The 71,342-nt window shown below is 45.8% G+C and overlaps 2 protein-coding genes across 2 annotated transcripts in view; both read right to left on the bottom strand.

The window, feature by feature from the left end:
* NDUFB6 (NADH:ubiquinone oxidoreductase subunit B6) overlaps positions 1-4,758 on the bottom strand; it is a 5,025-nt gene extending 267 nt beyond the window's left edge. The window contains exons 1-3 of the mRNA XM_082205285.1: positions 4,474-4,758; positions 2,130-2,222; positions 1,082-1,126 (exon numbers count right to left, since the gene is read on the bottom strand). Coding sequence (XP_082061411.1) covers positions 1,082-1,126; positions 2,130-2,222; positions 4,474-4,707 — 372 coding nt within the window. The 5' untranslated portion in view covers positions 4,708-4,758. The remainder of the gene's footprint in view (positions 1-1,081; positions 1,127-2,129; positions 2,223-4,473) is intronic.
* A 6,262-nt stretch (positions 4,759-11,020) lies between these two features.
* On the bottom strand, positions 11,021-38,770 carry LOC309521901 (SUN domain-containing protein 3-like). Its single transcript, XM_082205029.1, has 13 exons — positions 38,451-38,770; positions 35,270-35,367; positions 27,910-28,023; positions 26,722-26,806; positions 24,546-24,616; positions 24,267-24,322; positions 23,520-23,560; positions 20,435-20,594; positions 19,061-19,145; positions 17,660-17,775; positions 15,851-16,018; positions 14,152-14,241; positions 11,021-11,563 (listed from the first exon to the last, which is right to left on the bottom strand). The coding sequence occupies exons 1-13, from the start codon at positions 38,561-38,563 to the stop codon at positions 11,435-11,437; spliced, it is 1,326 nt and encodes a 441-aa protein (XP_082061155.1). The 5' UTR covers positions 38,564-38,770; the 3' UTR covers positions 11,021-11,434.
* Positions 38,771-71,342: the final 32,572 nt, after the last annotated feature.

Raw genomic sequence — 71,342 nt, 5'->3', positions numbered from 1 at the left:
CATTTTGGAAATATTTTCTTGCAAATCAGAAATTCCAACTATATAACTGATTTACTAAACTCACTCTTTCAAAACCACGTATAGTTTGCTATACAGGCAACTCTTGACTTACATGGGGTTGTGTCCCGGGGATAGCTCCTAAACCCAAAATTGTGTATTGACAAAACCCATTGGGTTCAAGGGTGGGTGGGATTGCCAAAGTCTTTTTTCTCAGGCACCTGCTTATTTATTTTTTTAAATTGCCAGGTGCATAAAGCTGGATGTGCACAAGTTAAATGCGCGATAAGTTGCTATTTACCTGTACCATAAAAAACAAAGTCTTCCTAGAGCAGAGAAATAAGTATACTCCAAACCTGCTCTCTGTGAGTGAAAATGCTCACTCTGGAACTGTATTAATCATACCAGGAACAGAGAAGGACTCTTGTGTATTTACACCAGCCCCACAGAAACAACAAACACACTGTTTTCAGGGGCCCTATACATGTGGGCCGAAAGGTTGCAGGTGGTTGGATGAGAATACCCTCATTCATGGTCCTTCAAGCTCTACAATTCCATGACCTATAGGTAAAAGTTTTAATATGTGCTACTGGTTTTGTGCTTTACCTTACCCTGCATACAAAGGGTAGGTAACCATTGTCAGCTCAGTGGTCCCATTCTGTCATGGGCAGCCCTCCAGAAGCTGCAGGGCAGGGTGGGAGGTTGGGTAGCCAGAGGCAAAATCAGACCTGGCCAGTAAAAAATGAGCAGAGCAACTTGCCTTTGTCCAGTAGGATACCTTTGTCACACAAAAGCCAGAAGTTTCTCTATACACACACATACCTCTCCTGATCCTTCGCCAAAGCAAGCAAAGGGATCATCACGGTTCATGAACATATTTCAGCCTGGTATAAGCACCTGAAACCGCAGAGCAGTAACACTGATGGATATGGCCTGAGAGGCCATAACACAGGACTGGATGGAGAGACCCAGAGGGCCTCATTGATCCCTCAGGTCTGAGGTTCTCCACTCCTGCTCTGCGTAGTCGCTTTATTAATTCTTTATACAGCAGACTGCCAAAGGAATAAAAGAAAATTTTACTCACTGGGTATATCTTGGGCTTCGTCTCGACTATTCCGTATGGCCGACGCTGTGAATGAAAATAGCAATCTTGAGGATTCCAAGGGAAGTCGCCATTCTGGAAGCTCTCTGGGCATTTGTTATACCCTGACCCATCTCAATAGCTTTTCAGCCCCTTGTAGCTTGCAACTATTTTGCTATGCCAAAGCTCATTGTGCCCTCTTAAGCGAGCCAAAGTCCTCCACAGCTGAGAAAAACACACACATCCCAATAGAACGCCACACTCCCATGAACAGGAAGACGCAATCTGATCTTTGGCATTAGCACAAAATTACATGTACTTGTTTAGCTATTTACACTGCCCTTTTCTAGGCAAAACACCTTCAGAAAGAAGCTTAAAAGTATAGCAAGTATAGCTACAGTGCCTAATTCAAAAGCAACAGTATATATGAGGAATTTTAGCCAGCCAAAGGTATTTTTTAATGGCAAAAGAATCAAAAAAGTTTGACTATATATTTTTCCAATATACCAATCCCCCCTTGTACTGTGTGCCTAAGAACCTACTGAATGTAATGCCAGTGAAGTCAGCTTTGCCAATCTTAGTAAGCTGGGTGGGAGGAGAACAGACAAGAAAAGGGAAGAGCCTGTATGGAGCTTCATCTGCCAATAAGTAACTAGAAGTGTCAAAGCTCATCATGCTAAAAATTTCGAAGGTTTCAGGCAGCGACTTGGCCTTGGCTACTGGATACAAAGTGTTCTGTTGTTCTAACTCCTGTTCCCCAAAAGGGAAGGGCACCTTTCAACTCCTTAAACCTGGGGGACAGGAGTTAAACTTTACAGCCAAGATGTTGCTGGAGGGAAATGATGTCACATAGACAGGGAGTCCAGCCTCCTGGGCTTAAGAAGTTGGCCGACTGTTTCTAAACAGCAACCTATTATTTTCAGCAAAAGGCAGGTTGGAGATGTGGAGAAAAGCATCACAGAAAAGGTGCCTATATATATTGTACATCCATAAATCTATGCTCATTGCTAAGTCCCAAAGCTGTATTAACAAAATGCTACAAAATACATACCGCTAGGTGATACTTGGTGTAATAGTGGGCAAGCCAAAAAGGAATAAGGAGTCGAACTACAAGAAACTTTGAAGCTTTGTAGGTTTTGAATACCTAAAAATAAACAGTTTTTTCTTATTAGTTCCTGACATCTTAAGAACTTTGATATAAACAATATTTTTCCATTCATAAAAATTAAAACAAATAGTTTATGATTAATTCGCGCCAGACTTTGGGCTACTTTGAGTGCCACAATATACCATGGTTAGTCATAAGAGGAACAAACTTTGGCAAGGCTTGGGGTTGTAACCTCACGCCTTCTTGTCCAGCACAGCTACAAGAAGTTCCTTGGAAGGTAAAAGCGGCTTATAAATGTAATAAACAAACAAATAACTGCGCACTAAGTGAGCTGGCAAGTAAACGAGTAAAATGAACGAATAGGTAAACACAGGGCTGGATTTAGGTTTGATGAGGCCCTAAGCTACTGAAGGTAAAATGGGGAGCTTTATATGTCCAGCTGTCCTTTATCAACAACAAATTGTTGCTGTTTTTTGTGTTGAATTTATGCTATATGGTAATTTATGGACCTAATAGGTATCTAAAGCCATTTGCACATAACAAATAGGAGCCCACACAACACAAAACACTGTTGCTGTATGTAGGTTTTATTTTACTTTTTTATCTTATATTTTGGAAATGTACATCCAGTGCCTTTTTTTCCTTTAAATTTTTTGGGGACCCCCCAAAAGAGTGGGGCCCTAAGCTATAGCTTGTTGGGAGGATGGAAACCACGTGCACCGCCTGGAGCTCCTTGGAAGGCAAGGGCGGATTAAATGAATAAATCACTGTGCACTAAATGTATTGGCAAACAAACGATGGACCAATGAACCAGGGCCAGATTTAGGTTTGATGAGGCCCTAAGCTACTGAAGGTAATGGGGCCCTTTATATGTCCAGCTGTCCTTTGTCAATAACAAATTGCTGCTGTTTTTTTTGTTTTTTTGTGTTGAATATATGCTATACGGTAATGTATGGACCTAATAGGTATCTAAAGTCATTTGCCACTGTAGCTGTATGTAGGTTTTATTTATTTATCTATCTTATATTTTGGAAATGTACATCGAGTTTTCCCCCTCTTTGGATTTTTTTGGGGCCCCCAAGAGAGTGGAGCCCTAAACTACAGCTTGTTTAGCTTATATGTAAATCTGGTGCTGCAATGAACCAATACCTAAACCAGGCATAGGCAAACTCGGCCCTCCAGATGTTTTGGGACTACAACTCGAATCAACCCTGGCGATCAATGGGGTGACAGATGTCGCAGCCAGATCGCCCTCACATCCAATTTCTTGAATTTCTGATTAACCCTCAAGAAAGGAGGACAGTTTCGCTGGCCAGGTTTAATTTAAATCCATCAAACCTCCTTTGGGGAAGGTTCTCTGGCAGGGTGGAAGGAGAAAGAACTTAGCCATGTGAAGACCACCTGGTGGAAACCCTCACGCATATGGTTCTCAATTGTAAACTATATGCTGATCTCCACCAGCAATTTCTAGATCAACTCTGTATCCTCCAATGGAAACCAGAGTCAGAGGTCATACATTTTCTATTACTGGGGAATGATCAGCAGCTCACCAAGTTAGTGGCTAAATATCTCTATTTGGGTCTTTGCCGTCAAAATACACTGCAGACCTCTGATCTCCCTGGAGACCAAGAAATGTGACGATAGACTGCCCTGCCTCCTTTCTTTGAGCAAATGTTTGTGCCACTGTAAAGGTAAAGGGAGCCCTGACCGTTAGGTCCAGTCGTGGCCGACTCTGGGGTTGCGGCGCTCATCTCGCTTTATTGGCCAAGGGAGCTGGTGTACAGCTTCCGGGTCATGTGGCCAGCAGGACTAAGCCGCTTCTGGCGAACCAGAGCAAAGCACGGAAACGCCGTTTACCTTCCTGCTGGAGCGGTGCCTATTTATCTACTTGCACTTTGACGTGCTTTCAAACTGCTAAGTTGGCAGGAGCTGGGACCGAGCAACGGGAGCTCACCCCGTCGCGGGGATTCGAACTGCCAACCTTCTGATCAGCAAGTCCTAGGCTTTGTGGTTTAACCCTGTGGTTTAACCCACAGTGCCACTGGGGAAGCAGTAATTCTGTATTGATTTGTTTTGGATGTTTGCATGTGATGCCAAGGAAAGGTTTGACGACGATGATGATGATGACGACTACAACTCCCATCACCCCTGACCACTGGTCCTGTTAGCTAGGGATGATGGGAGTTGTAGTCCCAAAAACATCTGGAGGTCCGAGTTTGCCTATGCTTGACCTAAACCCGCGAGGAAAGAGGCTCTCCCTTGGGCCTCCCTCCCTTTCCCGGCTCACCTGCTGCCTCCAGAGCCCGCCAGGCTTGAGGAACCTCTCCCAGAAGCCTTCCACCAGGCCGGGCTTCCTCGGGGGCAGGACGGGCTCCCTGGGGCTCAGCTCTTGGTCCTTCAGCCAGCGGCGCCGCAGCGCCCTCAGCTGCTCCAGGCGAAGCTTCTCGTCGGCCGTGTAGCCCATCGTCGTCCCCTGAGGGACGATGCCGCCGCGGCCCAGCTCCGAGCCCGGAGGAGCCATTTCCACACGCGTTCCGCTCCCGGCCCCGCCGCGCGACCTTGCCCGGCAGCGGGCAGCAGCAGCAGCAGCACGGCGACCGAGGGACAGGAAGTAGCGTCACCCTCGCGCGCCGCCGCCGCCGCCGCAGGACCCCATAGAGATAGGAAGAAGGAAAAAAGGGTAAAGTGACACACGGTTTCATACTTCCGGCGATGCGGGATGGGTTCTTCGTAGGCACCTTTCCCCCTCCCAGTACTTTTCAATGTGAGGTTTTTTTAAATTAAAAAGGTGATTTTTGTTGAGAATCCAAAACGCAGGAAGCGTGAAAAGAAAACCCCAGTAACGTCTTTCTATCCGGTTTTTCAGGAGGGAGAACGGCTCCCTGCTTTGCGTAGGAAGTTAGCATTTTGCCCCGGAATCTGCGGCTGCTCCGCTGCTATGCATGGCTCTACACTTTTTCTGGCTCTGGGGGGCGGCGCCTGCATCTTGAATCCAGCAGAAGCGGATCAAAACAGAGCAGAGAGCCGAGCTTTCCCGTATATCACGTAAAAGAGCCTCACTTGAATGTCTGAGGTCTCCACCCGTATTGTATCGTATATTAATTTCTATTTTATTTACGTCCCACCTTTTTATTTTATTTTATGTTATTATTTTATATTTTTATTTTATATTTTTATATTTTTATTTTATTTTCACCCCACCTTTCTTCTTCAAGAAGCCCTGATCAGATTCAAATTCATGGCATCACCAGCAGCCAGACTTGCTTTGGTTTAGCATCAAATCACCAAGCCTCACTGATGTGTGTTCAGTAGGGCTTTCTTCCGAGTAGGCATGGTTGGGCTTGAGCTGTTAAGAATGTGGGAATGAGCTGGATTTGCTGAACTATAGGGACCTGTTGATAAATGGATTAGAACATCCATCCATCCTTTATTGGCATAATTTAGACAATAAAATCATAAAAGAGAAGAAATAAAATAAAAAGAGGAGGAATCCATAAAACATTGGCGATTAGAACCAAAGGTTGTAGCGACCCTTCAGAATGCTATAGACTATTTCCCTCTGTAAGGATATGTTATTAAAAGATGCAGTGGGACAGGGCTGGTTTTTTTTTCCTTTTTGAAATGAGTTTGTTGTTGTTGCAGAAAGCAGCAGGCAAATAGCACCCTAATTGAGCCAATGTAAAGTCAATTGCTCTTATACCTGCGACCATCAATTGCTCTTGTACCTGCGACCATCAAGTTTTGCATACAGTGGTACCTCGGTCCGCTAACCCAGAAATATTTCCTTCGGGTTAAGAACTTTGCTTCAGGATGAGAAGAGAAATTGTGCGGCGGCAGCGGGAGGCCCCCATTAGCTAAAGTGGTACCTTCGGTTAAGAAGAGTTTAAGGTTAAGAACGGACCTCCAGAACAAATTAAGTTCTTAACCCGAGGTACTACTGTACAGCGGATGCTCGGGTTGCGAACGTGATCTGTGCGGGAGGCACGTTCGCAACCCACAGCACAGCGTCTGCACACGCGTGGGTTGTGATTCGGCGCTACTGCGCATGCGCAAAGTGTGATTTAGTGCTTCTGTGCATGCTCCAAAACCTGGAAGTAACCTGTTCTGGTATTTCCGGGTTCGGCGTGGTGCGCAACCCGAAAATGCACAACCTGAAGTGTCTGTAACCCGAGGTATGACTGTATTATATTGTTGAATTGCAACCAGTATTTTCATGATGGTTTTTAACTGGGGTACGCCAGTAAGGGGCCATGTTTTGCTTAAAAAGGTAAGTTTTAAAAAAACATGTCCGTTAATTTCTCTGTCTGTTCCCAACCCTGCGCTCTCCAGATGTTTCGGATTGCAAAACACGACGACAGCAGCTCTTACTTGAGAGTAAGATATACTGTATTTTCCGCTCTATAACACGCACCCGACCATAACACACACATAGTTTTTAGAGGAGGAAAACAAGAAAAAAAATATTCTAAATGAAACAGTGGGTGTATGATTTTTGTGGTTCATGCTGTGGCCACAGACGTGATCTGACGGTGAGTTTGGGGCAGCCCAATGCAAAAATCCTGAGGATCTGTGTGGATCTGTGCTTTGTAACCACATTTTAAGTGGGGAGGGAAGGAAAAGCACTCAAGGGACAAGGAGCACGCATGGGGTGTGTGGAGAAGGATGCTGCTAATAATGCAGGCAAGGGGTATAAGAGGAGAAGGCTCCTCTCTTCTCCCGCTTTGCTCCTTTAAAGCAAGCAGGCTCTGTTTCTCTCCCACCTCCCCAGCTTAGCGAGCTGAAAAACTTTGCTGCTATTTAGCCAGCTGAGTGGGGAGGAGAGAGGGACAGAGAGCCTGCTTGCTTTAAAGAAGCCAACCGGCCAGGAGCCGCTTACACTTGTGTAAGCGGCTCCTCTCCTCTCCCACTTTGCTCCTTTAAAGTAAGCAGGCTCTCTGTCCCTCTCTCCTCCCCACTCAGCGGCTTTTCTCCCGCTTTGCTGTTTCAAAGCGAGCCACGGAGGAGGGAAGGAAGGGGAACCATGGATCCTCTGCTCACGACTGCAGCAGATCCCCCCCCCCGCCATCCGTAGGCATTCGCTCCATAACACGCACAGACATTTCCCCTTACTTTCTAGGAGGAAAAAAGTGAGTGTTATGGAGCAAAAAATACGGTATATCTTTATACAGGCTTCACAGGCTCTGTGAGAAGCACAAGATCCCAATGTCATAATTCCAAGGTACATGACAATGCAAGAGGTTCTGATCCAGACGGAAACTACAAAGCTGTCCCAACAGTTGACACAAAGTTTTAAAGACATGGGGAAAGCTCAGTCGTGAGACTCTCTCGCCCTATAGGACTGCTGCACATGCGTCTAGGCATATGCTTCTGATCCCAACTATGGAGGTGATGCCTAGTTCTTGACCACAGTATTGTGCTCTGCAGGAGGGCCAGTGGAGCGAGTTGGCAGATCTGATTCCCCCTCTCCAATATCTAGAATCCCAAGGGGAGGACCACCATCCCTGGGTCCCAGCCTGCCAGACGCCCCCTGCTCCTGCTCCTTGCTCCTCTTCCATCTGGGTCAAAACATGCCAGATCCTGATTGAACCAAGGTGTCTGTGGTAGAAAACATTCCTTGATCTGTTTCTCCTGTGCGTTTTTCAGACTGTGTTCTGGTGTTCCTTGGAAGCTTATCAGAGGATCCCCACTTAGAAAAATCAGTAATCCGGATGAAATTAACGGACTATGCAGAATTAGATAAATTAACAGGAAGGATTCGAAACCTGCGGGACCAGAGATTCCTAGAAGATTGGAGTAAATATATGAACTATCTGAAAAGTAATTGTAATGAACAGATTACGCTAGTAGGACTGCAAGAAGTTTAGTAAGGAGGACTATTTGAAATATTGCAAGAAAGACTATGAGGAGAACTATTAATTAATGATAATTAAGAGTAATAGAGAAATTAAGAAATGCAGAATAAGTGATAATGAAAAATCATCAGAGGTGTTGACGGAAGTCTAAAACATTGTATAAGATAAGAAGTTACGTTATATGACTGTTGGAAATGATGTTAAAAAAACCAATAAAAATGTATTAAAAGAAAAAAGAAAAATCAGTAATCAGGGAGCAGGTTTTCTAAACCACAGCTTGCCCACCACTGTGAACACTCCCCCTGCTTGCAATGTATAGCAATGTCAGGAGGTATTAAATTTGTCTGCCTAGGGTGCACACTAAACTTTACCATGTGAATGGAGCGTGTGTCCTGGAACATGCATCAGAATCCTTTGCAATCCAATAAACATGGAAAGAGTTCCCTAAAGGCAGAAAGTTTGAAAGTCATTGTTCTACTAGAGAGCGAGTCAACATCTTTAGTTATTTGATCTATAGAGAAAGTCAAATAAGTACAGTGGTACCTCGGGTTACATATGCTTCAGGTTACATGCGCTTCAGGTTACAGACTCTGCTAACCCAGAAATAGTGCTTCAGATTAAGAACTTTGCTTCAGGATGAGAACAGTAATCATGCTCCGGCGGCGCAGCAGCAGCAGGAGGCCCCATTAGCTAAAGTGGCGCTTCAGGTTAAGAACGGACCTCCAGAACGAATTAAGTACTTAACCCAAGATACCACTGTAATCATTTTCTTGGGGGTGGGGTGGGGGAGTCCACAGTGACGAGGAAACAGCTGAACACGGCTCCATTTTGGCAAAAAGACTTGCCCCACCATCAGAAACTATTGGCTAGAGATACTGTAATCAGTGTTCATGTGTATTTATAGATGTACATATGCATGTGTATTTGTGTGTGTGTGTCAATCCATAGAAACTGCTGTTCAATGAAGAGACAGAAACTTGGAAAAGCTAGAGAAAGCCAAGTTTGGGCTCTGGAAGTGAATGGCATTTTGTAGTGTTTCTCTGGAGACCTGATGTGGAAGCAGTGGACTTCAGGCAGCTGCATGGAACGTCTCACCATTCAGGAAGTGCAACGGTATATTGCAGTGACATGGAGGAGACTAGCAAAGCAGAAGGGCAACTCTTGGGACTGCACAATAGGAACGCTGTCCTTGTGGTCCTCTGGAACATTGCAAGGGATGTCTGGGAGCACCTCTCAGATCAGAGCAGGGCAGCTGGTTGGAGCAGCAGACTGTGCCCTAGGTCCACCTCATCTCTACTGCTTGCTTTCCCTCCTTTCCTAAGAAGACTTTAAAACAACATCTTCCCTTGCTACTTTTTTTTTTTTAACAATTGTATAGGTTTTTGCCTACCCAGAATCTACACAGTATGCTTCCCGGACTGTACGCGAGATCCTGGTGTATCATTTATTGGGGAAGGCAGTGTTTTGGGGGACTCCCAGAGTTCATAGGAATGTTCTATAGTCAGAGAGTATACTTGTCACACCCCTAGAAGGCAGGTGATTGTAAATAGCATCCTTAAGCAGCAATCCTATGCACTGTTAACTGGAAGTATGCCCCTGGAAGGTGTTTCATAGCTCAACGGAAGGTGGCGATGGCAGCAGTGTTGGAGAAGTCGGCAAGTGGCTGTATAGGATCACAAAACTGTCGAGCTGGAAGGGAACCCAAGGATTATCCATTTCAACCCCCTGTGATGCAGGAATCACAGCTAAAGAATCCCTGGCAGATGGCCATCCAACCTCTGCTCAAAAACTTCTAATGAAGAGTCCACCACCTTCTGTGGGAGTCCATCCCATGTTGAACAGCTCCTCCCTTCAGAAAGCTCTTCCCAACGTTTCATCAGAATCTCCTCTTTGTACTTTGAAGCCTTCGGTTCTGGTCCTCCCTTCCAGAGCAGGAGAAAACAAGCTTGCTCCATCTTCCATGTGACAACCCTTGAGATATTTGAGGATGGGTTAAACCACAGAGCCTAGGGCTTGCTGATCAGAAGGTTGGCGGTTCGAATCCCCGCGACGGGGTGAGCTCCCATTGCTCGGTCCCTGCTCCTGCCAACCTAGCAGTTTGAAAGCACGTCAAAGTGCAAGTAGATAAACAGTGTTTCCGTGTGCTGCTCTGGTTCGCCAGAAGTGGCTTAGTCATGCTGGCCACATGACCCGGAAAAACTTTCTGTGGACAAACGCCGGCTCCCTCGGCCAATAAAGTGAGATGAGCGCCGCAACCCCAGAGTCGTCCGCGACTGGACCTAACAGTCAGGGGTCTCTTTACCTTCTCGGTAGTGGCGCCTTCCCTGTGGAACACCCTCCCACCAGATGTCAAAGAGAACAACAACTACCAGGCTTTTAGAAGACATCTGAAGGCAGCCCTGTTTCGGGAAGCTTTTAATGTTTGATGTATTATAGTATTTTAATATTCTTTTGGAAGCCGCCCAGAGTGGCTGGGAAAGCCCAGCCAGATGGGCGGGGTATAAATAATATATTATTATTATTATTATTATTATTATTATTATTATTATTATTATTTTTATTATTATTATTATTATTATTATTTATTATTATTATTATTTCCCTTTATCGTATCTCCTCTCCTCCTATCCATGCTAAACATACCCAGCTCCCTTATGAGGCTTGGTTTCCAAATCTTTTAGAATCTTGCTCACCCTTCTCTGCACATGCAGTAAGTCCAGTTGGGGACTTACTACTACTGAGTAGACATGCATAGGATTGCACGGTAAGTGACATGCATTTTGCAGATCAGACTCTGGATGTATTTGACATGAAGCAAATTCCCTAGTCTCTAGAAAGCCACCTAAAAGAAGGAGGAACATTCTAGAACACAGCCACAGCACAGTTCATGGAAGACAGCACTTAGAACAGCTTAACTCGAAGCAATATATTGCATAAATCAGAGGCACCCTTTCCACGAACAGCTCACTGGCCTCTACACACTTCAGTCTAGACATAAATCTTTATTGGGACATTGCCTACTTTCATAACTATTCCCCTCCCCCCTTTCCACAGAAAACTGGACAGGACCAAAAATATTCACGTGACTTAAGATCAATTTGCCAGTGCCACGGCTTTGCATCGATCATCTGAAATTTCCCCTGTCATTCTTGTCTTGGTTTCTTGGGCAGACCACAGATTGGGTCTTTCCGTCATGAACACCTGTCAGACTTTAAATATCTTGGCATAATTAGGATTCTTCCCTTCCTCCCCCTCCAAACTTCCCTCTCCACCCTCCCCTAGGAAAACGTCAGAGTGAGCTGCGAGTGCTCTTTACAGTTTGCTCAGTACGATGGGCGCTGGTACTCCTGTTTTCTTTCCTTTTATTCATCTTGCAAGATTTTTCACCCCCTGCCTTCATCCGATGGGCGAGGAACGGACCATCTTCCCATGCACCCGGAGTCGATAAATACAGGTAAACTCTGAGTTGCCCCAGTTGCTCAGCACCTTGAATTTTATATGCAGAAACTGTTTTAAATGCTCGTTCTGAAATGCAGAGGATGAGAAGAGAAAGAACAAACGGAATCAAATGTGTAAAACTTTGCTGTGCTTCACCAGTACTTTTGTCATCATCTCAAATTGTTCTAGCAGATTTATTTATTTTTTTAATCTCCCAAGGAGAGCCCAATTTCACAGGGGGAGAGTTCAGGGTACACCCCCCATTCATCATCATCATCATCATCGTCACCAACTTTGTTGCACTAGCCAAAGGCCATGGCATCATTCACAAAGGAAACAAAAAGAGAATAGCAGGGGGTTCTCAGATAGAATGTGCCAGCTGAAATGTCCAAATCACCTAGATGAAGATGATGGACTTATCGGAGCTAGCCGACCTGACTGGAAGAGTCCGTGACCAGAAGGAGGAGGAGTACCAGCAGGAATGGAAGAAATTTAAATACTATTTAGTCAAATATGTTAAGATAACTTAATTGGAAAAACTTGCAAATATCAGATAGGAATTAAATATGTAATGTTAGAGAATAATATGTTTAAAGTTAAAATGGAAAGAAAGAAAGATGTTAAGTGAATAAGTTAATTTTATGAGAAAATAGGTTTTGGAAAACAGTTACAATGATATACACTGAAACTCAGCCAGGGGGCTTTGAAGAAGTCACTTAACAATGTTACTGAGATTGGATTAAGTATAGTTAAGATATATGTTTGTTTGTTTGTTTGTCTATTTTTTTTTTGGAAAATCAATAAAAAATTTTGGAAAAAAGTTGAGATTTGCAGATCCCTTATTGGATATGCACACAATGAGCAGCAGAACAAGAAATAAATAAATGTCTAAATCACCTTTGCAATTGACCACTATTTTATCTAGTTATTTTCTCCTGATCTTCTTAGCTGCCAATGCATATAGTGCTACTTTATAAGTTATGAAGTCATCAGTATCACTCAGCAGCCATTTCACTCTTTCTGCCCTGTTCGAGTGTGTTCCATTCATAAGCAGGGGTTTTATAAATCGGTCTCTGGGTTCTATATATAGCGGGCATTGCAATAAATAGTGGTACAGGTCCTCTATGCAAGGTTGCCCACACAGACAAAGTCTCTCCTTCTACTGTATTTTGCCGTACCGGCCATCCACACACCCCATTTATGTAAGATGACTGGGAGGCAAAGGCTTGTCCACATCTGAGCATTATTTAGCTGCTAATCCACTTCCGCCTCCATTCAAATTAGACTGGAGTAATGCACCCACACATATTTTAATCTGTATATGAAAAGCAACTCCAGTCTTCCCATTGATGCTAACAGGAGTTGCCTTTTGTTTTGGTCCCTGCCATCTAATTTGTCGGTTCTTTCATGCTGATGAAGTACCAACAGGGCATTCAGGAAGAGAGCTGTGAAGATCGGACGCAGAGACCCAATCCCTAGAAGAAGGCAGTTGAAATATACTCGGAGTCGAGTGGATTTCATGCTCTTTATTCAGCTCATAGTGGTGAGGAGGAATGGAAGTTTCCCCAGAATGTCTGCTTCATATTCATTATTTACACAATGGGCCCCACGTGATTGGCTAATTCCAGGATTCTCCTGTAGGCCAATCAGCTTGTGGATTCATTTCCATCTGGAGATGGATTGGGTGGCTCCTGTGGACCAATCAGACTGCTGCATTCTGGATCCTATTGTTCTAGGACCAATCAGACTGCTGCATTCTGAATCCTATTGTTCTAGGACCAATCAGACTGCTGCATTTTGGATCCTATTCAACTCAGTACATAACAGCAGTGGAGCAACTGTCCTGTACACAAGGAGTTGTCTCGTAACACTGCTTTTGGGACAGCCCATTGCAAGTGGGCTTCTTCCCTTTGGATACCCCATTGCTCTCATGCTTAGTCCTGAAAGATCTACATTGGCTCCCTGTATGTTTCCAAGTATAATTCAAGGTGTTGGTGCTCACCTTTAAAGCCCTAAGTGGCCTCAGCTCACTATACCTGAAGGAGCGTCTCCACTCCGATCGCTTAGCCCGGACACTGAGGTCCAGCTCTGAGGGTCTTCTGGCGGTTCCCTCACTGTGAGAAGCGAGGTTACAGGAAACCAGGCAGAGGGCCTTCTCAGTAGTGGCACCCGCCCTGTGGAACACCCTCCCCTCAAATATTAAGGAGATGAGTAATTATATAACTTTTAGGAAACATCTGAAGGCAGCCCTGTACAATCGTACCTTGGTTTTCAAACAGCTTAGTTCTCGAACGTTTTGGCTCCCGAACGCCGCAAACCCAGAAGTGACTGTATCAGTTTGCAAACTATTTTTGGAAGCCGAACATCCGACAGGGCTTCCGCGGCTTCCGATTGGCTGCAGGAACTTCCTGCAGCCAATCAGAAGCTGTGCTTTGGTTTCCAAATGTTTTGGAAGTTGAACAAACTTCCAGAATGGATTCCGTTTGACTTCCAAGGTACGACTGTATTGGGAAGCTTTTTAAGGTTTAATGTTTTGCTATGTTTTTATATATGCTGGAAGCCACCTAGAGTGGCTGGGGCAATCCAGTCAGATGGGCAGGGTACAAATAAATTATTGTTGTTGTTGTTGTTGTTGTTGTTGTTGTTGTTGTTGTTGTTGTTATTAGTTAGGGTACCTTCAGTTGGAATGTCTGAATGGCTTCTTTCTCAATATCATACATGAATTTCCCCAGTAGAGTTTCTTCTCGTGTTTCATCCTCTAGCCCCTAAAATGGAAAGCCAGAAGTAGCAGGGAGCTGAAATTAGTGGCAGAAAGGGCGGTCTGGAAAACAATTCTTTATTAAGGTGGCACCCTGGGAGGCTGCTGCAGAGGCAGATTTAATTACGTTCATGGGTCAAGCCCAGGAATGATGGTTACATGTGTCTCTCTAGCTTTCTTTGTCTGGTGCCTGGGATTTTTCCCAGGTCCCACCCCCTATCCCCAGGCCCCACCCCTCAATGTCCCCACACTGCAGCCTCCTCGGGTGCTTTTGCCTGGATGACTTGTGTCATTGAACTGTGACAGTGCCTCTCCCATGTCTGGATGGGAGGATGGGAAGATGGAACACGTGGCACATAAACCACTTAGAGATGTCTGTTGAAATATGAAGTGGTATATCAAGGAAGAATATGAATATGTAGAAACATCCAACTTTTACTGGACAAAGCTTAAGAGTCACACCTGCTTCTCTGCCTACTTTTGCTCTGGCATGTGGCCCTTGGGTGGCCTGTGACAGAATGTGGCGCTTGCTCTACAAAAATCCCCACGCCTGATCTAGCTGAAGGCGCCCTATCAAAAAGGAGCTGGAGGAAGGATTCAGGCAAACCAAAGGGCAAGACGATAAAGAGGCCAGTGACCTGGCAGGCTAAGAGGACAGACATGCAAAAACACATGGACAGAACGTAGGCAACCATACAGACAAGACCAGAGTCTGGCTCTTGCCTCAAGTGTACGTAGCGTGGGTTGCTGCTGCCCGGGGCAGGGCAAGTGTTATACCCTATGGTGGACTGGACAGTAGTCAGCCCCTTCTCCGGCCAGCATCTAATCAAGGGAGTTTTTCCTTGCCAACTAGCCCCAACCTGGGAGCAGAGATAAGGCAGAGAAACGCAAAGCCAGGAGTGCTGCTGTGTCACCTCGCCCTCCTGTCCTTGCAGCAAGCCTTGCCTGGGTACAGCTTGCCTCCCCGTGGCTCAGGCCTCAATGAGGGAACCTGTTGTGGGGGTGCCTGGTTGTGCCCTGTCAGAAATTTGCACCCAGGGCCATGGCCCCCTGGCCTCCTCACTCTACACCAACTGGCCTTCAAATGCAGGAGAGCTGCCACCACTGGTGTGTAAACATTACTGGAGTCTGTAGACATTACTGAGCTACGTGGACTGGTGTTCTCACTCAACATGAGGCAGCCTCCTAGGGTGCTCCCCAGTCCTGGTTGAGCTTGACATGGTTGTTATGTACTGAAGTTCTCACCCTGGGCCAGCAGGGGGATACTGTAGATAGTTATGCAAATGAAGGATCGAAAGTGACGTTCAGTGATTGGATAGTTTTAGAAAGTTGCTACAGTAACGTTGTACTGGAGCTCTATATAAGCAGGCTGGCTGAGCCCTTCAGTTCTGGCCTCTGAATAAACAAGAGCTGTTTGAAGAATCGCTGTGTCGTCTGATATGTTCACCCACGACTTAACAATGGTGATGTGTGTTAGTCTTCTTTAACCCATGCCCTGTTCGTGAGAAGCAGCCCATGCATCTGGGCTTGCTGAGTAGCCTTCCCAGTGCCCGAAATTACAGCTCTGCAGCTTTATCTGAGAGGAGCGCAATGCCGAGTTGAACATTAATACTCACAAAAACCCAGAAGTCCTTCAAGGCACTGTTGACTCCTCCGGAGGGAGAGATAGCTTTAGAGATGTGCTGAACCGTAACGGCCGTTGGTTGGATTTTCTCCGGCAGTTTAATTACTACTTGGCCCTCAGAACCCCGGAAAGCCCAGCAGTTTCCAGGATAAACATCTGGCTAGAGACAGGAAGCAACTCAAGTGACTAAAACATGATACTCCCACCATCCCAGGCATAGTTGCAGTTTGGGTCCAATATATATAAACTGACTTCTGCGGCTGAGTGCAGATGATCATTGGTGACTGACCTACCACAATTTCTGTTCTGAGGCAGATATTATAACAACGACAACAATTTTATTATTTATACCCCAGGCCACTCTGGGTGGTTATCAACACCTATAAAAACATAATGTCAAATATTAAAAACTTCCTGATACAGGGAAGTTTTGGCACAGAGGTGAATGGCTGGTTTAAGAATGGGGCAGCTACACAGTAACGATGACGACTTGATAAACAGTTGTCTGTATTAGAGTCTTGATAGCACAAGGATGGAAGAAGAGAGTTTTGGATTTGATATCCCGCTTTATCACTACCCGAGGGAGTCTCAAAGTGGCTAACATTCTCCTTTCTCTTCCTCCCCCACAACAAACACTCTGTGAGGTGAGTGGGGCTGAGAGACTTCAAAGAAGTGTGACTAGCCCAAGGTCACCCAGCAGCTGCATGTGGAGGAGCGGAGACACGAACCCGGTTCACCAGATTACGAGTTTGCTGCTCTTAACCACTACACCACACTGGCTCTGGATGGAAGAATGAGAAAACCCTGACAAAAGAACAGTGGCAAGAGAAATTGATGAACTATGCAGAACTGGCTAAACTGACATACAAACTGCGAGATAAGGACTACTACTACTGTGACTTCAAAGAAGAATGGGAACTTTTAACAAATTATCTAAACAGACAACAAAATGAACTGGACTCCTTGGCAAGTTTTGCATAAACATACACAAATCTATTGATGGTTAATATAGTAGATAGATAATACAGTGGTGCCTCGCAAGACGAAAAGAATCCGTTCTGTGATTCTCTTCGTCTAGCGGTTTTTTCGTCTTGCGAAGCAAGCCCATTGACGGATTAGCGCTATTAGCGCTATAAGCGCTATTAGCGGCTATTAGCGGCTTTTAGGGGCTTATCGGATCAGCTGATAAGCGGCTTAGCAGCTTAGAAAAAGGGAGGGAAAAGGAAAAAAACCCCGCAGGAACTCGCAAGACATTTTTGTCTTGCGAAGCAAGCCCATAGGCGATTCATTTTGCGAAGCACCTCCAAAACGGAAAACTCTTTCGTCTAGCGAGTTTTCCGTCTTGCGAGGCATTCGTCTTGCGGGGCACCTCTGTATAAGGATTTATACAATTTTACAGTATGCAGAGAACAATATGTGTTGAGAAATCAGAGAGAGGAGCTGAGGGAATTATTTGGGGGGGGGGGAGGGTTTGCTGGGGAGGTGGGGGGAAAGGGGGGAAATGATGAGGATGATATGTTCTGATATTTTGTTATGTTGAAACAAAACAGTTGTCTGTATTTATCTGGGATTAGTTTCAAATAAGTCTCCGAGACTTGGAGTAGAGGAAAAAGGAAAACTGGGACATGCCGGGATCAAATCAGAAACCAGGACGGCTTCTCTAATTCCAGGACTGTCCCTGGAAAACGGACACTTGGAGGATAGGCAGGAAGATGAAAGTTTGGAGAATGGATGACTGAAGAATCCTAATACTGCGCCAAACCTGTACTACCAGTGATAGAATACAGGCAGTCTACCCTACCTGCAGAACAGTATCAGGAGGATTTGTTGAAGACACAAAAAGCCATTGGAACCAGCAGTTCTGCATGCTCTCAGGTACATAACTCTTAGATGTCCTGTCTTTATCAATTGTGGCTCCTATAGAGATAAAAAAGAAGATTAGAATTGAGAGACAGCAAGCTCTACTGACCCACAAGACCTAAATTTCCATCCGATCTGTGTTTCACTGACCATAGCACAGTTTCTCATTGCCACATAAGGAGAGTCTGGTTGGAACAAAATGTAAAATTCCTGACACCTGCAAACCCAATTTGTTGAGCTTTTTGGGGAAACTTCCCCCCCAGAATAGTACAGTGGTACCTCTGGATGCGAGTGGGATCCGTTCCGGAGCCCCGTTTGCATCCTGAAGTGAACGCAACCCGCATCTGTGCTTCTGCGGGTGCGTGGGTCGCGATTCACCGCTTCTGCGCATGCGTCATTTAGAGCATCTGCGCATACGCGAGTGGCGAAACCTGATTACTTCCGGGTCACCGCAGAGCGGAACCCGAAAATATTCATCCCAAAGCATATTTAACCCATGGTATGACTGTTTAGCAGCTCCATCAGGTATGCAGGATGAGACCCTACCTGCCTGCGCACTGTCTCGCCAGAGTGGTGCGTGCTCTAGTTATCTCCTTCTTGGACTACTGCAATGCGCTCTATGTGGGGCTACCTTTGAAGGTGACCTGAAAATCACAACTAATCCAGAATGTGGCAGCTAGACTGGTGACTGGGAGCAGCCGCCGAGACCACATAACACTGGTCTTGAAAGACCTACATTGGCTCCCAGTACGTTTCCGAGCACAATTCAAAGTGTTGGTGCTGACCTTGAAAGCCCTAAACGGCCTCAGTCCAGTATATCTGAAGGAGCGTCTCCACCCCCATCATTCTGCCCGGACACTGAGGTCCAGCTCTGAGGGCCTTCTGGCGGTTCCCTCACTGCAAGAAGCCAAGTTACAAGGAACCAGGCAGAGGGCCTTCTCAGTGGTGGCGCCCGCCCTGTGGAACGCCCTCCCACCAGATGTCAAAGTGAAAAACAACTACAGTGATACCTCGGGTTACATACGCTTCAGGTTACAGACTCCGCTAACCCAGAAATAGTGCTTCAGGTTAAGAACTTTGCTTCAGGATGAGAACAGAAATCGTGCAGCGGCGGCATGGCAGCAGCAGGAGGCCGCATTAGCTAAAGTGGTGCTTCAGGTTAAGAACAGTTTCAGGTTAAGAACGGACCTCCAGAACGAATTAAGTACTTAACCCGAGGTACCACTGTACCTAAGTACTTCGGACAACAGTCTTAATGGGTTTCATTTGCTCAGCCCTAAAAGGCAGTGGGAAGTAGCTTCGTTTATTCAGGTAATAAGAAAAGAGCATAGTCTATTGTTACCTATGGTTTTCTGAGCCCAATCAGCCATTTGCACATGATCTTCATAAATCTTCTTAAAAGCCAAGTTGATCGTTGTGAGCACTTGCTGTGAAAGAGAGAAAGACCCGATCAGGGAGACCTCAGGGCAGAGTCACTGCAGATATCAAAGGCATGCATTGCAGCACATGAATTATCCAAGGAGTTTGAACAATGCAATTTAAGGCTCTATGTGCAGCAGTTGCATGAATATGGACAAATGCACACCATGTGCTTATATGGCAAAGCAAGATATGATAGGGTTGCCATATTTCAAAAAGTGAAAATCCAGACACAAAAGTTCTTTAGCTTTGTCTTGGGCAAACTTGCCAGGATTTTCCTGGACATTTAAGCAATTTTCGCCCAGACACTGCTTCCGACTGCAGTATTCTGGCTATGTCCGGATGTATGGCAATCCTAAGATATTATCTCAGCAAACACATGGCCCTAACTCCAAAGTTAAGATTTGCTGGAATGGCATGGAATGTGAACATAGGGATGACGCTGGCAGGTGAGAATTGGCAGGAGGGGGCGTGCGTTTTAACTGGCTGGGGTGGGCAGGGGTGGTTAAGAATCTCCCATACCTTAAGACCTTGAAGGCAAAATCCAGACATCTTCCAGTATTTCTTAATCCATTAACAAATTAACTTTCATACAAACAGCGACAATGTATACATAGCCAAGCACTGCAGTATGTGTTTGAAAGTTACCGTATTTTTCGCTCTATAAGATGCACCAGATCATAAGACGCACCTAGTTTTTGGAGGAGTAAAATAAGAAAAAAAGTATTCTGAATCTCTGAAGCCAGAACAACAAGAGGGATCGCTGGGCAGTGAAAGCAGCGATGCCTCTTGCTGTTCTGGCTTCTGGGATAGCTACGCAGCCTGCATTTGCTCCATAAGACGCACACACATTTCTCCTTACTTTTTAGGAGGGAAAAAGTGAGTTTTATAGAGCAAAAAATACAGTATATCTCCAGTGTTGCGCTTTCTTTTAAAAGCAGTAAAAGAGTATACACCATGCAACCCTCCCACTGTTCTGGGGCGCAGTTTGCATGGAATGACAGTGATGCCCAACAGGCTGACCTGTGTGAAATTAACATCAACACATCCCAGAATCCTCTGCAGCAGACAGGGATTCCTCTGAACTTAGCAGGTATGGAAACCATTGCCCTCACAGGAGGCTGTGTTTATAAGGGGCTTGCTTTTTTTTATATATACTTTTGATAGGGAACAAGGCTAACTCTTCCTCTTTGTTTGTTTCTAAAGCTGCCAGGTTATGACAACAGCAAGACGAGCCTGTAATGAGGGGATGAAGTGCAAAGCAGGAAGCAGAGAAGTGCCTTTTCCAGCATCTTACATCTTTGTTCTCTCCTGGGATATCGCTCTCCTCCAGGATTTCCTTCACAGATTTCAGGATGCCTTCATTGATGCTGTTGATCTCGGCACGCAGGCGATCTGTCTCCTTTTTAAGGCCCTGGATTTCATGGATTTGTTCCTCGAGCAAATTCTGGGACTTCCTTGAGATGAAAAATAGGAACAATGTAAACATCAGGAATCATTTGCTTGTCCAGCAGGAGGAACCCGGTTCTCCAACCGGCTGCAATGCGATAGTATGCCCCATGGAGAGCCTCTCCCGGTATGCCCCATGGAGAGCCTCAAGGTCCATAAATAGCAACACCCTAGTGGTCCCGGGCCCTAAGGATTGGATTCAATCAGAGCCAGGGCCTTTTCAGCTCTGGCTCCGGCCTGGTGGAACGCTCTGCCTCATGAGACCAGGGCCCTGCAGGATCTGATTTCTTTCCGCAGGGCCTGTAAGACAGAGTTGTTCCGCCTGGCCTTTGGCTTGGAGCCAATTTGATTCCCTCCCTCTCTTTCTTTTTTCCTTTCCTTCTCCTCCTGTGAGGAGGCTACATTTTAATATTTTAATGTTTCAATATTTTAATGTTGTATTTTAATTTTGTTTTTAAGTTGTAATCAACTTGTTTTTATTATTGCTTGTAAGCCGTTCTGAGCTCGGCCTTGGCTGGGGAGGGCGGGGTATAAATAAAAATTATTATTATTATTATTATTATTATTATTAGTAATTGAAACCATCAACAGGTACCTGCAGATTAGGGCTTCTGGATGATTGGTCAAAGGCTAATTTCAAATAACGGGTAAGTCATGTGGTGCCAAGTTTCCTGCTAAGCGTGTCTTGCAACGCAATTCCCTCCCCTCCAACATTTCTCAGGTTCAGATTGGGACATCCTATTCCAACCCCTCCAACATTTCTCCGATGAAAATAGGACACCAGGAAGCTTCTCTTGTGTTTGATCTCCTGCACAGATGTACGCCATATACACATTGACATTGGTCGCTGTCAGGGAACTGCCATCAGTGCCGGAGGGAGAGAGCAAAATCCAGAGGGATTCCAGAGAGCGTCCCGGGATTGGGAGAGGCAGCCCATCTTCTGGGGAAGAGAATCAGCGTAGCACCAGTGGAGAAGGGGGGCAGATGGGGGAAGCGGCGAGGCGGTCCCATGACTCCTTGCCGGGGACCAGCGGGGAGAGTAGAGGTCCTCCGTTGCCCACGCCCTCCTTGCGCAGAAGGCTTTCACGCAGAGAGAGTAGGAGGAGACTAGGCGTCAAAGAGCTTCTTTGCTGGAAGAAGTTTAAGAAACGCCCACTGACGGATTCTGCCAGTGACTGAGACAGCCACGAGAGAGCGGCTGTCCGGACAGAAAAGGTTCACTCAGGTAACCCAACCAGGTGTTTGCACCGGCTTACGCACGAGTAACCCCTAGAACCATTACAGTCGCCTTGAGCCAATGCAACCTCTCCGCCTCACCTCCCTTGCAGGGTGGTCGTAAAGGAAAAAAAAAGTTTGAGGGGAGGGATCGTGAGCAACACCTTCAACAGATAAAGGGAATGAAATAAATTTTTAGTGGTAAGCTGCCTTGAGTCCCTGTCAATGAAAAAGGTGGGGAATAATAATAATAATAATAATAATAATAATAATAATAATAATAATACAGTGGTGCCTCGCAAGACGAAATTAATTCGTTCCGCAAGTTTTGCCGTCTAGCGAATTTTTCGTCTTGCGAAGCACGGTTTTAACGGTTTAACAAAATCGCAAGACGTTTTCGTCTTGCAAAGCAAGCCCATAGGGAAATTCGTCTTGCGAGGCAAATCGCAAACGGAAAAACCTTTCGTCTAGCGAGTTTTTTGTCTTGCGAGGCATTCGTCTTGCGAGGTACCACTGTAATAGAAGAAACTGTGAACATGATCAGGAACTTGCCAGAGAGTAAATCCTATTGAACTCAGTAGGAATTAGTTCTGCGTAAAAACGCTTTGGATTTCAGCGTAAGGCTGCCCAGTCCTGACACCTTCAACAGATAAAGGGAATGAAATAAATTTTTAGTGGTAAGCTGCCTTGAGTCCCTGTCAATGAAAAAGGTGGGGAATAATAATAATAATAATAATAATAATAATAATAATAATAATAATACAGTGGTGCCTCGCAAGACGAAATTAATTCGTTCCGCAAGTTTTGCCGTCTAGCGAATTTTTCGTCTTGCGAAGCACGGTTTTAACGGTTTAACAAAATCGCAAGACGTTTTCGTCTTGCAAAGCAAGCCCATAGGGAAATTCGTCTTGCGAGGCAAATCGCAAACGGAAAAACCTTTCGTCTAGCGAGTTTTTTGTCTTGCGAGGCATTCGTCTTGCGAGGTACCACTGTAATAGAAGAAACTGTGAACATGATCAGGAACTTGCCAGAGAGTAAATCCTATTGAACTCAGTAGGAATTAGTTCTGCGTAAAAACGCTTTGGATTTCAGCGTAAGGCTGCCCAGTCCTGACACAGTTACCTGAGAGTAAGCTCCAGGGAATACAGTGGGACTTTCTTCTGAGTAGACAAGTGTCAGGCTCCATTTAAAGGAGTCAACACTCCCCACATTTCCTAAGACAGGCATAGGCAGACTCAGCCCTCCAGATGTTTTGGGACTACAACTCCCATCACCCCTAGCTAACAGGACCAGTGACCAGGGATGATGGGAGCTGTAGTCCCAAAACATCTGGAGGGCCGAGTTTGCCTATGCCGGTCCTAAGAAGTGGCTGGGTGCTGAAGCATTGCAGTGAAAGAATTTGAAACGGATTGACTGTTTCCTTCATTGGGTGCAGGGGTTTTATTTTCCATGGAAACAGGATTCCGTAATTCCGGCCCCTGGAAAATCGGGGCGCTTGGAGGGTATGCAATCCTCTTTATGGCTGCTCTGAAGTTAAGCCCACCAAGGTGCACCTGGGTATAGAACTTCAACTATTTTTGTTTTTAATCAGAGAGAATTTTATCCTGTGTTCCCTCTGAGCAGCCTAGATATTCACCCACAAGGCTCCAACAAGGAGTAACGACCAACCTAGCGACATGTGCATTTAAGCAGGATTCTTATCTGAAAAGCCCTCTTACCACAACGATTTCAGCTCAGTTTCATACAGTTGTGTAAGCTCCTATAAAAAGAAGGGGGGAAAACAAACAGATATACCTCAGCGTTTATAATATATTTGGGCCTTTGTAGGGTTGCCATGTCGCCTCTTTTCCCAGAACACGTCCTCTTTTTCAGAGTTAAAACTTCTGTCCGGGTGGATTTTTTTAAAAAAATTGCCACAATGTCCCTGGCTGTACTTTCTGGATGAGACATAGACATAACTGGTGGTTGAAGAATTGCTTTCCTCTCTTCTCCTGCCCACCTCAGAAATATATCAGAGCTTCTATAGGCTACATACAGCAGGAGTATTTAAAATGAGAGTTGTCATAGCGTTCTCTTTTTTGCTGTTCAAAATATGGCAACCCTACTTTCAGGGTAAACTATTCTTATTATTTCATGGGATGAGTGCCACCTACCTAAATCCTCCCCTTTATGGGGGGTGGGAAGAAGAAACTCTGCACATTCTCAGAGGTGTTCCATCCTAGATGTCAAAAATGTTATGAACCCGGAGTCATAACATTCCACCTTAAGGCATGCCGATAGTTTAAACAAAAGGTTGTTTAGGCCTCCTACCCACTCAACGTGCTTTTCCTTGTGCCAATTGCTAGATACTAGTAGCTGCCTGTCTCAATCCTATGCTTTACACCTTTGCCCAGGAAAGCACCTACAGTAGCTGCTTCTCGCTTTGACTGACTTCAGTTTACGTTCCCGTCCAGAAAGGTGCTCACCTTTGATGACAGGCCGTCTGAAAGCCTCATGCAGAGACACGAGCAGTAAATGGCGGCTAGAGAAATAAGCAAGAAACACTTATTGATAATAATAATAAAACACACACCACGATTCGTGATTTATCGCCAGGTCAAAAACTTTGAAACCAATATCACGATACGGACTTCCAACCAGTTTTGGATGAGATAGATTTGATATATTGCCCAGCCCTAATAACAGGTGAGTGAAACTTGGTTTGTCTCACCTAAAATTAAGAATGGAACCCTACAAATACTCACCACAAATGGTTGGGACTGTTATAGACAAGAACTTCAGAGACTTCGCGAAGTTTGCCATAGTGCATTGGTTTCTGGAGAGGAAATAAGGCTGTGTTGTCAAACGGCTGATAGTCATGATGACACAACTCTTGAGATCCAGCAAAGTCTACAGAAATGGAATGGGGATCCTGTGACACTGCTGGCTCCCCTCTTTAAAGGAATGGCTGCTGGACTCACCAGGGAGAATTCACCTCTGATCATTTGATAGGCATTGCAGGAGTTGCTGCTACTTCATGTTTCTCTTCCTAATAATGTCTAGTATAAGACAATGCTTGATGTGACATCACCACACCTTGTGTCCCACCCACCACTGCCAGGTAGGCAATATGAAGGAAGTGCACAGTGCAATGATGTCACATCCTGTTGTGTTATGTACAACAAGATCTTCCACAGAAGGAGGAACGAAGAGACTCTGGCTTGTATCCGACTTAGTTTTTAGATGAGACCTATTGAAAGAATAGGACAAGGGTGGCGCTGTGGGTTAAACCACAGAGCCTAGGACTTGCCGATCAGAAGGTCGGCAGTTCAAATCCCTGTGATGGGGTGAGCTCCCGTTGCTCGGTCCCAGCTCCTGCCAACCTAGCAGTTCTAAAGCATGTCAAAGTGCAAGTAGATAAATAGGTACCGCTCTGGCGGGAAGGTAAACGGCGTTTCCGTGCGCTGCTGTGGTTCGCCAGAAGTGGCTTAGTCATGCTGGCCACATGACCCGGAAGCTGTATGCCGGCTCCCTCGGCCAATAAAGCAAGATGAGCGCCGCAACCCCAGAGTCGGCCACCACCGGACCTAATGGTCAGGGGTCCCTTTACCTTTATTGAAAGAATGGACCTTAGTTAGTTATGACCATTCATTTCAATGAGTCTCCTCTGAGCAGGGTTAACACTGGATACAACCTTTAGATAGGATTGCTGGAAGTAAAATTTGGCAGAGAAAAGTTGTTGAGCTTTCTTTAGGTAAAAGGTAAAGGTAAAGGTACCCCTGCCCGAACGGGCCAGTCTTGACAGACTCGGGGGTTTGTGCGCCCATCTCACATTTATTGGCCGGGGGCCAGCGCTGTCCGGGGACACTTCCGGGTCACGTGGCCAGCGTGACAACGCTGCTCTGGCGAGCCAGAGCCGCACACGGAACGCCGTTTACCTTCCCGCTGGTAAGCGGTACCTATTTATCTACTTGCCCCCGGGGGTGCTTTCGAACTGCTAGGTTGGCAGGCGCTGGGACCGAGCAGCGGGAGCGCACCCCGCCGCGGGGATTCGAACCGCCGACCTTTCGATCGGCAAGCCCTAGGCGCTGAGGCTTTAGCCCACAGCGCCACCCGCGTCCCAGGTTTCTTTAGGTAATCAACCTCAAAATCCTGGACATTTTGCCAATTTTCCAAAACTCCCCCTGGACTCTTATTTTCAACAGTTAAATTCTGGACAGGTCCAGGAAATTCCAGATTTATGGCAACCTTTCTTTAGAGCATGGGTAGGCAAACTAAGGCCAGGGGGCCGGATCCGGCCCAATCGCCTTCTCAATCTGGCCCGTGGACGGTCTGGAAATCAGCGTGTTTTTACATGAGTAGAATGTGTGCTTTTATTTAAAATGCATCTCTGAGTTATTTGTGGGGCATAGGAATTCATTCATTATTATTTTTTCAAAATATAGTTCGGCTCCCCACAAGGTCTGAGGGACAGTGGACTGGCCCCCTGCTGGAAAAGTTTGCTGACCCCTGCTTTAGAGCTACAAAAATGAAGAATCTTGTTTGGTATTAGCAACAGGCAGCCGTTCTTTGCACTTCCTTGGGGAAAAGGAATCCCTTTGTTTTTGTTCTGTCCAGCTTTACCTGCTGTCTCTGCCATGGATGTCTACTTTATAATGTTTTAATATTTGGTTGCTGTTCCTTTCTGTGTTTTTGATTGCTTCTAAGCTGATTTTATCTTGTCCACAACCTTGAGAATTGCGGAAGATTATGAAACAACAACAACACTGACTGAGTGAAGTTCGTAAGATTTATGCCAGAACCATTTCTTGTTCCAGACCAGACTTCCAAAATGCTCTTAAGCATGAATCAGGCTGCTGCATAACTTACAGTATTATGAAAAGGTTTTTAATGAAATCTTATTTTATAAGGGGGAAAGAAAAGCAGCGCACTGGTGCTTACCTTAAACAGATACAGGCTTTACAAAGGAATTCTGGGAGGCAGATAACAGTAATTATTATGCTGCTGGGAATGGTACATATCGCTCCTGCAGGGTAGAGGGGGAAGTCACAAAGCATTTAAGGAATTGCTTTTTCTTTGGCTATATGATTACCTATGAACAGTGGAGAGAATATGGGCTCATTCTCCCATTTGAAAATGCAACTTTTGGCAAGTTTGCAGTAACCATAATACAGTGGTACCTCAGGTTACATACGCTTCAGGTTACATACTCTGCTAACCCAGAAATATTACCTCGGGTTAAGTACTTTGCTTCAGGATGAGAACAGAAATCGCGCTCCGGCGGCATGGCAGCAGCAGGAGGCCCCATTAGCTAAAGTGGTGCTTCAGGTTAAGAACAGTTTCAGGTTAAGTACGGACCTCCGGAACGAATTAAGTACTTAACCTGAGGTACCACTATAATGCAGAGATTATTAAACATTGGTATAGTACTTTCTAGTATGCAAAGCTCTTCACATGCTGTCAGGGAACTGCCATCGGCTCAGGGGCGAGAGGGGAAAAGCCGGATGGATTACAGAGAGCCCCCAAAGATCATAGGAAGCAGCACCTCGTCAGCGGAGGAGAGTAACCACGCCTTTAGTGGAGAGGAGATGCAGGGCTCAGAGGAGGCGAGGCAGTGCCAGGACACCTTGCCTGAGCAAAGCAGGGAGGAGAGAGGTCCTCTGTTCCCCACGCCCTCCTTGCACAGTAAGCTTCCGCGCAGAGAGGGGAGGCGCAGACTGGGTGTCAAAGAAACTACTCTGCTGGGGAAGGTTTAAGGACCGCCCACTCTCAGATTCTGCCAGTGAATGAGCGAGCCACGGAATAGTGGTACTCTGCATGGTGAAGGGTTTTTTGGCACCAATAACAAGGCTTTACAGCCAACCAGGGAGGCATTTGCCTGATCGCTCTCGAGCAACCCCCTGATACCCTTACACATGCATTCATCCCAGCTGTAAGTCTTACAATAACCTGTAAAGGAAGTTAACATTATTTCCGAATATTTCATTGCCATTTTCGACTCAAGTAACAAATAGCGTACAACAAAAACATCTCCCTTGACAGTACAGAAGCAAAAGTCTGGAAGAGATTTGTTACGCAAGTATGGGAAGTCCCACATTTAGTGTCAAGCAAATGCAACTGGATACATACTTAGCAGACTCTTCTGAGATACGCAAGACGAGTCAGATGATAAGGTGCCACAGCTATTTTCTCTCCCAATAACTTCTCTGGTGAACCTCATCTGTCCTCTGTTGGATGACTCTCCTGCCAAAAGAACAGCATCTCATTAGCCAGACATCAGTGACACCTAGGATTCAGTGTTCCCATCTAAAATTGAAACGTGCATCATCTGGAAAATGGACCCGTTGCTTCTTCTGCTCCCATTGGTTTCTTGGAAGCTTAGAATCATAGAATTGTAGAGTTGGAAGGGACCTCAAGGGTGTAGGAATCTCAGCTAAAGCATCCATGACAGATGACCATCCAACCTCTGCTTAAAAAGGACCTCCAAGGACCTCCCAAGGGAAACCGTTCCACTGTCAAACAGCTCTTACTGTCAGATAGTTCTTCCTGATGTTTAGTGAGAATCTCCTTTCTGGTAACTTGAAGTTATTGCTTCTAGTCCTACCCTCCAGAGCAGGAGAAAACAAGCCTTTTCCCCTCTTCCATGTGACAGCCCTTGAGATATTTGAAGATGGCTGTCATATCTCCTCTCAGTCTCCTCTTTTCCAGTCTGAACATTCTCAGCTCCTTCAACTGTTCATCATAGCGCTTGGTTTCTAGACCCTTGATCATCTTGCTTGCCCTCCTCTGCACACCTTCCAGCTTGTCAACAACATTCTTAAATTGCAGTGCCCATAACTGGACACAGTATTCCAGGTGTGGTCTGACCAAGGTGTTGATCTGGACACTAGACTTCTGTTGATGCAGCCTAGAATCTTGCTGTTTGATTGTGCTCTTTTTGTGATTGCTTCTTTTTTTCAGGAATAATTTTTATTGGATTTCTTTTTTTTGCACACAAAAAGAATAAACAATACATACAACAAAAAATTGCCACACTTAAGTGCTATAAAAGAAGAAGAGATAAGAGAAATAAAAGAAAAACAGAAAATCAGACAAGAAAACAAAAATAGAAAAACTACAACATAAATACATAAAACTGTCGACTTCCTTCCCTACTGATTTCGGGTTTTGCTTTCAATAGTTATCTTTTTACCGCTGGTATTTGTTTCTGATTTGCGCATCGGGAGTTTTACAACAGACCTGCTGTATTTGGTAGGTTTTTAAAATTACCTTCAAAATAAACCATAAACTTACTCCAATCTTCTTTTAGCTTTGTATTTTTGTGATTTCTAATTTTTTGCGTCAATCTTGCTAATTCAATAAAGTCATGTAGTTTTATTTGCCAGTCCCTCACCGTTGGAAGATTTGTGCATTTCCAGTTTTGAGCGATTAGCATTCTGGCCGCTGCTGTTGAGTATTGGAATAGAGTTTTATCTTTTTCTTGGATATCTTTCCCGACCATTCCTAACAGAAAGGCCTCTGGACTCTTGGGAAATGTATATCTAAGTATTTTTTTTAACACATTATATATCTGGTCCCAAAATTTTTTAATTTCCTCACATGTCCACCACATATGTATGAAATTACCTTCTTTTGACCTACATTTCCAACACGCCTTGTCTGCGGTCCTATACATTCTATTCAATTTTTCTGGTGTAAGGTACCATCTAAATACCATTTTTTCTAGGTTTTCCCTGATTGCAGCGCTTGCCGTGAATTTTAATCCCTCACTCCATAATTTTGTCCATTTTTCATATTCTATGTCATGTCCCAGGTCTTTTGCCCATTTGATCATGACTTGTTTGATTTTTTCATCTTTAGTTTCCCATTCCAGTAGTATATTATACATCTTGGATAGTATCTTCGATTTACTTTCGACTACTTCAATCTGAAATTTGGACTTCTTTTCATTCATTCCCAATTTTTTATCTTCTGTCCAAATCGCGTTTACTTGATGATACTGTATCCAACCCGTCAACCTCTCCTTTAGTTCTTCATATGGTCTTAGTTTCCAGCTATCTTGGCATCTCACTAGTAGGCCTTCATATGTCAATGTTTGTACTTCCATGTTTGTCTTTTTGATTGACAGCAAATCTGTTGGGGACAGCCACCAGGGTGTTCTTCTCTCCAGCAATTTCTTATTTTTTTCCCAGACTTCATACAGGGGTCCTCTTATAATATGGCTCGAAAACCCTCTATGTACTTTTTCTTTATTTAACCAGAGGTAGGCATGCCAACTAAATTTATTATCGGCTCCTTCCAGATCTAATAAGTCCGTATCTTCTAAAGTTATCCAATCTTTGACCCAGCAAAGACAAGCCGCTTCGTAATATAATTTTAGGTCAGGTACTGCCAGTCCTCCTCTCTCCTTACGATCTGTTAACAGTTTAAATCTAATCCTTGGCCTTCTTCCCTGCCATATGAATCTTGAAAGTGTCTTCTGCCAATCCTTAAATATTTTAGACCCTCTGATGACAGGTATATTTTGAAATAAGAACAGCATCCTAGGGAGTATGTTCATTTTTATTGCTTCCATCCTGCCCATCCACGAGAGGTTCACCCTGTTCCAAACATCCAAGTCCTTTTTCACTTTATTCCATGTTGGTGTGTAATTATCCTCGATTAAATTTATATTTTTGGGTGTAAGCCAAATCCCTAAATATTTTATTTTCTTGGCCACCTTGATTCCAAATTGTCTCTCTAATCTTTCCGTCGCTTCATTTCTCATGTTCTTTGTTAACATTTTTGTTTTGGTTTTATTCAACTTGAAGCCCGATAGTTTACCGTACTCCTCCATAATCTCCAATACTTTGCCCACGCTTTCCTGCGGTTCCTCTAAGGATAGCATCAGATCATCAGCGTAAGCTTTTAATTTGAACTCTTTAAATCCTATTTTGATCCCTTTTATCTCTGTTTTGGACCTGATTTTGTTCGCCAGGACTTCCAAGGCCAAAATAAATAGGAGCGGGGAGAGGGGGCATCCTTGCCTTGTTACTTTCTCTATTTTAAATTTATTCGTAATATTGTTGTTTATTATCAATTTAGCATGCTGGTTAGAATATATTGCCTGTATTCCTTTTAGGAATTCACCTTCAATCCCTGCCTTTTCTATCGATTTTAGTAAGAACCGCCAAGAAACGTTGTCGAACGCCTTTTCTGCGTCTATAAAAATCAGGGACGCCGGAATATTATTATTAATCTCCAGATATTCAATTAGGTTAATGACGTGCCTCACATTATCTTTCATGAATCTGTTTGGGAGGAAACCCGCTTGGTCTTTATGAATTATCCTTATTAAGCATTTCTTCAATCTGTTCGCCATAATGTCCGCATATATTTTGTAGTCGTTATTTAATAACGATATTGGCCTGTAATTTTTCATGTTCGATTTGTCCGTATCTGGTTTAGGAATTAATGTTATAAAGGCTTCTCTCCACGTCTCAGGAATTTTCCCTCCTCTTAAGATATTGTTCATGGTGTCGCAGAGTACTTGTGCTAAATGACTTCCCAACACTTTATAATATTTGGCCGATAACCCATCCGGCCCTGGTGCCTTCCCCAATTTCAGTTTTTTTATCGCATTTTCAATCTCCTCCAAATTTATTGGTCTATTTAATTGGGTTCTTTCTTCTTCTGTAACCGTTTTTCCTATACAATTCTCTAAATATTTTTCTATTTGGGCTGTGTCTTCTTCTCCTTTTTTATATAATTCCTCATAAAATTTAAGGAAGTTTTTTTGTATTTTTTTTGGGTCGGTTATTAATTCTTCTTCTACCATTATTTTATTTATCACATTCTGCTTCTGTCTTTTCCTCAGTTGCCAGGCTAGGAATTTCCCTGTTTTGTTCGCTGATTCGAAGTATCTTTGCTTCATTATCTTAATTTTCCATTCTACTTCTTGGTTCGTTAGTATTGAGTATTGTCTTTGTAATATTTTTATTGATTGTAGACTTTGCTCGTCTTTCGGATGTTCTATTAATTTCTTTTCAAACTCCCTCAGCTGTTTAAGTATTTCATCTGTTTTTTGCTGCCTTATTTTTTTCTTGTGGTTGTTTTGCTGGATAAAGAAACCTCTTAAGACCGCCTTGCTGGCGTCCCACACTGTTTCTATGTTTATCCCTGTGTTAAGATTCAAGTCCCAATACTCTTTTAATGTGGTTTTGGCTTTTTCGATCACCTCATCATTATCTAACAGAAAGTCATTCAGTCTCCATCTAAAACCTCCGTTTGATTTTCCTTTTAGTTCCAAAGTTATTGAGTTATGGTCGGATAGGGTTTTCGGTTGTATTTCACATTTTATCACTCTTAGGGTAATTTCTCTTGAGGTCCAAATTTGGTCTATTCTTCCCCAGCTTTTATGTACTTCTGAAAAGAAAGTAAATTGTTTTTCTGTTGGATGCTTGTGTCTCCACACATCCGTTAAGTCCATGTTTTCCTTCAGGTCTTGGAATGATTCCGGTAACTTTCCTTGTTTTCGTTTTCTCTTTTCTGTTTGCCTGTCCAGTTCTAATGTAGGCACTGCATTAAAGTCTCCCATTAATATCAGCTTATTGTTTCCTAGTTCTACTAACACTTCTTCCAATTTTTTATAGAACTCAGACCTATTTGAATTTGGAGCGTAGATGTTTACCACGTCAATCTTTTCTCCTTGAAAGCTTATTTGTACTCCCAAAATTCTCCCTTCTTCGTCTTTGTAGGACAATTTAGGTTCCCATTTTTCATCGACGTATGTTGCCACTCCCCTTTTTTTCTCTCTCCCCGAGTTTATAAATTCTATTCCCAAGTTCTTATTTACCAATACATGCTTATGCTTATTGGCTACATGAGTTTCTTGTAAACAGATTACATCCGCTTTTTTCTTCTTCAACACATTTGCAATTTTATTCCTTTTTGTCTTTTCGTTCAATCCATTTACATTCCACGTTAAAATTTTAAGATTCATTATTACTTTTTTCTAATTAAGAAGTCAGTAATTTGTCTGTTTAGGTTTTGAGTTTTGACTAATTTAAATTCGGGTGTTTTGATTCTCTGTTTCCTCCTGTTCCTCCCCTTCCTCCTCCTCCCTCACCTCCTCCTCCTCCTCCCCCCCACCCTCCTCCTCTTCGCCCCCTCCCTCCGCCCCTCCCCTCGCTCCTCCCCTCCCCTCCCCCTCTCCACCTCTCTCTCCATATCTCACCGGCATCCCCCCTAATTCTTTTTCATATCTGCGAAGGAATTTACTGACTTCCTGAATCTCTGTTATCTTGAATCTTTTCCCTTTGTAGAAAAAAGAGATCCCTTCAGGGAACTCCCATCTGTGTTGTATACCGTTCTTTTTCAAAATATTGACTATCTGTTTGTAGCCCTCTCTCTTACGAAGAAGCCTGATTGGTATTTCCTTAAAAATAATAATTGGTTTTCCATCAATCATTAATTTCCTTTGATAGCTTTCTCTCAGAATTATGTTTCTCATCTCTATCGATCTAAAGATCACTAAGCAGTCTCCTGGGGTCCTTTTCTGTTTGTTTTGTTTCAGTCTTATTTTTATTCTAAAAGCATTTTCTATGGTTTGCGCAACTTCTTCTTCTTTCAGTGCTAGCCACCTCGCCAATTCTTTTATCATTTTTTCTTTTATATCTTCCTCCCTTGCCTCCCCTATTCCTCTAAATTTCAAATTTAACTGCTTTTGCTTCATTTCCATCATGGCTAAATTGTCTAACACCTGATCCTGGCTTTTATTTAATTCTTCAAAATTCTCCTTGATTTTTTCTACTTCTCTTCGTTGATCTTTCGTTTCTTTCTGTATTTTCCTATTTGAGTCCTCTAGGGACTTTGTTCGGACCGCTAGGTCTTTAATTTTATTTGAAAATTCCCCCACCACAACCTCTAAACAACTGTTGTTGGGTAGGCAATATAACTCAGTGTCTAACTGACTGAGTGTGTACTGAAATTAACCAAAGTTAAGTCTTTCCGGAGATTTGCACATGTTGAGCTAGACTTGAGAATGGTTCGACGTGCAAGCTCAGCTCAACGTGTCCCATAAATCTTTGAAGAGTGGATTTAATCAAGTTGCGTAGAGGGTCTCAGACAACATTTTATCTCCAGCCACCGCTCACAACACAAGTGATTAACCTTACAGTGAAGACAGTACTGCCAATCTTAAAGAAGCTCTACCCAAAACCAGTGCTTTGTGATAGCTATGAACCAGTTGCAAATACCCTGGGGTTTTTTTGGGTGGGGGGAGTGATGGAGACAGTGGCAGTGCAGTGCAGACATTCCAGAAATATACTGATTATTCAGACTCATTCCAGTCTGGGTTCGGACCTGGTTTCAAGACTGAATGGCCTTGTTCACTCTGACAGATGATGGAAGAAGAAGACAAGCGAAATGGATCAAGATAGCTTAGCTATGGTAGTCCAGGGATTGGTGACCTTCCAATTGGTTTACTGCAATGCACTCTGGGTGGGGCTTCCCTGACAGTTGCTCCAGAAGCTGCAGCTTGAGCAGGAAGTGGCAAAAATGCTATTGAATAGAGTGGCCTATCAAAAGCCCATATTAACTGTACTGAAAGAGTTTAACTGGCTGCCCATATGCCAAGACCACATAACACTGGTCTTGAAAGACCTACATTGGCTCCCAGAACGTTTCCAAGCACGATTCAAAGTGTTGGTGTTGACCTTTAAAGCCCTAAATGGCCTTGGCCCAGTTTACCTGAAGGAGCATCTCCACCCCCATCATTCTACCCGGACACTGAGGTCCAGCACCGAGGGCCTTCTGGCAGTTCCCTCTCTGAGAGAAGCCAAGTTACAGGGAACCAGGCAGAGGGCCTTCTCGGTTAAGAACAGTTTCAGGTTAAGAACGGACCTCCGGAACAAATTAAGTACTTAACCCGAGGTACCACCAGGGACGCGGACTTATAAAAAATATTGGGGGGGCCCGGGAAAGCTCGTGAAATGTAAATAAGCTCATGAATATGCAAATAAGCTCATGAATATGCAAATAAGCTCATGAATATGCAAATAAAGTGGCGCCGCCCCCTCGTGAGCGAATAGGGGAGAGCATGCTGCTGCCTATTTATCAGCTCCGGAACAGCTGATATGCGGGAAACCTGGGGCTAGAGGCAGGAGCCCCCGCCCCCGGGGATTCCCCTGTTCTCGCGGGGGACGGCCGGGGCTCTCCGGCTAGGGCGCGCGGCTGGCTGGCTGGCTGGCGAGGGAGCAGGTGGGGAGGAGGCGGGGGACGGCGGCGGCGCCCGAGATTATTGGGGGGGCTGAGCCCCCCCAAAATTTTTTTTGAGGGGGCTCAAGCCCCCTCAAGCCCCATGGAGTCGGCGCCTATGGGTACCACTGTACTGATATGTTATACATTTGTCTTAGAAATGCAATTTTATTGTTGATTTTATGCTGCCTTGTTGACGGTATGAAATTCCCCCCAAATAAAAACATATAAATGCATGCCTTTTGGAACTTACCCCCCGTTTCTACTCCCTCATCGACAGTTGAAGTTGTTTGACCACTTGAGGTAGTAGAGTTTCTGGGGCATTTCCCTGTGGAATTGCGCAAGTACCAGCTGAAAGAAGGAAATGCTGTAAATTATCTGAGCGTTCTTCAAAACGATTTGTGTTTAAGATTCCTTCATGGACATGCTTCTGTCAGGGGAAAAAAGGAAAGATGTCCTACAAATTCTTTGGTTGTTGTGTGGCACACTGTTTGTAGACACCAGGAATCTTGTGTATGACCAGAGGAGAAATGAATGCTGGGAAGAAGCTCAGAGAGAAGAAAACCTGTTGTGCATCTGCAACAGCACAACCGGATGCCTTCATCTGCTCCAGCTGCAACAAAACATGTCTCTCCAGTATTTCTACAACTACAGCAGCCACTGTAACCTTCCAGATGTTTGACCCAAAGGTGTCCTCCTCCATTGTCTCCAAAAACAGATGGATTTCATCCATACAGATAGCTGTTCATGCTGGTCCTAAAGGATCTACACTGGCTCCCAGTACATTTCCGAGCACCATTCAAAGTGTTGGTGCTGACCTTCAAAGCCCTAAATGGCCTCGGCCCAGTATACCTGAAGGAGCATCTCCACCTCCATCATTCAGCCCGGACTCTGAGGTCCAGCTCCGAAGACCTTCTGGGGGTTCCCTCATTGCGAGGTGAAGTTACAGGGAACCAGGCAGAGGGCCTTCTCAGCAGTGGTGCTGAGATGTTAAACAGTTAAATAACTATACAACCTTTAGAAGACACCTGTACTGGGAGGTTTTTTAATGTTTGATGTTTTTGTATGTGTTGGAAGTGGCCCATTGTGGCTGGGGCAACCCAGCCAGATGGGCGGGGTATAAATAATAAAGTTATGATGATGATTTGACTGTAGCCAGGAACAGGGCACATGGGAGTAAAAACAAATTGCATGGAAATTGACATTGCACATTGTGACAGAAGTGGTGTGGGGAAGGTTTGTCTTAAGAAGATTCTGCAAGATACAGAGAATGCCATGTGTATGTAACCCATGTTCTTATCCTAATTAATAGACTAGAAAAAAACAAAAAACAAAACAAAAGCCAGCCACTGAAAAGTTTGACAGATGCCATATTAGATAAACTCCCCAGATATGGATCTCGTCTTCCCTCTGCAGCAGTCAGTGCTGCATACCAGAAGTAGAATACAGCTGTTATGTACTGAGTTGAATAGGATCCAAATTGCAGCAGTCTGATTGGTCCTAGAACAATAGGATTCAGAATGTGGCAGGCTGATTGGTCCTCAGGAGCCACCCAATCCAACTCCAGGTGGAAGTGAATCCGCAACCTGATTGGCCTACAGGAGAATCCCGGAATTAGCCAATCACGTGGGGCCCATTGTGTAAAGAATGTACGGTATATAAAGCAGACATTTGGGGGGAACTTCCATTCCTCCTCACTACTATTAACTGAATAAGGAGCATGAAATCCACACTTGACTCTGAGTATATTTCAACAGCAAAGCACAAAGTGGGGAACAAGCTCCACTTGTGCAATAAAACTCTCCCCTTTGTGTGTCCCCTAAACCTGTTTGGAGGTTTCCTTCAATTATTATTATTTTATTATTTGTATGCCATCCATCTGACTGGGTTGCTGCAGTCAGAACAGACTGAAGGGTTGCAGGGGCAAGTCCCATTGTGTGAATGGAGATCATAGCGCACACACAACAACATAGTTGAATCCCGCCTGCAATGCCCATAGTGAATGTACAGTAAATAAAGGTATATTGGATGGGAAGGCCACACCGGCATCCTTCGTAAAGGAATTTGCAGTCTAGTTTGATATCTGTAATAACTTGCAAAACGTTAACTTCCCATTTGGGAGATGCTTTGTGGAGCTTCCCTTGTGGAAAAGGAAACATAATTTTACTTCACAGGATTGTCGTGAGGAGAAAGCAGGCAAGAGAAACCACAGGGGCCACTTTGAGCTCTTTGGGGGGAAAGGTGGGATAGAAATGTAATTCATTAATTAGTTCATTATAGGTGTAGGAGCTCTGTTTGCTTTTACATCCAGACACCCTAATTGGAGCCTTAGAGAAATCACTGTGACTCCAAACAAAAAAACAATAATGCATATTAACGGCAGGAACATGAAATATCTCACATGAGCTCAAAGTGTTAAATATGTGGCATGTCTCACACAAGGGAATTTGTTGAGGTACAGTAACAGAGCACTTTAATTTACTTGAATTGCACAAACCGAAATGCCATGGAATGCACTTGAACCTCACCTGCAAAATACTGACAGCCTGAGGTAAAAGGTAAAGGTAAATGAGGTAAAGAACCCCTGGACGGTTAAGTCCAGTCAAAGGTGACTATGGGGTTGTGGCGCTTGTCTCGCTTTCAGGCTGAGGGAACCAGTGTTTGTCCACAGACAGCTTTTCGGCTCATGTGGCCAGCATGACTAAACTGCTTCTGGTGCAACGGGACACTGTGAAGGAAACCAGAATGCACGGAAATGCTGTTTACCTTCCCGACACAGTGGTACCTATTTATCTACTTGCACTGGTGTGCTTTTGAACTGCTAGGTTGGCAGGAGCTGGGACAGAGCAACGGGAGCTCACCCCATCAAGGGGATTTGATCCGCCAACCTTCCGATCTGCAAGCCCAAGAGGCTCAGTGGTTTAGACAACAGCACCACCCGTGTCTGAAGGTACCCTCTGGCAATATTAAAATTATAAACCTAAGCGTTCTCTTATGTGTCCTTTCCCCCCATGTTTTTTATCCTGATACTTTAAAGGTAAAGGGACCCATGAACATTAGGTCCACTTGTGACCGACTCTGGGGTTGCGGCGCTCATCTCACTTTATTGGCCGAGGGAGCCGGCATACAGCTTCTGGGTCATGACTAAGCCGACATGACTAAGCTGCTTCTGGCGAACCAGAGCAGCGCATGGAAATGCCGTTTACCTTCCCGCCGGAGTGGTACCTATTTATCTACTTGCACTTTGATGTGCTTTCGACGTACTAGGTTGACAGGAGCTGGGACCGAGCAACGGGAGCTCACCCCGTCACGGGGATTCGAACTGCCAACCTTCTGATCGGCAAGTCCTAGGCTCTGTAGTTTAACCCACAGTGCCACCTGCGTCCCTAACCTGTTACTTTACCAGGATACAAATACACACAATATTGCTCTACCTGTTTGACTGCGTTCCACCGGATCCCGTTGGCCCACTGGAAATATTTGGGTTATCCTGAAAGCCTTGTGTTGGTTGCTCCAAACTTCTCCGCACAGACCGCTTCCCGTTCATTCTTGAGAAAGGGCGACTGGATGTATTCCGAGACAAATCTGTTGGATTCTTCCCACTGTATCATGGACACTGAAAACCGACACCCGCCAAAATTGCACACACGACCAAAGGGAGGACCTCTTTTAATAAGTCATCGTCAAAGTGGCACCCATTCTGTCTTTCCAATGCACTTCTGAAGTATGTGGAGATTATCTGCCAGGCGTCCAGTAGGTGATGTCATAATAGGAACTCTGCGGTGAGATGGCTTCGTGACATCATAATGGCGGACGAGTTAGGATTAGATTGACTGGGTGAGATCCATAAATAACGGCTCCTGGATCCCTTAGGGGTTTATAACCTGAGGTGTAGAACTTTTGTTAGAAGGAATCCGGGAAAAAGGCCTTCTTGGTACTGGCTCCTGCCCTGTGGAACGCCCCCCAACAGATGTCAAGGAGATAAACAACTAAACCAGTGTTTCCCAACCACTGTTCCGTGGCACACTAGTGTTCCGCGAGATGTTGCCTGGTGTGCCGCGGGAAAAATTAAAAAATTCGAAAGATTTTTTTTTTAAGTCAAATTTTCGATTGGGGCGCCGTCACTAGTTGACCCCTGGGGTTCCCTCCCTCCCTCCCGCTCTGCGCCTCCCTCCTCCTCCTCCGGGGAGGCCCTTCCTGGCTCTCGGCCAAGGCTTGGCGGCTGTCACTCACTCACTCGCTCGCCCACCCGTCCCTCCATCCCTGCACCCGGCCTCTCCCCCTCCGTCCCCGGCGCGGGGGCTGCCGGGATCCGTAGTCCCCTCGCCCTTGGGCTCCGCGCCCGCGCAGGGTGCGCAAACTACGTTTCCCAGTGTGGCCTGGCGGGCCGGGCGTTTTGTTTGAAGCGCTCTTCTCCCGGCCATGGAATGAGCGCAGCGGCGGCGGCCGGGCGGGCAGGGGCTCTTCCGCGCAGACCCCGCGCAGCCTGCCTGCGCGCCCGCGGAGATCGGGCGGCAGGATGGAGCCCGGGGATCCCCGCGGAGGCGGAGCGGCGGAGGCGGAGGCTGCCCCCCAGGTAGGGCTGCGTCGGGGGTGTGTGTTATTTTTGCAATGCTGCATCCGCGCCGGAGGGGACGCATCGGACCGCGGGGAGACCCCTTGGCGGGCGTGCAAGGCAATGCATGCGTGCAGGCGTTGCATGGAGTGCAGTGCAATGCAATGGCAATGCGGCGCCCTGCATGCATTCATGCAACTTCCACCAGCGCTCCGGACTTGGCAGGTGAGGGGGGTCCCCAGTGGGTGGCAGAGAGAGCCGGGAGGGCGAAGGGGAGCCGGGGGGAGCAGCGCTGCTCCCCGAGCCGAGCCCGGGGGGAAACTTTGGCGTCGTTGCGCCGGGTGTTGGAAGCGGAGGCTGGCGGGGGCCCCTCACCTGCAAAACCTGGTCGCCTCTCATATATTTCATGCATTGCATTCATCGCCCGCTTTCTCCTCCAAGGAACTCCCGGGGGCGCGCGTGGTTCTCCCCGTGTTATCCTCGCAACAACAGCCCTGCGAGGTGGGTCAGGCGAGTGGCCCAAGGGAGCACCCAGGGATTGTCCTGGCCAGGTGGGGTGATTTGAACCCTGCTCTCTGCCCGGTCTTCATCCTCATTTAGCCCCCACATGTGCATGACTGTGCATGACTGAGGTTTTCCCCCCTCGTCTTGGCTATGGTGTGAGTCTGTGCTGTTAATTAATGGGGTTCTGCCTTCGGAGAAGATGAGCCAGCCCTCAAGGAGGTGATTATGTAATTTGCTAGCAATTCATGTCCCTCCCGGCGTGACGCTGCGCGCTGACGTCACGGGGCTGTAATGGTGGTGTGCCTCGAGATTTTTTTCATGAAACAAGTGTGCCTTTGCCCAAAAAAGGTTGGGAAACACTGAACTAAACAACTTTTAGAAGACATGTTTGAGGATTTATTGAGTTTTAATATGTGTTTGGAAGCTGCCCAGAGTGGCTTGGGTAACCCAGCTGGATAGGTGGGGTATAAATAAATTGTTGTTGTTGTTGTTGTTGTTGTTGCTGCTGCTGCTGCTGCTGCTGCTGTTTAGCTCTCTTAAAAGCATGGTTTCACATGAATCTCACTATGGGCTAATCCATCATACTCCTCTTGACAATTTAGATCCTAAGTTGGTTGTAAGCGGTAGTGCAGTCACCTTAAAAAATTGTTAATGCAAATATTCTCAAATGTATATTCCATTATAGGCAGTGCTTTTTTTCTTTAAAAAAATATGTTTAGGGGTACTCTCATTTTGACTCAAGGAAACCACCATTTTATAGTTCAAATCAGGGAAAATAAATACAGTAAATGGACAAACGTACAAAGATTCACAAAATGTTTAGGGGTATGCGTACACCTGCGTACCCCCAGAAAAAAGCACTGGTTATAGGTGTCCCAAAATACTCATTCCATACTTGTAAGAAATTGGGTTTTTATTGAGGCAGCACCTGCATTTTCAAACTCCTTGCCTGCTGACTTTAAGTAGGTGCCTTTGTTGTATTATTTTTGAAAGATTTTTCATTTGTCCAAGCCTATCTAGACATGTAGAAGTTACATGTGTTTTCTCTCTTTTCAGCTACTGTTAATCCTCTTTGGAATGTTTTCTTAACTGTTTCCAATTGAGAAATTCAATGTTTCATTATATACATTTGTAAGCTACTTAGAGGTTTTCCTACAACCAAACAGTACAGTGGTACCTCAGGTTAAGAACTTAATTCGTTCTGGAGGTCTGTTCTTAACCTGAAACTGTTCTTAACCTCAGGTACCACTTTAGCTAATGTGGTACCTGCGCCACTGCTGCACAATTTCTGTTCTCATCCTGAAGCAAAGTTCTTAACCCGAGGTACTATTTCTGGGTTAGCGGAGTCTGTAACCTGATGCATCCGTAACCCGAGGTACCACTGTATAGGTGTTCTGCTAAATAAAAGAAAGTTAACAGTAGATTCTTTTTCAAAAGGTCTTCCCGTGCTCAGAGTGAAACAAAAATTAGTTGAAAGGCCTCCCATTTCCACTAGAGGTCAGTAATAGTTTACGTCTTGATCACAATCTGTAAATGCTAGAGAAGGATGGTTTCTAGAAGCAGGAGATTTGGAAGGGACCCCAAGGGTCATCTAGTCCAACCCCCTGCAGTGCGGGAATCTTTCCCCCAATCCACGACCTGACATTAAGAGTCTGATGCTCCAACCACTGCTCCTAGATTGCCCAGCTTAGCTTCATGCTGCAATGATCAGCGGTTTGCCTAGCAAGTGTGAAAGAGACTCATAACAGGCTCGTAAGACTGAGTGTTGCTCCTCTTGTCCTTTTCTCAAATGATGAGTCTAGGAGCACCTTAACAGGCTGACCAGGTTGAAAAAGTATCTAAATGGTGCTTAGAGAATGATAGATAATTTATTACGGTCAAATACCAGCTTGCATAACACACAAAAAACAGCGTTCATAAAGATAAAATATACAATCAGAGCAGATTACAGCAATGCTTAGAGAATAACTTGCACCTAAATATTAGTAGGGTTGCGGGTGGCGCTGTGGGTTAAACCACAGAGCCTAGGACTTACCAATGAGAAGGTCGCGGTTCGAATCCCCGTGATGGGGTGAGCTCCCGTTGCTCGGTCCCTGCTCCTGCCAACCTAGCAGTTCGAAAGCACGTCAAAGTGCAAGTAGATAAACAGGTACCACTCCGGTGGGAAGGTAAACGGTGTTTCCATGTGCTGCTCTGGTTCACCAGAAGCGGCTTAGTCATATAACCCGGAAACTGTACGCCAGCTCCCTCGGCCAATAAAGCGAGATGAGCACCGCAACCCCAGAGTCAGTCACGACTGGACCTAACGGTCAGGGGTCCCTTTACCTTTAAGACAAAGGAGGTGGTGTTGGATTTCCGGAGGAAGAGAGGGGAACCTGCCCCGTTGTATAGCGGGGGTGTGTGTGTGTGTGGATAGAGTCTCCTCCTTTAAATTCCTGGGAATTTATCTTAGTGAGGACCTCACCTGGAAAATCAGCATAACTCAGGTGGTCAGAAAGGCCCGACAGAGACTCAGTTTCCTCAGGGTCTTGCGAAAGAACAATGTTAAACAACAATTGATAACCTCCTTCTAGCGGTCCACAATAGAAAGTGTTGTCTCATATTGTATCACAGTGTGGTACGTTGGCTTGACAGCCATGGACAGAAAGTCTTTACAGAGGGTGGGGAACACAGCACATGATATCATGGGCTGTCCCCTGAGCCTGCTAGATAACATTGGAAGGGATCGTTGCCTTAGGAGAGCGAGAAAAATTCTCAGGGATGATTCACACCCCAGCCAGCACCTCTTTAATCTTCTACCCTTGGGCAGGAGATATAGAAGTATAATCAGCCGTACCAACAGGCTAAAAAATAGCTTCTATCCGTGGGCTGTTAGGCTGTTGAAAGGAAAATAACACAGCGCAATTGACTTGTGAGGTGGCGTGCTGTTCGATAAGAGATTGAGTGTTTTTGGGGGGGCAGGGAGGCTAATTTAATTTCATTGGACACAGATTGTACAATGACAATAAAGGTATTATTATTATTATTACCAACTTATTGTGGCAAAATCTTTTGTGTATCTCCAGCTCCATACTGATCCCACAATATTTATGTAAAAGAAATGGCATACGCTCTGCTAGACTCTTCAACAAGGATAGCTCAGTCAGTAGAGCATGGGACTCTTAATCTCCGGGTCGTGGGTTTGAGTTCCATGTTGTACAAAATATTCCTGCATCGCAAGGGGTGGGCTAGATGACCATTGGGGTCATAGCTGTCAACTTTTCCCTTTTCTTGTGAGGAATCCTATTCAGAATAAGGGAATTTCCCTTAAAAAAAGGGAAATGTTGACAGCTATGATTGGGGTTTCTTCCAGCTCTGCAGTTCTATGACTCTAAGACTTATAAGACATGCAATATCTACGGGACTCTAGGATTTCCCTCCCCCCCCTCTCTCTCTCATGGTTGTGCAAGTATTCAGGCAGATTCAGGAATTGCCACAAAAAATAGTGCCTTCCCCCATTAGGTGTGTGGATTCATTCCAAAGTATAACGTATTTATGTGAAACTAACGCAAAGTCGAATCTAATGCACACCTCAGTTTTCAAAACCTCGAAACCAAAAAAGCATTTGCTATGTCAGCGGTGTTTTTCAAGCTTGCCATCGAATCTAATGTGCACCCTAATTTCTGTGACATAATTTGGCCAAAAAAAGGTGCCCATTACATCCGAGTAAATACGGTAGTCATGAGCGAATTCCCATTTCCTTTGCATTGACTCGATTTTGGGACACACTTTTACACACACACACACGAAAATGTATCATTTAATGGCTAGAAGTGAGGAGTTCAACATTATTTTATAAATATTAAATGCATTTCAATACTGAAATATGAATATGTCTTATAAATACTCATATTATCTTAACAATGGCCGATCTTTAGCACTAAAAAAACCCCATTAACTATGTTTATAGAAGAAGGTGCAAGCAATTAAAAATGAATAAATCTAGTTATATTTCTGCCCAATGATAGGCTAGCCTAATCAATAGAAAACCACTAATGGAAACTATGGAAATAATTGACTGCCTGAATTGGCATCTGTACTGTCTTTAGCAAAAGGTTATGAATGAAGCAGGCTCATGTTTTTTAATTGCCCAAATCCAATTTTGTTTTCTTGATGCTTATTCCTTTTATTCTTTGTTCTCTGCAAAGTTGCTTTGAAGGGTACACAGGCTTCCATTTAATTTTCAAAATAAAACTAATGAGATGGGTGAAGGATGGAAGCGACGGTTTGTTTGTTTGCTTTTTTAAAATTAAAAAAGCACCTCTTTGTATTCTCTCATTGATTATGAATTTTATCTGCATATATTAGCAAGCCTCAGTTGTAAGAGCTGTGTAACTGACATTTAAAGAGTTGTAGGGGCTCTCTTCTCCGCCACTGCTATTTCTCTCCTTGTTACTCAAACAACTAGTTTTGGGGTTGCCAGTTTGAATTCTGAAACGGGGAGAGGTGGAGCAGGGATTTGGGAAGACGCAAGACCCATAGCAACATTCAGAGGACGCGGCTTGGATATGGGATGTGTTAAACTGGGTTTTTAAAGGCAAAAGAAGCAACATCGCTGCTGGACAGACAGAATTGCCCATACAGGGATACTTTCTCGACAATGTTTTTTGCACATGCACCTCGAAATTGATATACTGAGATGTCTGAAAGTGCCAATAAAGGAGGTTGCAGGTGTGTGTGTATCCCCAATTAAGGAAAAATGCATGTGTGTGAAAATTCAAACATGAACTACAGTCAGGTGCAATATTCCTTAAGCCGCTTTAGCATGCATCTTAAGATGCAGATTTAAAGCTAGGGCCAGCATAAGACATTTTGACGCCTTGAGGTGATTGATTATGATTATTTGAATTTATATATCGCCCTATACCCAGAGGTCTCAGGGTATCATCTATCATCTATATATCTATCTATCATCTATCATCTACCTATATCATCTATCATCTACCTATATCATCTATATCTATCTATCATCTATCATCTATCTATCTATCATCTTTCTTTCTTTCTTTCTTTCTTTCTTTCTTTCTTTCTTTCTTTCTTTCTTTCTTTCTTTCTTCTTTCTTTCTTTCTTTCTTTCTTTCTTTCTTTCTTTCTTTCTATCATATCTATCATCTATCTATCATCTATCTATCTATCTATCATCTATCTATCTATCTATCTTTCTATCATCTATCTATCTATCTATCTATCTATCTATCTATCTATCTATCATCATCATCTATCTATCTCTATCTCTATCATCATCATCATCTCTCTCTCTCTCTCTCTCTCTCTCTCTCTCTCTCTCTCATATCTATCTTCATTCTTGGCTGCTTAGGAAATCACAACTTCCAGCACTCTGACCCATGTGCAGCTTGTATTGTTCTGTGTCGAAGTATTGCCACTGTTCTGAGGTTAGCTTCTTATTGCAGCTGCTGACTCTTAGATGCCAAAAGCTCAGTTTTAGAATTTTCTAGTAGCCAGGGCGTTTTGAGCACCATAGTTTCCCAAATACTATGTATCAGGGGATGATTAGCTGCTTGTGCTTAAAATTGTGCCCCTTCAGAGTTTGTGCGGCCCCACAAACCTCTGTGTGTGACAGAGCTCCTCAGACATGTCTGCTCTAGTCACTAGTAGAGTCTGACAGTGGCTGCCTGCGGAAGCGCTTCCAGCAAAGAAGTTCCTTAACGGAAACGCGTCTCCTGGACTCACGACGTGGCAGCTTCCGGCGAAGCATGGGTCTCCCTGCAGTTGCTTCTGACACCTCCCCGCTATTTTCGCTGGAAGTGTCTCTCACCCCTTTCTCTCCCCTGCTGTTTCCTGCCTGGGCTGCTGCGTCTCTCTCAGCATTACTGAGATCCTCCTCCAGAGACCCCTCGCTCCCCCTCCTTGTCCCTGCTTTAGCTGCTGACTCTCTCCCAGTCTCTGGGAGCCCTACCACCTCCCTTTCCTCTGATGTCAGTTCCCTGACATCCACCTCCCCTCCAGGGCCCCCTTCTCCCCCGCCCCTACTCTCTCCTCTGGGCGGTGAGGAGCTGAAACCCCGAAAAGAATCCTCTTCATCTTCAGACGTCTCGAACATTTCCCTCCATCGGTCTTCGTTCCGACTCGCTGAATCCTCCTCCACCTCGGAATCAGAGAACCCCTCCAACTCTTCTTCTTCGTCGGTGGTGGCGAAGTATTCCCTCCGGAACCTCGCCACTGGCTGGGGTTTACGAGGGAATCTCTGATGAAAAGTTTCAATCAAAACCTCGTCATCTACATCCTCTGCCCTGACCCAGGTGTTTTCCGACTCCGGCTCCCCTTCCCACATTACCAAATACTCTACTTGCTCTCCCTTCCACCTGGAATCGAGGATCTCCGCTACATGGTAGCTGTGTTCTTTTTCCTCCATAGCTGGTCCCCTATTGACCCTCCCCTCTCTGTCCCCTATATACGGTGACAGCAACGACCTGTGGAACACTGGGTGCAACTTCATGTGGTTCGGTAACCGGAGTCTGAAAGCCACTGGGTTGACCTGTTGCGTGACTTCAAATGGGCCCAGTCTTTTGGGTCTTAACTTCTTACAACCTCCTGTAAATGGTAACCCTTGGGTGGACAGCCACACCTGGTCCCCCACCCTAATGCTTTCCCCTTCCCTTCTGGTTTTGTCTGCCTGCCTCTTATATTCCTCCTTCGCCCTGTTTAAATTAAGTTGGAGCTGGCGATGGATCGCTTCCATTTCTTCAACGAACTGTTCTGCGGCTGGAACGCTCCAGTTCTCCCCTTCCCCCCCTGGGAAGGCTCGGGGATGACACCCGTGATTAGCCAAAAAAGGGCTCATCCCCGTGGACACGTTCTCTGCATTGTTGTAGGCAAATTCTGCCAACGCCAGCTTCTCCACCCAATCATTCTGTCATTCACATAACACCTCAAATATTGCTGGAGGACACCATTAGCTCTTTCCGCCTGCCCGTTGGTTTCTGGATGACGGGCAGTAGAGAAATTCACCTCTACATGCAATAAGCTCATGAGCTTCCTCCAGAACCTGGAAGTAAATTGTTTCCCTCGGTCAGAAACCACCCTCAAGGGGGCGCCATGCAGCCTAAACACATTTTCCACAAACAATTTAGCGGTTTCTTCCGCTGTGACCGCATGTGAGCAGGCTATAAAGTGGGCCATCTTGGTTAACAGGTCTACCACAACCATGATGGCTGTTTTCCCTTTGGACCTGGGCAGATCAGTCATGAAATCTATTGCCACTGCCTCCCATGGCCTTTCCGGCGTGGGTAGTGGTTCTAATAAACCTGCCGGTGCCCGCCTCTCCCCCTTGGCTCGTTGGCATCGGTCACACCCTCTCACATATTCCCGCACATCTTCCCTGACCTTGGGCCACCAGAATTCCCTGGTAACCAGCCACATGGTTTTGTGTTGCCCAAAATGCCCTGCTGTGGGGCTATCGTGCAGTTGCTTGAGTACCTTTTCCCTCAATTCCCCTTCAGGTATGTATAACGCTCCCTTGTAGTACAACGCCCCATCTCTCTCCTCAAAACCCCCGGGTTTGTCTCCCTCCCTCCTGAGACCCCTGAGTTTGTCCTGGGCGTATTCATCCTGCACCGTTCCCTCTACCAGTTCCCTTTGCCCCACCAATGCCGCCCCACACACCCAGCGGTCCTCGGGAATGACATGGGTCTCTTCGGGTGCACCCTCTCCCTCCAAATATTCAGGTTTGCGTGAGAGAGCGTCCGCCCTAACGTTCTCCGGGCCTGGTACGTAACAAATCTCAAAGTTAAATTTGGAGAACTCCTGGGCCCATCTCAACTGCCGTTGGTTGAGCACTCGCGCAGTTCTCCAATACTCTAGATTCTTATGGTCCGTGCACACTTGCACCTTCTGTTGTGCACCAATTAGCAGGTGCCTCCATCTCCGGAAGGCCTCATGAATCGCAAGAAGTTCCCGGTCGTACACCGTGTAGTTCCTCTCCGATTTGTTCAGCTTTCGCGAAAAGAAGGCACACGGTCGCCACTCTGACCCCTCCTTCCCCGGCTGCAGAAGAAGCACCGCCCCTATGGCTCTGTCAGAAGCGTCTGTTTCGACCCTCAGCTTTTTTTGTAAATCCACATGTAGAAGTTGTTCATCAGAGGCGAAGGCCCTTTTCAGTTCCTCAAACGCTCGCTCCGCCTCCCCCATCCAAACAAACTTCTTTTTACTGCTGAGACAGTCCGTGATGGGCGCCGTCAGGTGGGCGAAGTTTCGGATGAACTTACGATAAAAGTTTCCAAACCCTAGGAACCTCTGCACATCCTTCTTGGTCTTGGGTGTTTTCCATTCCAGCACCGCCCTGGGGCTCCTGGCCAGCTCGTCTTTCACAGCTGAAGAAAGACCTTCTTCAAATAGCATCTGAATGGGTGCTGCCGATAAATCCCACCCCAATCTGTGAATCAGCATGGTAAATTCAGTCCAGTACTCACGGACAGATCTGCTTCCCTGCTTGCAAGCCATTAGCTGTCTGCGCACCACCCCTTCCTCAATATCGCTGGAAAACATGATATCCATTGCACGAAAGAATTTCATAGTGTCCTTTAGGATATCGTTGTGCGTTGCCATCAGGGGTCGAACCCAGTCCCGCGCCCCCTTCTCAAGATGCCCAATTACGAAAGCAACTCGCGATTCCTCATCAGGGAACTCATCAAACTGCACATTCAGGGCATATTGCATCTCAGTCCTAAAGGCATGGTAATCCTTGGGGTCCCCCCCAAACTTCTGCACCAATCCTGGTACCTTTCTGGGGAACTGAGTGGTTCTCCCCTTTTTGTCAGCATCCTGAGCCCTTCTCTCCTCGAGCCTCGCCGTCTGCAGCGCAAGTTGGACCTCCAGAGCTTGATACCTTTCTTCCAAGCTTGGACCAGCTCCAACCCCTGCCTCTCCGGTTCCGGCTGGGTTGCTCATGATGCTTTCTCCTGCACAGACAGCGTACAGAGACTGTCAGACTGCTGTCAGGGGATGATTAGCTGCTTGTGCTTAAAATAGTGCCCCTTCAGAGTTTGTGCGGCCCCACAAACCTCTGTGTGTGACAGAGCTCCTCAGACATGTCTGCTCTAGTCACTAGTAGAGTCTGACAGTGGCTGCCTGCGGAAGCGCTTCCACAAAGAAGTTCCTTAACGGAAACGCGTCTCCTGGACTCACGACGTGGCAGCTTCCGGCGAAGCATGGGTCTCCCTGCAGTTGCTTCTGACACCTCCCCGCTATTTTCGCTGGAAGTGTCTCTCACCCCTTTCTCTCCCCTGCTGTTTCCTGCCTGGGCTGCTGCGTCTCTCTCAGCATTACTGAGATCCTCCTCCAGAGACCCCTCGCTCCCCCTCCTTGTCCCTGCTTTAGCTGCTGACTCTCTCCCAGTCTCTGGGAGCCCTACCACCTCCCTTTCCTCTGATGTCAGTTCCCTGACACTATGGAAATACCCATTGCTGTTTGACAGCGCATGAGGGTGCCATCTTGCCAAAGTGAAGCAGGCCTAGGTCTAGTCAATACTTTGGATGAGAGGCATCTTTGGAATGTGTGCTACATTGGATTCCATGAGACAAGAATTTGCCTGTAATCTCTCTGAAGTCAAGAAAAGGAAGCTTGAAAGACAGCAATACAAAACAGAGAAAGGTAAACTTGATTTTTAATTCCCCTGGGCCCATGCTACATCTAAAACTCATCTTTTAAAGTTTTGCTGCCGAAGATGCTTAATTGCATCTCCTGGTGCTATTTAGCACTTCTAATGCTGTATGTAGAAAATGTGCTCTTTCTAGGCAAGGGAGAAATCTCTTGAGGGAACGCTTAAGGTAAAACAGCTGAAATGCTCTCTCTGCGTGTACAGGCTTGCCAAGAAGAATAACAAGCTTCGTAGATCTGAGAGAAAAGATGAACCGTAGAGACTTCAGTGACGGGAATGGGGAAAGGCCAGCGAACAGCAAGAAACCAAGGGTTAGGTTGAAGCAAAAGGACACAGTACGGAGGCTGGGAACTGCTTTGAAACCAAAAAAATAGGGCAAGTGTAATACCAGGACATAAAGGAGCACAGCTGGCTAGAAGTCACTTATTGCTGTGTGCAGTTTCTATCTGTATGGGTCCTTGAAGCTGGAACTGAAACATTATCTGTCATATACCCTGTCTCTGTTTCTCTCACGCACAGAGACACACATTCACATACACAGAGACACATTCACACACACAACACCCCACACTTATTCAGACTCCTTGATCTAGGTAAATTCTATTCACTTCCTTTTTTTTTAAGGTACGCATGTGAACATGTGGGAAATGTGCTTTTAGTGATGTATGTCACTCAGGTTAAAATCCTGGCCAAGCCATTTGCGACAAAGGCATACTCCTCAACTGTCCCAGAAAAACCAGGACAGATTGGTTTGGATTAGGAAGATCAGGTTCATAAACATTGTAAATGATTAAAATGGGCACATTTGGTCAGATCATGTCCAAAGGACATGTGCAAATCATACACTCACCTTGTGTGAAATGGGCTTATTCATTTCTGGGAGAGGCATCCAAACCAGAATTTAGACCCTTTTGGACTAGCAATTCAAATATGGAGCACCCTTTCTGTGAAAGCAAGGCTCATCGATCCTAAAGGCAATTAAAAAGAAAGGAATTCCTGGTGAAACCTGCAGGCAGTTTCAGATACAAACAGGAAGCAGTGAGCAGCTGTCACTTTGTGAACCTGACTGTTTGGCTAGTGTGAGAAAAGGCACTCAAAATGATTTCTCTGTACAGTCGTCCACAAGGTGGCAGAACACCCCTTCGGCCTGCATTCTGTTTTGATGTTGTTTGGCCTTCAGACACCCCTGGGATTGTGAAAACCATCTGCAGTCCCATTATACGGGGTGGTATCTTCCTCCTTGAACCGTCAATCCACATTGTGCTTCTGGGTGTAGGATTAAACCATGGCGTTATTGGGATTAACAAATTCAAAGCAGAAGAGTGTGCTCTTGCAGGTGTACCTTCATATACATTACTTTAAAAATTCGGTGTATTTTTTGTAACTACAAACTCTACCAATGCACATAAGCTAGACTTGTGTGGGTCCCCAGTGTGATGCTTGTGGGAACCCTCAGTCATCCCCCCTCCCCCTCCCATTAAAAAAAATAATAATATTTGAGTTTTAATTTTTATTTTCTTTTGAGGGGGTTGATGAGGGGCTGCTCGCCTTGGGGGAGGGGGTAGTGCCTGCTTTGTGGTTTTGTGTTTCATTTCTTTTGGAGTGGCGTACGCATTTTGCCTGTTTTGTGTTGAAATAAAAAAAACAAGGTATTATATATATAATAAATGTTCATAAATGTACCAAGCAAACACGTACATAAATATATAAACAACATGTCTGAAGCAGCACAGGAAACAGCCCTGGAACCGTTTTGGCTCCCAGACGGACCAAATGTTTTCTCTGCAAGGTCAAAGGAAAATGGAAAAGCCTCCCCATTGTCTTTTCATTCACAAAACCTGTCTTAAGGGTATGTCTGTGTATGATTAGGGTGAGCCTGTGACCTGGCTCAGGAACTAAGTATTTATCATTACAAAAGACTGGCCAGGCTCCCCAGGGTATCCAATCAAGTGACCATTAACAGGTAACCTGCCAGACAGGAGGTAAACAACGTACTCAGATTTCTCTTGAGCTACACCCCTTTCTGTGATGTAGGTATGATGTTTCTGGGGGTGGTCTTGGACTCCAAGGCGGGCAATTTAAAATGTCTACCGTATTTTTCGCTCTATTGGACACAGTTTTTCCCCTCCAAAATTTGAGGGGAAATGTGTGTGCGTCCTATGGAGCGAATGCAGGCTTGTGCCATAGCTGCGTGCAACCCCTCCGGCAAGGAGAGGCTGCACGGGGCTAAAGGGGAAGCCAAAACAGCAAGCGGGATCCATCCCGCTCGCTGCCTTGCCTTCTTCTATAGCTGCGCACAACCCCTCCGGCAAGGAGAGGCTGCACGGGGGCTATGGATTCTTTAGCCCCACGCAGCCTCTCCCAGGAGGTAGAGGCTGCATGGGGCTAAAGGGGAAGCCAAAACAGCGAGCGGGATCCATCCCGCTCGCTGCCTTGGCTTGTTCCATAGCTGTGCGCAACCCCTCTGGCAGGGAGAGGTTGTGTGCAGCCTGTACGCTGCTCTTTGGGGCTGGGGGGGGGAAAATATTTTTTTTTCTTGATTCCCCCCCCTAAAAACTGGGTGCGCCCTATAGGTGCGCCCTATGGTCCGGTGCGCCCTATGGTGCAAAAAATACGGTATATAAGGGCAGGCACACCTTTGTTCTGGGTTCCTCCTCCTTTCCTGCATGTGAGGGGAGCACCCTGTTGCAACAGTTCAATAAAGATCAGGCTTACTAGCTGCTTTGCTTATCAATATTCTCTGGTTGGCCTCTGTTATTTTCTCCAACCGATGGAGAACTTGCAAAGGACTCTAAAAGGGCTCTTGTGTCCCCCATAAGGGAATAAGGGCAGATTTTCGTTTATTACAGTGTGTTTGGTAATGTGTGGTTCTGAGCATCAATAGTTTTTCTTCTGCAAAGTGGGATGTTTTGTGGCACCGATGGAAGCTTCTCAGATTTCCAAATATGCCTCTGTCAGGGACTGGGCAGAGGAGGAAAGGTGGAGACCACTCCCCAGCCTAACCCTTCCAGGGAGGAGGAAGAGGAAGACAGTTTTGATCAGAGGTCAGCAATCTTTTTCAGCTGTGGGCTGGTCCACCATCCCTCAGACCATGGGTAGGCAAACTAAGACCCGGGGGCCGGATCCGGCCCAATCGCCTTCTAAATCCGGCCCACAGACTGTCCAGGAATCAGTGGGTTTTTACATGAGTAGAATGTGTGCTTTGATTTAAAATGCATCTCTGGGTTATTTGTGGGGCATAGAAATTCTTTCATTTATTTCTTCTTCAAAATATAGTCCGGCCCCCCACAAGGTCTGAGGGACAGTGGACCGGCCCCCTGCTGAAAAAGTTTGCTGACCCCTGCCTCAGACCATGTGGTGGGCCAGACTATATTTTGAAACCCATGGCTTCAAGTTACAAGAAAGGAGATTCTGACTAAACACCAGTCAGTAAGAGCCGTTTGACGGTGGAACGGTCTCCCTCGGAAGGTGGTGGACTCTCCTTCCTTGGATGTTTCTAAGCAGGAAATGGATGCCCATTGCTGAGATTCCAGCTTTCTAGGGGGTTGGACTAGATGACCCATGGGTCTCTTCCAACTCTACAGTTCTGAAAGTCTGTGGTTCTCATCTTTGAAAACAAACTTTGGGTTTGTTCAACGATTTACCGGTGGTAAGTCAAATGCGGAAGGCACAGCTTGAAGAACAACTCCTTACAGTATACACCACACCATATTAAATCAAACAGGCAATCTGCCCATCTTCTCTGATGTTATACTTTCTCCCTGCCGAAATATATTATTTGCAGCAAGGCTGCTTCCATGCTAGGTGCTTAGGGTGCAATTGCCATGCTTTGTTCACATACATTTTAATCGGAGCGTCAGTGGCGATGTGTGGCATCCATTCACAATCCTCTTGTGGTTTGCCAATATTATTATTATTATTATTAATAAAATTTTATTTATATCCTGCCCTCCCAGCTGAAGCAACACAGTTTACATAAAATCACAATCAATTAATTGAAATACATTTTAAAATCAGTTCATTCCAAAATCAATTCTGAATCAAATTAATGGCAACGATTGGGCTAGAGTTCTTTCAGGATTGCCAAAGGCTGTGCCTTGGCCAAAGGCCTGTTGGAACAGCTCCGTCTTGCAGGCCCTGCGGGAAGATATCAAGTCCTGCAGGGCCCTAGTCTCTTGTGACAGAGCGTTCCACCAGATTGGGGCCACAGCGGAAAAAGCCCTGGCTCTGGTTGAGGCCAGCCTAATCTCCCTGTGGCCCAGGATCTGCAAGATGTTTTTATTTGGAGACTGTAAGGTCCTCCGTGGGACATTCCAGGAGAGGTGGTCCCGTAGGTACAAATGATTTTTTGTTCTTTTTTACCAGGCTCCCTCAACCTCAGCCCTCCAGATGTTTTTGGCCTACAACTCCCATGATTCCCTAGCTAGCAGGATCAACGGTCAGGGATGATGGGAATTGTAGTCTCAAAACATCTGGAGGGCCGAGGTTGAGGAAGCCTGTATTTTACTGTTGCAGAAAATCCAAGCTTTTTTAAAAAAATAACTACAATCTCATATGTAATATATGTGCACTCAGTTGCTCTACTCAAGGACCTCGTGGTAGCATTCTGCACCTGCTGTGACTTCCAGATCGATCCCTGAGGGAAGCCCTACAATAGAGCTCAGTGCAGTTGTCCAATGCAGTCCAATACAGAAATGTATTATATATATCAAAAATGGTGACTTCATAACTGGCTCCTTATATATTACAGGCAATATTGGAGAGGACTAAGCCTGGCTCGAAAAGGGTTAATCAGCAGGTGAATGTGTCTAACGAAAGGAAAGCAACTGGGCGAGAAGAGACCAAGAATAACAATATTCTCATTATAATTAATTCTAAAAATAGATTTGTGTGCATTTTTTTTAAATGACAGGGATCACCCCTCTTAGTTAGCTGAGCTCTTTCTTCACATTTACTGAATTCAGCTCATTTATCTTAATCCTTGCATTATTTCTGGTGACTGGTTGCTTCTGCTGATTCCAGCATGGCTTGCAATTTGGCTATGGGGGCCCGATGGCTGCATTTTTGAGGAGCAAAGACACGGCCCTGTATTTCCCACGGATTTCAATGAGGCTTGCATAAGTGAATTGTAGTGCACTGCCCCGAAAGCTCACCTTTGCTTAATCAGGCCTAATCTTCTGCGCCCGGGGACCGTTAGCACAGATGGTAGGTAACATTGCATACCTTTGGGGAATCCTTGTGACAGCTGGGTACAAATTGCTTGCCAGAGGATGGGGAAGGATGAATCACGGTGGAATTTCTCCCCAAACACAGCACGTGGGGTTCTGCCGTCTTGCTTTTTGTTTCAGCCAGAATGCACAAAAGAAAGATGCTTACTAGCTCCTTGACTATTTGCTTAATTGCAAGAGATCCGCTCAAAAACCTGGTCTTCTACTGCGTGAGACAGTTGGCCTTTTAGCTCTGTATAGCCTGTACCAGAGAATGCCAACGTGATGCTCACGGGCACCACTGTGGCCATCATTACCTCCTGCGGCACCTCCTGTGAAAAGCAATGACAAACCTGGACAGCATCTTAAAAAGCAGAGACATCGCCTTGCCAACAAAGGTCCGTATAGTTAAAGCCATGGTTTTCCCAGTAGTGATGTATGGAAGTGAGAGCTGGACCATAAAGAAGGCTGATCGCTGAAGAATTGATGCTTTTGAATTATGGTGCTGGAGGAGACTCTTGAGAGTCCCATGGACTGCAAGAAGATCAAACCTCTCCATTCTGAAGGAAATCAGCCCTGAGTGCTCACTGGAAGGACAGATCCTGAAGCAAAGGCTCCAATACTTTGGCCACCTCATGAGAAGAGAAGACTCCCTGGAAAAGACCCTGATGTTGGGAAAGATGGAGGGCACAAGGAAAAGGGGACGACAGAGGACGAGATGGTTGGACAGTGTTCTTGAAGCTACCAACATGAGTTTGACCAAACTGTGGGAGGCAGTGGAAGACAGGAGTGCTTGGAGTGCTCTGGTCCATGGGGTCACGAAGAGTCAGACACAACTAAATGACTAAACAACTAAACAAGAACAGATATAGATTGTGGCTAATACCATGGGTAAATGGCTTTGAAAACCAGTGCACTGGAGCCAAAATAAGTGACGATATATACACAGTCCATCCCTAGTCACAGTTGTTGAAGCAGCATGGAAGCATAATGGCGAAGCTCAGGAAGTAACCCCAAGAAACCCCAAGTTATATTAGGATCTCCCATCCTAATTTTTAAAAGCATGTCTGAATCATCTCACCCCGTTTTTCTTTGCTCTTCGGATGCTCTATGGTTTTTGCTATGCAAGAGTTTGGCAGATTTTATGACTCTCTGTATTAATTCCCTCCCCCTTTCTGATAGGCTTTGCTTGCTTGCTAATTGGTTCAGAGCCATCAAAATGCTTTGAGCTGAACAGGCACATCCTGAAATTACCCCTTCTGCCCGTTCCATTTTTGGGTTCCTTTTCTTAAATAAATAATAAAGGTATTTTCCACAGCTAGAGCCTTTCAGAGAAGGCTGTGAGTCTGCCTCGTGTGATAACGCAAGACTCTGGCAGATGTTGAATTTATTTATTTTGAGAATAACCAGCATACTGGGCTTTGCTACTTCATGCTCGTTAGTGAAACAATTTGACCATGTTTGCTTTGATAGGTGCTAGCAAGAACAAAGCAGGGATGCTCGCCTAAGCAAGGAGAAAAGGGTAGGAAAATCCTTATTGAAAGAATTACACACAGCAAGCCCTGATTAAAGGATCTGGAGGAAGCTGGTTCTGGGACCTGACAGTGATCTGTCAGAGTTCGCTGCAGTTGCATTATAGTAGAGAAGAAGAAATGCAAGGAAGTTATCTTATGGGATTGATAGTATTACTGGAGGAATTTACATGCTCTAGTTCACAAGTAGGAATGCTTCTGAAATTCTGAGCTGGGTCAGGTTCAGCACCTGATATCATTGGACAGCGCATGCCAAGGTCCCACAGTCCTGGCACAAACCACTGCTGTTGCCTGCCCTAGGTGCCCGTTAAAGAAATAGTACCTGACCCAAACACTCGAACAGTGCCAGGCAGCTAGATCTAGTGCCACTCCTTTAATTTTCCATGATGCCCTGATTCTAGTGTCCTTCTGGGGCACTGTGGGGAATTTAAAAGGTGGCGACTCATGCACCGTGGTGTTCGGGGCATGGCCACTGCAACCAGGAAATCCCTCCTAGCTCACTGACTGTCACGGTCCAGTTCACGGGCGGTAGAAGTCCCAGCTGAGGACGTCGGGACCGGGGGCAAGATGGCAGGGTGGGAGCAGGAACGGGAGTCCAGAAGCCAGGAGTCAAGAAGCCAAGGGTCTGAAGGTGAGGAAGCAAGAAGTCACAAAGTCAAGGGTCTGAGGGTCAGGAAGCAAGGAGTCAAGAAGCCGAGGTTCAAGGATCAGGAAGCAAGAAGTCCAAGGCAGGAAGCGTGTTGCTGTGGCAAAGAGCCGAAGGGAAATGCTGACCTTATATCCCTTCCCAGCTCTTGCAACTAGGTACTGTGCGTTACCAATCGGCCTCACCTGTGCGGCTGCGCCTTGCCTCTTCAGAACAAACTTAAGAAGGCCCCAGTCCTGCAAAGTCCTATTGGCCACAGGGCCTGGCTCCTGCACACACTCCTGACACTGACAGAGGAGGGATTCCTTTGCAGCACGAAACCAGGAGCTGACCAGCCCTGCTTCTGAACTTGTAAATGTTGCAGGTATTAATATTGCGCAGTTTGAAGCGTTTGGAAGCATAAGAAGCGACTCCTTTGGGAAGAAATCATTGTCCAGGTCCATAAAAATAATATTCAAAGTTTCACTGGCAGTGCTCTTCAAAAGCATCGAAGATACAACCAAAATATCAGTACAATGTCTTGTGCTGCCCAGATGTCAGGGATAATGCTGAGGAGGGCTGCACTGGGGAGGAATGGGGCGGGGAGTCTCCCCCATCCACCTGCTCCTGATCAGGATCCTGAATCTTCCCAGGAGCAGCAGGACATTATAGATTTGGAACAGTGGTTTGCAGAGGGGCATAGTTCAGAAGGCAGAAGCTGGGAAATACTGGTTGGGGAACAGCTAGGAGAAGATGCACTGGGAGAGAGAGAGTTAATAAATTCACTGTCTCTGGAAAGCATTCATCCACTCAGCCCAAGGTCAAGAAGAGCTGACAAGGTGGCAGCACAGAAAGCACAGTGGTTATGGGACCAGGTTACAAGACGCGGTAGTGACGTGAGTGACTAGGGAGGAAGTGGGTGGAAACCTTAATTGGGAGCACCGCCATTCCTAGGAAAGAGATGATTTGTTCTCTCGCTGTGATCATTAAAGTTTCTAACTGGTAAAAAGACTCCTTTTCCTTTGTTCTGCTTATCTACTGCCAAAGGGGGGGATGGGGACGAAACCAAGTCCCTGAAGCCTGACACCAGCACAGGCTCAGCATCTTTTTAGAAATAACAGATTCCCAAAATCCAAACAGTTTCTCTCCCCCATTCCAATTCCAGCCTCCATTGTCCTTAGGCTAGGTAGCTCTTGCAGAGCCTGTTGCATGCATTGTTCTCCCTGTAGTGTTCAGAGAGACTGAAAATACCACAGCTTTCAAGATGGCGAATTTGCAACTCAATATCTTCATCACATGATCAAAGGTTCTCTCTAAGCACAGAGTAGAGAAACAGCCAACAGGTAATCATTAAATAGGTACAGCTCAGAGAGAGTTCTTCTTGCTTTCAATATGTATATCCTCATGGAAATTCCCTATGTTAAACCTTTTCACCAATACATCTGTAGGCATTCTTATTTCAGTGTCAATTAAACCATGAACAGTAAAGGTACCCCTGGGTTTTGGAGTTCCAAATTGCCTGTTCTCGTTTCTGACATGGACCAGATGCCTTAGAGATCCACTGTTGTTTGGCCTGTCTTTTGTTTAGTTGTTCCATTCTAAAGTTTGGACAGAGGTCTGCATAGTCACAGTTTGCCACAACTTGCCGTTCCTTCACTTACTAATTTATGTCTTCTAGTTCTTGCATTTGCACAGTGATGAATCATTTCAGAAAGAAATCTTGCTGGGATCCGAAGATTTGATTGTATCGCGAATCCTTTCTCTTTTACGAATGTGCATGGAATGGTGGGCATTGATAAAAGATTAACGAAGCAAATATTTATTAAGGTCAGCTATTGAAGGAAGCACAGAATAGCTTTTGTAAAAAACAAAACAAACCACAGCCTCGGAAGAACAAAGGTAGCAGCCAGGAATCAACCACCATAGAAAGATATTTCAATGTTCAGATATATTGCCACATGTTCAGTAGCAGATTTATTAGACCCCTTAAGGAAGATACTTAAAAAGGTCTCTAAGGATTCACTAGGAGATTGCCTTGTAAGGGGATAAATTATGTGTTCTCTAGCCCCTTGGTAAAATCCACAGTTGCAAAACACACAAGAGACTGTTTCGAGCTCTAAAATATTGCAAGGACAGCACTTATCCTTGAAGAAGAGTTTAGCAAATCTGCCCTCTAGGATCAGGGAGGGCATATATAGATAGGGCATACATTTGTTAGCAGCAGACCAAGGGCTTATCCATGCATCCTGTTGTCCTGCTGCTCTCCCCTGGGGAAAACTGCTCCTTAGAGCTCAACTGGAGCAAACGGCAATCAAGGTTCCCACTGGGTAGCCATTTGTTCCGATCTATCACTAAAGAGTGGGTTTTTGCTTGAGAAGGAAGGGGACAAGGGGGAAACCGCTTGGTGTAGATGAGCCCCAAGTCAGGCCCAGTGATCACAGCACAGATAGTCCATTAGCTGATGCACATGACTCTTGCAAATCTATATTTGGTGAATGACTATTAATAGAAACTGTGCAAAAAGAACCTCAGTGCAATCATACACATGGATATTTCCTTTTTTGGGGGTGGGGATTATCATGTCATGCATGTATATGAACAACATAAAGGTAAAGGTAAAGGGGCCCCTGACCATTAGGTCCAGTCGTGGCCGACTCTGGGGTTGCGGCGCTCATCTCACTTTCTTGGCTGAGGGAGCCAGTGTACAGCTTCTGAGTCATGTGGCCAGCATGACTAAGCAACTTCTGGCGAACCAGAGCAGCGCACAGAAACGCCGTTTACCTTCCCGCCAGAGCGGTACCTATTTTTCTACTTGCACTTTCATGTGCTTTCAAACTGCTAGGTTGGCAGGAGCAGGGACCGAGCAATGGGAGCTCACCCCGTCACGGGGATTCGAACCACCGACATTCTGATCAGCAAGCCCTAGGCTTTGTGGTTTAACCCACAGCGCCACCCGCGTCCCATATCAACAACATAGAGGGGGAAATATGCAGGCGAATGGAAGGAACTGAAAGCTTTAGCAATCTGTGCATGCTCCAATTCCAGTATTAACTCCAGGAATGTTCCTAGTTTAACCAGAACTTCTGAGGCGTAGGAACAGCGGAAGCTTGCATTATAACGAGTCACAACATTCAAGAGCTGTGTTTTAAAACTGTAGAACAGTGTTTCCCAACCGGTGTTCCGTGGCACACTAGTGTGCCACGAGACGTTGCCTGGTGTGCCGTGGGAGGGAGGCGGGTGAGTCGGGCGGCGAGAGGCGGGGCGGCGGCGGCGAGGAGAGGCCGCCCAGCGCGGGGCTCTCGCCGTCTGCCTGCCTGGCTGCCTGCGTGGCGCTGACGTCACGGGGCTGTAACGTGCCCCACATAGGCACACGCGGGGCGGCGAGCGAGCTCCCTCCCACATCCCATCGCCACTCGCTTCAGCCGGCCTACTGGGCTGTCGCAGGCGGAAGGCCTGCGCATGAGCGAGGTTTTCGCGCCTTCGGGATTCCCTTCACGCCTTCCTCCTCCCGGGTCCTTGAGAGCGCGGGAAGCGGCAGCGCGAGACCGGCGTTGAGCCTGGTATTATAATAATAATAATAATAATAATAATAATAATAATAATAATAATAATAATTTATTATTTATACCCCGCCCATCTGGCTGGGCCTCCCCAGCCACTCTGGGCGGCTTCCATAAAAACCAAAAATACAATAAAATATCACATGTTAAAAACTTCCCTGAACAGGGCTGCCTTAAGATGTCTCCTGAATGTCAGGTAGTTGTTTATCGCCTTGACATCTGCTGGAAGGGTGTTCCACAGGGCGGGCGCCACTACCGAGAAGGCCCTCTGCCTGGTTCCCTGTAGCTTTGCTTCTCGCAATGAGGGAACCGCCAGAAGGCCCTCGGCGCTGGACCTCAGCGTCTGGGCAGAATGATGGGGGTGGAGACGCTCCTTCAGGTATACTGGACCGAGGCCGTTTAGGGCTTTAAAGGTCAGCACCAACACTTTGAATTGTGCTCGGAAACGTACTGGGAGCCAATGCAGGTCTTTCAAGACCGGTGTTATATGGTCTCGGCGGCCGCTCCCAGTCACCAGTCTAGCTGCCGCGTTCTGGATTAGTTGTAGTTTCCGAGTCACCTTCAAAGGTAGCCCCACGTAGAGTGCATTGCAGTAGTCCAAGCGGGAGATAACCAGAGCATGCACCACTCTGGCGAGACAGTCCGCAGGCAGATAGGGTCTCAGCCTACGTACCAGATGGAGCTGGTAAACAGCTGCCCTGGACACAGATTTGACCTGTGCCTCCATGGACAGCTGTGAGTCCAAAATAACTCCCAGGCTGCGCACCTGGTCCTTCAGGGGCACAGTTACCCCATTCAGGACCAGGGAATCCTCCACACCTGCCCGCCTCCTGTCCCCCAGAAACAGTACTTCTGTCTTGTCAGGATTCAACCTCAATCTGTTAGCCGCCATCCATCCTCCAACCGCCTCCAGACACTCACACAGGACCTTCACCGCCTTCACTGGTTCTGATTTAAAAGAGAGGTAGAGCTGGGTATCATCCGCATACTGATGAACACCCACCCCAAACCTCCTGATGATCTCTCCCAGCGGCCGCATGTAGATGTTGAAAAGCATGGGGGAGAGGACAGAACCCTGAGGCACCCCACAAGTGAGAGCCCAGGGGTCTGAACACTCATCCCCCCCCACCACTTTCTGAACACGGCCCAGGAGGAAGGAGCGGAACCACTGTATAACAGTGCCCCCAGCTCCCAGCCCCTCAAGACGGTCCAGAAGGATGCTATGGTCGATGGTATCGAACGCCGCTGAGAGATCCAGCAGAACTAGGAAGCAGCTCTCACCTTTGTCCCTAGCCCGCCGGAGATCATCAACCAGTGCGACCAAGGCAGTTTCAGTCCCATGATGAGGCCTGAATCCCGACTGGAAGGGATCCAAATGGTCCGCTTCTTCCAGGCGTGCCTGGAGTTGTTCGGCAACCGCTCGCTCAATTACCTTGCCCAGGAATGGTAGGTATTGCGCTTGCCAAGGCAGTCATTTGGGAAATGAAAACTTGCAAAGCAAGCAACCAGTTCAATCTGAAGTACGTGTATGCTTAATATCCTGTATCTGAAACCTGTTCTGCCCCCTCCCCCACACTTGGTGCCATTTTCATCTACACATGCAGCAGAGTAAGTTGACCCAGAATAGTACCAATTCAGATGGCAGATGGGAGAATGACAGTGCTGAATGCTTTCCCATGTAGAACAGTCCCTGCAAATAAAAACCTAGCATATTTGGAAGAGGGATGCTAGCCTAACCATTACCTTCTATGCTGTTACTATTTTTTTATTTTTTTTTACATAAGTAAAAAGTGACCTTTCCCCATCTGGCATGGTGGTGTGCCTCGAGATTTTTTTCATGAAACAAGTGTTCCTTTGCCCAAAAAAGGTTGGGAAACACTGCTGTAGAAAAAAATGAGCCCAAATCAGGTATAGCCAGCATTTCTTCGTATGTGTGTGTTTATTTGTATCTACCAAAGCACACATTTGTCCTACTCTAGAAATCTACATGGTAGGGCAAGTGGATATGCAGAAAAAGCCAGTCCCTATTCCTAATGGCAAGAGGAGTTCCTCATGAAGCAATTGATCATCTTGCCAGATGGGCTGGATTTCAGCAAAACCGTTCCCACAGGACAGGTGAACAGAAACTGGTGAATGATATTTTTAGGGTATGATAACTGTGCCCTTGAAGGACCAAGTATGCAGTCTGGGAGTCATTTTGGACTCACAGCTGTCCATGGAGGCACAGGTCAATTCTGTGCCCAGGGCAGCTGTTTGCCAGCTCCATCTGCTACGCAGGCTGAGACCCTACCTGCCTGCGCACTGTCTCGCCAGAGTGGTGCATGCTCTAGTTATCTCCTTCTTGGACTACTGCAATGCGCTCTACATGGGGCTACCTTTGAAGGTGACCTGGAAACTACAACTAATCCAGAATGCGGCAGCCAGACCGGGGACTGGGAGCGGCTGCCGAGACCACATAACACCGGTCTGGGAAGACCTACATTGGCTCCCAGTATGTTTCTGAGCACAATTCAAAGTGTTGGTGCTGACCTTTAAAGCCCTAAATGGCCTTGGTCCAGTATACCTGAAGGAGCTTCTCCACCCCCATTGTTCTGCCTGGACACTGAGGTCCAGCTCCGAGGGCCTTCTGGTGGTTCCCTCGCTGCGAGAAGCCAAGTTACAGGGAACCAGTCAGAGGGCCTTCTCGGTAGTGGCACCCACCCTATGGAACGCCCTCCCACCAGATGTCAAAGAGAAGAGCAACTACCAGACTTTTAGAAGACATCTGAAGGCAGCCCTGTTTAGGGAAGATTTAATGTTTAGCAGACCATTGTATTTTAATATTTTGTTGGAAGCCTCCCAGAGTGGCTGGGGAAACCCAGCCAGATGGGCAGGGTATAAATAAATTATTATTATTATTATTATTATTATTATTATTATTATTATTATTATTATTATTTCCTGCTGGCCACATAACCCGGAAAGCTGTCTGTGGACAAACACCAGGTCCCTCGGCCTGAAAGCGAGATGATTGCCGCAACCCCAGAGTCGCCTTTGACTGAACTTAACTGTCCAGGGGACCTTTACCTTTTACCTTTACCTACAGTGAGATGTGCGTATGGGAGTCGGGAGAGGAGGGGTGCATAATGTTTGGACTTTCCTCCTTAGGTAGCAAAATGAATCAGGCTGCTTTGCCATTAATATGCTGTTGAATAGGGGGGGGGAATCTCAATTATCTTTTCTATATCTAATTAGAAGAGTAACAGGAAAGTCATCAGAAATGACGACCGACCAGAAGAATAGCCTTTGCCATATATCTCCAGCATTTCAGTGAAAGCTCTCTCTGTGGCAGGAAAAGAGATCTCAAGAAATACTCTTGCCGTATCAGCAATTTCTCGAGGCAGAGACCTCTTTGAAAGTGACCTGCCGTGAAGCCCTCTGTTGCTGATTTCAGACTATGCATAGTGTGAGGCCCAAGGCTACAGTCCAAAGCACATTTGCTAAGCACCACTGGATATCATGGCACTTACTTTCAAGGAAACATGCATATGGAATGACATGCATTTGCAAGAGGTGCCCATTCCCAACTCATAGATCTAAGGTTTGGGGATCCTGGGGAAAGACCTAGAGGTGGGCAAGCTTCCTTTAAGATTAACTTGGATATTATTCAAGATCCTCCAAAACAAAACAGGTAAGAAATTGGAAAAGGTTTTCCAAGCCAGTCTGAGGGTTTAGAAAAATTAACCCCATAGGAGGAAGGTTGCAAGAGCTAAATCCATGGATGGGGGTGTTATAGGGGAAAACTGCTCCCTTTGCCTTATGGGGTATCCAAGACATAGCTGTCAACATTTCCCTTTTTTAAAGGGATATTTCCTTATTCCGAATAGGATTCCTCGCAAGAAAAGGGAAACGTTGACAGCTATGATCCAAGAGCCTGTATAGAGTTTTTAAGTGGGTTCCCTTTTGGCAGGAGAAAATAACAGAGGCCAACTAGAGCAGTGTTTCCCAACTGGTGTTCCGCGGCACACTAGTGTGCCGCGAGACGTTGCCTGGTGTGCCGTGGGAGGGAGGCGGGCGAGTCGGGCGGTGAGAGGCGGGGCGGCGGCGGCGAGGAGAGGCCGCCCAGCGCGGGGCTCTCGCCGTCTGCCTGCCTGGCTGCCAGCGTGGCGCCGACGTCACGGGGCTGTAACGTGCCCCACATAGGCACACGCGGGGCGGCGAGCGAGCTCCCTCCCACATCCCATCGCCGCTCGCTTCGGCCGGCCTACTGGGCTGTCGCAGGCGGAAGGCCTGCGCATGCGCGAGGTTTTCGCGCCTTCCTCCTCCTGGGGCCTTGAGAGCGCGGTGTGCCTTTGCCCAAAAAAGGTTGGGAAACACTGAACTAGAGTATATTGAGAAGCAAAGCAGCTAATAAGCCTGATCTTAATAAACTGTTGCAACAGGCTCACCACTCACCACTTACCACACTCAGGAGGGAGGAGAGAACCCGGAACAAAGGTGTGCAAGCCCTTATAGAGACTTTTGAAGTTGCCCACCCCGTAGCTCAAGACCACCCCCCAAAACATCATACATACATCACAGAAGGAGGCCGTCTACAGCAGAAATCCTGTCTGCCAGGATACCTGATAATGATCACTGATTGCTTTACCTGGGCAGCCTGGCCATTCTTTTGTGATGGTTGATACTTTTAGTTCCTGAATCCAGGTCACACGCTCACCCTATTCATACACAAATACACCCTTAAGACAGGATTTGTAAGCAAAAGACAATGGGGAGGCTTTTCCATTTCCTTTCTCCTTGCAGAGAAATATTTGAGGTCAATTTGGGAGAGTCAAAATGACTTCAGGATTGCTCTCCTGTACTATTTTAGACACATGGTTTATACAGTGGTACCTCAGGTTAAGCATTTAATTTGTTCTGGAGGTATGTTCTTAACCTGGAACTGTTCTTAAGCTGAAGCACCACTTTAGCTAATGGGGCCTCCTGCTGCTGCCGTGCTGCCGGAGCCCGATTTCTGTTCTTATCCTGAAGCAAAGTTCTTAACCTGAAGCACTATTTCTGGGTTAGCGGAGTGTGTATCCTGAAGCGTATGTAACCTGAAACGTATGTAACCTGAGGTACCACTGTATACCTATGTATGTGTTTGGCGTGTACATTTATGAACATTTAATTTATATTTGAGACCTAAGAATTCTTATAACGGGGAAGTTGGTTCCCTGCAGGTTCTCCCTGTGGTGTGGCTTTTTAGCTCTTATTGTAAATGTGTGTGGTTCTGTCTATAAATATAATTGTTGCTATGATAAAAAAAAACTCTTTTTGACTTGAGCTCGGAATAAAATTAATGGAACTAAAATCACCTCCTAGTTCTTGCTAATTTACAACCCCAAAGGCAAGAATTTCATCCAAGAGAAGCAGTAACCTTCTTTTGAAAGAAAAGTCCAATGCCAACTGCAACTCCCCCCTCCCCCACAAAGAAAATCCAAACAGTCCAACCTAAAACATATTTCTATTTTTAAACGTTCTGTGGGAAAACTGTTAAAAGATTTATACAACCTCCCTCAAGCCTTTGGACTAACCAATTTGTCCTTGACAATTTTTCTCTACCCAGTCTTTTATTCTTCAGGAAAATTGAACGGGCTTCTGAAGTTAATGGGAACTTTTTGTGTTCGCCTGAAATCAGGATCTACTATTGAAATGCAAATACCGGAATGGTAAAGCGTTATCTATAATGCAGCTCCTCCTCTGTTATAAGAAAAAAACTGCTGGTTTTCCTTTATCCAAGAGCCCGCATAGAGTCCTTAAGTGGGTTCCCTATCGCTAGGAGAAAATAACAGAGGCCAACCAGAGTATATGGAGAAGCAAAGCGGCTAGTAAGCCTGATGTTTATTAAAACTGTTTCAACAGGGTCCCCACTCACCACATGCAGGAGACAGGAGAAAACCCAGAACAATGGTGTGGCGCAAGCCCTTATATAGACTTTTGAAATTGCCCTCCCTGTAGCCCAAGACCAACCCCCTAAACATCATATATACACCACAGAAGGAGGCGGTCTACAGCAGAAATCCATCACAGGAGGCGGTCTACAGCAGAAATCCTGTCTGGCAGGAAACCTGATAATGGTCACTGACTGCTTTACCTGGGCAGCCTGGCCATTCTTTTGTGATGGTAAATACTTTAGTTCCTAAATCCAGGTCACAGGCTTGCCCTAGTCATACAGAAATACGCCCTTAAGACAGGATTTGTAAGCAAAGAGACAATGGGGAGGCTTTCCCTATTTTGAGGTCCATTACTCTCCTGTACAAAGTCTTGGTGCTGACTTTTAAAGCCCTAAATGGCCTTGACCCAGTACACCTGAAGGAGCGTCTCCACACCCATTGTTCTACCTGGACACTGAGGTCCATCGCCGAGGGCCTTCTGGTGGTTCCCTCACTGTGAGAAACCAAGTTACAGGGAACCAGGCAGAGGGCCTCCTCGGTAGTGGCACCCGCCCTGTGGAATGCCCTCCCACCAGATGTCAAAGAGAACAACAACTACCAGACTTTTAGTAGACATCTGAAGGCAGCCCTCTTTAGGGAAGCTTTTAATTTTTGATGGACTACTGTATTTTAATATTTTGTTGGAAGCTGCCCAGAGTGGCTGGGGAAACCCAACCAGATGGGTGGGGTATAAATAATAAATTGTTGTTGTTGTTGTTGTTGTTGTTGTTGTTGTTGACACATGGTTTATATACTTGTGTGTGTGTTTGCCTTGTAAATTTATGAACATTTAATTTACATATTTGAGACCATAAATTCTTATAACATCTCTGAGGCATGGCAGTACAACCAAAGCAAAATGCTGCATGTTGTTGTTGTTTAGTTGTTTAGTCGTGTCCGACTCTTCGTGACCCCATGGACCAGAGCACTGCTGCATGGACACTAGTAAAAATAATCTGAAAGACAGATGAATTCACTTTTGCCTTCCAGGATTTTTCTGGAATCCTTGTTGTTACCTAAGACAGAAAATCATTCTGAAGCCAAGAAATGTTCCTCCTCTCTCCAAGAATCCTATTCTGTTTCAACTCTTGCCCATCCTACATCCAAAACTGATTTCCAAGAGCTTTATTTATAAAGCTTATTCTAAAAAGTCTAAGCAAGTGAGATGATGCTTTCTTTGGACCTTGGCATGTGGAACAGTTTGCTATAATAAATGTAGGCTTATAGGATGTAGGGCAAGGGATTGGTTGGTCTAGATGCCACCTTTAGGTCCCTTACAAGTCTGTGGTTTTATACGTCTGTAAAATGGGATTCTATAGAAAGAGAAGCCGGTCTCTTTGTTAAAGGCTCTAGCCGGGTTTGCTTTGTTTTGTTATGATTATTCCTGGAACCAGTGAGTGTTAGAATTTAACCAAAGACTTCTAATTCTGGGAAATTGCCAGATCTGTGTGTATTACGCCAGTGTGTATTAAGCAAGGCCATTGTGTATTGAGCTGTGTGCTAGACACTTCTAATCCTTTGCAATCAACAAGTGTTGAAGGTTAATTGAGCCTGGCTAATGAAGCCTTTGTGAGGTGGGGAGGGAGCCATTAAGACTACAAAGGGCTGCAGCTATGGGAAAAGCAAGACCCTGTGCTGTGAACCCCTCCACCGCAGGCTCAGGTTTTATATGTGTGTAAATAAACCACATATCACAGAGACACCACAGTCTCTTCTGTGCCTCATTTTCCAGAAGGAAGCAGGGCCCTTGGGTAAGTGCCTGGAACCGCCTGGAACCTTGCACCACTCAGAGATTGGGGGTGACGTGCAACTGTATTTATTTGCATTGCTAAAGAGTACAGATGACTGCTTGCCACACAAACTACTAGCTGGAGATGCTAGCACTATAATTGCAGGAGAGTGCTCCCTTGTTGTTTTTTTTAAAGGTGTGTTGTTGGTTTTTTTTGTATCTGCAGTTCTCAAGGTGTTCCTACCGCCACCCCCCACAAGCATGCTGTCACCTCCCTCATGTTTCTCAATTGCCTCATTTTGGCTCCATTTCTGTCTGCCCTCAGCACCTGAGTTTGCTATTACAAAGGGCGTTAGCTGTAATTGTCAGGGTTTTGCTGGAGAAGACGGGGATAAGACAGCTTGCAAGAGGTGCGACAGAGCATCTTGTTCTGCAAAGAGTGCTGTGGTAATGACTCTCAGGAGGAGAATCGCCCAGGATGTTTCTTGCGTGAACCAGAGCTTGCAGCATAATAATAATAATAATAATAATAATAATAATAATAATAATTTGTACACCACCCCTCATCCGAAGATCTCGGGGTGGTTGAGAGCATAAAAATACAAGCTAAAAAGCGAGAGCTGATTGCCTCCACTGGAAAGTGTTACATCTGAAGTGACAGAAAATGATCTGGAAGTTCTGTCTACAGACACAGAGAGAGATCTGAAAGCACATTTAGATTTGTAGGTCATCACTTGGTGACATGGCGACCAAGTGGTGAACAAGTACAGTGGTACCTTGGGTTACATACGCTTCAGGTTACAGACTCCGCTAACCCAGAAATATTACCTCGGGTTAAGAACTTTGCTTCAAGATGAGAACAGAAATCATGCAGCAGCGGCGCAGCGGCAGCAGGAGGCCCCATTAGCTAAAGTGGTGCTTCAGGTTAAGAGCAGTTTCAGGTTAAGAACGGACCTCTGGAACGAATTAAGTTCTTAACCCGAGGTACCACTGTACAAGTGATTCAGCCCGTTGAATATATGCACTGTACACACCTTATGGACCCTCCAAGTGTCCGTATTTTCCAGGGACGTCTCTCATTTGGAGAAGACGCCACGGTTTCTGATTTGAACCTGGAATGTCTCACCTTTCCTTAGGATCTCCCTATTTTCACTGGTGAAATGCTGGAGGGTATGGAGTTATCCAACCCTAAAGCCATCTGAAGGCAATCCTGTATAGGGAAGTTTTATTAAAGTTTAAAGTTTATTATGTTTTTATATATGTTGGAAGCTGTCCAGAGAGGCTGGCGCAACCCATAATCTCCATGTTGGAATCTCTGGCTGCATAATCACACAATACCTTTTAAAAAGCATTCAGAGCACATTTCCCCCCCTCAAAAAATTCTGGGCACTGTAGTTTACCCATACGCTCCAACATTTCTCCAATGAAAATAGGGACATCCTATTTCATCATCATCATTTTATTATTTATACCCCACCCATCTGACTCGGTTTCCCCAAACACTTTGGGAGGCTTCAAACACATATAAAAAAAAAATGATAAAACAAATTAAACACCAAAATACTTTCCTCTCCAGAAGTTATCTCCTTGGCTAGGGGGATTGCATAACTCCATCCGGTCCAATATTTATCCGATGAAAACTGGGATGTCCTAAGGACCTGCTACCTCCAAGCCAACAAGCAGACAGAAGTGTCAGAGGAGCATAAGCGGGGCCTATTCCTCAGCCTGTGTGGGACTAAGGTGTTTGAGACGGCCCAAGCATTGGTTGCACCTCTAGTAGTCCAGGCAGTGCCGTAGGACACAATTCAAGAGAAGCTCCGCAACCACTACACGCCAAAGCCGTCCAAGATTGCTGCCCGCCATGCGTTCTACCACCGGAACCAGGCAGAGGGGGAGTCAATTAACAACTACACCGCCACCCTCCGACAGGCTACAATGCACTGCGAGTTCTGAGACTTAGACGATGCCCTGATGGATCGAATCGTCTGCCGGGTCCGGGACATCCGTCTGCAACGGCATCTCCTCGCCAAGCCAGACCTCACACTGCAGAAAGCCATTGAGGAGGCCGTGGCCTTGGAAGCTGCTGAATGCTCCGCCCAGGAGATCTGCAAGGCCAGCAGCCCGCGTCTTGCTAGGAAGCCAGTTCCAGTGCATCACGAAGAAGCCAGCAGAGACGAGGCTAGGGGGGTTGCATAACTCCATCCCCTCCAATATTTCTCCAATGAAAATTGGGATGTCCTAAGGAAAAGCGGGACGTTCCAGGATCAAATCAGAAACTGGGATGGCTTCTGTAAATCCAGGGCAGTCCCTGGAAAATAGGGACACTGGGAAGGTCTGGTTTACCCCTCACTGAATGATGATTCTTAGCAATCCTTAACAAACTACAGGGGCTTTGCCTTCACAGCCCTACCTTCCCTAAAGGATATTCCCATCACACCTGAAAAGCAAGAGATCTTTATGATTATTGGCATCCCACAGCCCTAGTCTCTTAAGTAGCTCATATACAAACGTGCAAATAGGCCACTCCATATCAATATATTCCCCAAACTCGATATTCAGGCCTATTCACAAGGGAGGGAAAAAACTCAAAACCACATGTGGAACCCAGCCAATTTGTGGTTAGCCAGCTCATCTCTGTCTTTAAACTGGATTCATTAGCAAAGTGACTAATAAATAATAAATATCTCCCTGTCCATTTTCCTCCCCTTTTCCAGTTATTAAAGTGTGGTTCTAATGTTCAAAGTGACTGTTAAAATAGCATTATGGGGTTTCATTGCCATTGCTTATTAAGCAATTCCGTGTCCCTCTAGACATTTTTCAGGTATGGAATTGCTGGAAGCTATTCTGTAGTTCTCTTCGGTACTATTTAATTGAATGTTATTTCTGCCAAGCTGCATGTTCCCTAGGTTTGTGGAAGAGTCTCAAGATTCACATTTAGTATCTCTCCCCAGTGCCCACCAATTTGGGACCAAGGGCTGGCAAGTGAGATGTTGAAAAAGAAAGAA

The sequence above is a fragment of the Podarcis vaucheri genome, assembly GCF_965113315.1.
Source record: "Podarcis vaucheri genome assembly, chromosome: 17".
Classification (NCBI taxonomy): Eukaryota; Metazoa; Chordata; class Lepidosauria; order Squamata; family Lacertidae; genus Podarcis; species Podarcis vaucheri.
This window is presented reverse-complemented; position numbering and strand designations above follow the sequence as displayed.

Excerpts from the sequence above, each read along its gene's own strand:
- LOC309521901 (XM_082205029.1), bottom strand. The coding sequence starts at position 38,563 with ATGAACGGGAAGCGGTCTGTGCGGAGAAGTTTGGAGCAACCAACACAA. Across the intron at positions 24,617-26,721 it reads AAAGCCTGTATCTGTTTAAG|AAACCAATGCACTATGGCAA; the intron begins GTAAGCACCAGT and ends TTTCCTCTCCAG. Across the intron at positions 19,146-20,434 it reads TCCCAGGAGAGAACAAAGAT|CAAGTGCTCACAACGATCAA; the intron begins GTAAGATGCTGG and ends TCTCTTTCACAG.